The sequence below is a fragment of the Pseudorasbora parva genome, chromosome 7 (genome assembly GCF_024679245.1).
Source record: "Pseudorasbora parva isolate DD20220531a chromosome 7, ASM2467924v1, whole genome shotgun sequence".
Lineage (NCBI taxonomy): Eukaryota > Metazoa > Chordata > Actinopteri > Cypriniformes > Gobionidae > Pseudorasbora > Pseudorasbora parva.
Genome location: NC_090178.1, coordinates 30,087,086 through 30,159,174, shown reverse-complemented (window position 1 = coordinate 30,159,174; position 72,089 = coordinate 30,087,086). Strand labels below are relative to the sequence as shown.

Genomic DNA, 72,089 nt, shown 5'->3' with positions numbered 1-72,089 from the left:
CTCAGCATAAGGTCTGGCTAGAAATTAAAATTGTTTTCAAATAAGACATCAAACATTTCCTTTAAACTCTATCCCTAGACAAAGATCACATTTTCCATTAATCATAATTTAATTTGTCTTTTGCCCATACAATTAATTTAGAAACTATACGTTTCTCAGATTAAGTCTCTGTTACTCCTGCAAGTTCAGCCATAGCACCAGAAATGGTGGGGCCAGATTCAGATAAGCGAATTGTTTTATTACAGCTCAGCACCAGCTTATCTTTTGAAACTAAAACACCAACAATCTAGGGTTTTTAACATATTAACGCCAATTTATCTTATAAAAATGTTTTTTTTTTTTTTTTTTAACCAACATTTAGGCAAATTAACATTATTAGAATTTCTCAAGAGTTAGAGTAACAGGAACAACCTTTTTCATACATTTGTCATTTAAACCTCTACATTACTATTTATACATTTTCTTGCCTCACGTTTTTCAGTCAATGTCTTTAATTTTACCTCATAATTTTAATTAATTTTCATAGATCTTTCCTTCAAAAATAATTACTTAAGACCTTATATTCATATTTCATTATTTTGTTAGACAGAGTATAAGCCACTTCTTTGTTACTTTCTTACTTTGTTTCATCTGCAAAATGTAATCTGATGGGCTGATTTGCCACCATTACTACACCTTATGGGTGGGAAGTTACAGTTACATACAAAATGGCCCTGCTGACCACAATTAAAACTCTCTGTCATTTAGCAACTGGCATGTTTCAGTCTAGTTCCCAGTCTGTAAGGCGGTGCCTAAAGCGGCACTCGCTCGGACAGTCAGAGAAGAGAAGAGTGCGCGAGAGGGGAGGGGGCAGATAAGACTGGCTGCTCACACATCTTGGTATTTTCGCTTTTTCAAAAACAATCTCAAGCCCTTTTTCAGACTATACCTCAATTCCAGTAATTTCAGACATTATTACGTTTGGTAATTAGACTATACCATCCCTCAGTAATCTTATGGGATTTTTCGTTCAGGGGTTAAACCCCACCCATTCTACAAATTCATTAATAAGCACTCTTTGTTTGTAGCCAGTCAAGTTGCTATTTAACTTTTCAGTCTGAATTAAAACCTTGCTGCCATGTTTTATTTTATTTTTATAAATGTTCTGCAAATTTCTTTTAAGTGAGGGCTTCACAGCAAAGCTAGTTACAGCATTTGCTCTCTTTCATTTCAATATATATTATCAAGACTGATCAAGTTACTGATCATCTCACAATTTATCAGCCATATTTTAGTCAAAGTTCATACTCACCGAAACAGCAAGAGATGGAGGCGGCGATCTTTACCCAACACAGCTGTGGCTTCTGCGTGATGAAACTGCAAAGGACCCTTGTACAAAAACGTCACACATACTGGTCCGTGCCAATTTGGGCCACAATATTTATTTTACTCGGGATCGTTCCAGATGCATCCCTGGCAAACAACTCCTGAATCTATTTTTATTTTGTTTAACTAATAACTAATATTTTATTCCCTGACTGCCTGATTCACTAATTTCTAAACTCTAAGTTCGGGGATCCCCTTATCTGAGATGGAAGAGATAGCGCAGGTTTGCGATGCCTACTGGACTCACACACCGTTCCAGGGACGTACTCCTGTAGGGGTAGTGACCGCACTAAATGCCCACCGGGGCCCCCTTTCTTGAGTACGCTTCAATGCGCTGCCTTCTACCGTTAACCGTAACGATGCCATCAGCGACTTTACTTTATACTATCACACAAGTATAATCAACTCCTCACTCCTATCGAAGTGAAGCTCTCTCGTTCCCCTTTACCATCTCTTCCATTCAGATAACCCTATCCAAATAATTAAAGCTTTCTACTACCTTATTTGTTGTTTTGCCAGGGGTGTCACCAAGGAATGATTGCCCGTGCATCCTCCACCAAAACTGTTAGGGGTTAACAGCTTATGACCCAGGACCAGTAGTGAAGAAATGAAGACAGAGTCAGGATTCCAATTAAATAAAAGAAAAATTTACTTAAGAATAGTTTGCAGTTTCAAAAGCAGAAGCCAGCTTCAAGTCTCACAAGGAGTTCGTAGGCCGCGCTCCCTCTCTCACCGTCTCGTTGCCTCGCCCTATCGTACATACAATTGTCCCAACAGTTATACCATTTTCAAGGTCTTATCCACGTCATTACTGCAATGTGGATGGTTCTGATTGGCTCAGAGACAATGCACAGTCATGGTAAATTTCCACTCGAGTCAGTTAATCTGATGCACGTTTCCACTGACGTGTCACTTGTTGATGCTTTCACCCAGAATTAGGCCCGTAGTGACCTTCCAGATCTGGAGCAGGCGCCAGCTTGCCCAGAACAACAAGTCCACCCATCTCTTAGAGTGCCCATTGAACACCATTCTGATCTGTAACATAGAATATTGCGCACATACACAGATACACACTCTCTCCAAGGTTGGAGCTGATTAAGCTCCAGTTCTAACCAGTTCTTACCAAAACATACTGATAACATGTGCTTTCTTTTAGTGAGAGGGACACACAATAGTACAGGCAATATTCATCTTGAGTCTTTAGTGTTGCAGTAAAAGAAAATATAAAAGGAAGAAAATATAATAAATTAAATGAAAGACAAATCCATATTTCATCTCTGGAAGCCGGGCTAAGTGAGTAAACCCTGTTACTGCACTCCTGACATGTTAGGGGTGTGTGATACCTCAAATCCAAACACACGACCTTGTTGATCAAGTGTTTAGTGACACATCACACATCTCTAGGCCAGACCCTCAGTCACTCCTCAGAGACCAAATACACACTTTAGAAAACAAGAAACTAAAACAAAATCATAACTGGATAGAATCATTATAATAATATAGGTAATATAGGAAGATAAATATTAATTAAGGTTTTGATTATGAAGTTAATTAGGATATAAATATATACAGGTATATTGAAGCGGCAGTGGATTTCAAAATCCCCCCTTCAACCCATACCCTGATACAACTCATTTATATCTATAATAGCCTTTATTACCTTTTTTTTTTATTGTGTATACGATTAGTATGGTCTAAATAAAATATCATAAATATGACGTATGTTATAGATACATACTAGTATGTGTATGTTATAGATACTCGTAAAATTGATTATAATCAGAAATCTATTTTACAGGAGTTTAAGAGTGACAAACTGTCAGCAATATTCAGTATACACTCTAAAAAATTCTGGGTAAAAAACAACCCAATGTTGGGTCAAATATGGACTAACCCAGCAATTGGGTTGTTTTAACCCAGCGATTGGGTGTCTTAAGCAAATATTTAACCCAACCTTAGGTTAAAAACCCCCAATCATTGGGTTTAAACAACCCAATTGCTGGGTTAGTCCATATTTGCCCCAACATTGGGTTAAAACAACCCAGCATTTTTTAGAGTGTAGCCAACAGTATGACGATTTACCCGCTGGCATGCTGGAGCTTTGAATCCATGTTTGCACTGTTGAAACAAACAAACTACTAATTCTGCGGATCAACCACTATCTGCAATGTAGATTGTAGTTTGTAATATACCTGTAAATGGGACAACATTCTTTAACTGCCGTGTCCACAAAGAGCGGACACCGCCGCAGACTTTGAGTGATGCTGCGGAGCGAACGGGAAACACGGAACGGATTAGCGGAATTAGTGGATTTTTAGCGGAACAAAACACTTTTATGGGAATCCTCTGAGGGTGAGGGAGGGAAGGAAGGGGGCAAGAGGGGCACCTTAGCCGATGAAGGCAAAGGGGCAGGGGCTCTAGCCACCTGGCCACCCCCCTGTGCACGGCCCTGCACCCTGACTTGTCTGCGGCTGCTGCCCCACACAACAAACTGGGATGCACTGTGTATTCTGACACCTTTCTATCAGAACCAGCATTAACTTCTTGAGCAATATGAGCTACAGTAGCTCATCTGTTTGATCGTACCACACATGACCCATGACCCTGTTGCCGGTTCACCACTGTTCCTTCCTTGGATCCCTTTTGATAGACACCGACCACTGCAGACCGGGAACACACCACAAGAGCTGCAGTTTTGGAGATGCTAACCCAGTAGTCATAATTTTATACCTGATCGTGTTTAATATTCTTTCCTGGCACCCAGTAATATTTTTAATCATTCATTGATATTTAGCCTTAAATATGCATATGTTTGCTTTGAATGTTACAATATACTTTAATGACAATTACTGTTACTGTAATGAAATATAATATAAAACTATTCATCTTGTGTATATCCGTTTAGAATTTTAGATTTTATTTATAATATTCTTGTTACTGTAATGAAATATTAAAAAACATTTGTACATAATATAAAAAATACAATTTAAGCTATATAATAATAGAAACTCAATATATAAAACATTTAAAGCAAATGTTCTGTTTTGTATTGTTCTATTTGATACTATTAGAATTTTTATAATTCAACGCTGATCTTTTGAGCACTAATGGATGCCATAATTTTAGAAGGCAAAAACAGAAAACCCTTTTGACAGGAAAGTTCGTCTCATTCTTTTTATCAGACTGTCCACACGGATTCAACTAGCAGCTGCTCAGCAGCAGGGAGAGCAGGTTCAGCCTTTGGGAAAATATGTGGAAGGCAGTAATTGATGCTAGTGCAGCAGAACAAGTAATAACATAATCATCCCTCTGCAAGAAGCCTGTTATTGCCCTACATTTTCTTATTTCCCCCCTCTTTCTGCTCTCTACAGATTCCTAAAACTAATTATTGTTTTGCTGAGTGCAGATCTTTGCACTCAAAGACCTTTGTGCTATATTGTGTACTCCATTATGGTTAGTTTCATTCTGTATTATAGCGGTTGCAACCACATAATTGTGATTCCCTAAAGTCTCTGTGCTATTTCCATGTGCCACACTACAAACTGTTTGTCAAGGGAGTAAATTAACTTGTCACACACAAGCACTAATGTTATTTGTTACGCATGCTGCTAACACACTTTTTTTGTAAATTACTATTTACAATACTAAAGACAGACACATTTGCTTGTAATTAATTATTAATAGCAGTCATCTGGTAGGTCAGAGATTGGACAACAGCGTTTACATGGCTAATTAAGGTGTTTAATTCATTAATAATTGGAGGTAAGCTTGATGCCAATGCACCTGCCCTGCAAACATGTTTGGGTTTACCATAAGAATTTTTCATGATTTTTTTAAAAGAGATTCAATGATGTGAAATGAGTATAGGATGCGATCACATATAGTCATCAAATGGTAAGAAAATGCCTAAACATAATGAAATTATAGACTTTATAGAAAATATTTAGTTTTAATGAATGAATAATCAATCTCGAAGGAATTTGAGCAAAAATGTACATGGTTTAAATTAAATATTTGTAAATTATTTTTAGATTTTATTATTGATTTCTTTAAACTAAACCAGAGCATTTGCATTAAGGTTAGGTGGTGTTGTACATGGTTTGTTGGGTGGACAGAAACACAGGAAAAAAGTAAAATTCTTAATCATCCAATTTTTTACGGTAACATTATTAGTAAATATAACGCTTGACATTGCTAAATTCATTTGCTTATAAAATTTTAGAGTTTTTTTTTTCTCACATGAAATTATGATTGTAAGTTATGAATAAGATTTCTGTGGATTTGAAATGTTGCTTATGATTTAGATTGAATACCAAACTGTGAACATTCGCTTGATTTGACATGTTCTCCAGCACTGTAATCACAAACAAAAACCCTATTGATGGCCCTCATATCTGATTGTTATGGTCTTTATTATCAGGACTATATAATGTTGATGCATATTATTTGCTTTTTTTTTTTAGTTATCATCACCAGTAGATGTCACCGTTTCCATTTTGCACTAAACTTGGACAGTGAGAAAGAAAACATGTATGCTATTACAAACATTAAAGCAGTCCAGCTACAGTGTGTTTGTCATGTTTTGTTAAATCCATCCTATTTAGAGACTCAAGTGCAAATTCAGAACTCTTGATTCTAGTGTTTCAAGAAGACCACCTCATCCGAGACCAAGACCAATGTCTGTTGAGACCAAGATAAGTCCAAGACTTGAGGGGCTGAGACCAAGACCAAGACCAAGACCAGACCAGACCTCCTTAAAGTCATACAGATCCACATTACTGCCTCTAAAATGACTTGCTTTTAATTAATACATATAATTATAATAAGACAGAGCTGACATCATTAACAAGTTCATCATTGCAATGCAGAGGTGCAGAACCTGCATCTGAATTGGTAAATTACAAATGCATAAATAATGTTGAGAATGTTTATTTATTTAACCTTTTTATTGAATGTTTGTATAAAAGCAATTTCATGTTTGCAGTCATGCAAATTTATGAAAACATCTCTCTTGCTCTTGTGATATTGTTTAAATATATCACGTTATAATATGCAAATCAAATATACAAAGCAGAATGTTTTGCATCCAATCACATTAATTATGTTAATCGATAAATCAGACAATGCATGGGCAATTGTGCTCTTGATTGGTTTTGAAACAAAATCCCAAATCCTCTAAGTCTGAGAGAGACAAGACAGAGTACAAATGTGGTCGAGACCGAGACAAGACCAAGATCTTTAAAAAATGGTCTTGATATCGGTCTCAAGACCAAGACCAGTCTCAAGCAGGCTTGCGATTGATGTGGGTCTGTAATCTCTAAACTACATCAGGTCAGTCCATAGGCTAATTCCTTTAAAACGGTTGTTTAAAGAAGCTATCAAGTTAAATGTATTATTATTGTTATTAGTATAATCAACATATCCACTTGAATTATTCTACAGAAGTAAACTATTTGTTATACAGTATGGCTTGACTTTTGACCTTATATAATATTCAAATACAGATCTGTCAAGCCCTCCCCTTTCAAAATCTGTTAACCAATCAAATTCTCAAATATCACAGTAATGTTACTGATTGGTCAGCAGGTGGTGACTCATATTCCTAAACTCTTTAAATCTCCCTCTGGTCTGCGCTTTTGCAACACTACATAGATTAAAGAGTAATACGTATTGTGTTGTAATTGCCCATTTCTTTCTTTGTTGTAACAATGGTTGAGCAATTCGTTGGTAAATGGAAAATGACTTCAAGTGACAATTTTGATGAATACATGAAGGCTGTAGGTAAGACAGAAATCGACTAATATTATTTTATATACACAAGAATTTATAACTCTGTTTCTTTGCCCCATTTTGTTCATGTACTTATGTCATATGGAAACATTAGTCCAGTTGTAGGCCTATTACAGTAATGCACCTGTTGTAATAGCATTCATTTTCTGTATTGCTGGTTGCAGGTGCTGGTTTTGCCTCTCGTCAAATGGCTAACCTAGCAAAACCCAGTCTGTCGATTGCTTTGGATGACCAGGGCTTCATCTCTATGAAAGCTGTCACTACTTTCAAGACCCTCGAAATCAAATTTAAATTAGATGAAGAATTTGATGAGACAACAGCAGATGACAGAAAAGTGAAGGTAAGGCATTGCAATAAAAGATAGATAGATAGATAGATAGATAGATAGATAGATAGATAGATAGATAGATAGATAGATAGATAGATAGATAGATAGATAGATAGATAGATAGATAGATAGATAGATAAGTAACAATATATACAGTAGGCCTATATATATTTTTTAAATGTGTTATATTTTACTATAGTATTTTTTAAGCATTATTATGTATCATTTTATCTTCATTAATTTCTTTATTCTCCCATTCAGACTATTATGAGCCTCGCAGATGGTAAACTTATTCAAACTCAGACGTGGGAGGGGAAGAGCACAACAATTGAAAGAGAGATTCAGGACTCCAAAATGATAGCGGTATGTGTACAAGCCATCTGCAAGCTGCACTGTAAATGCTTTCTCTACCTATATTTTGCATATTATATTATTTTGCATTATTATATTTTATTATTAAAGGCTTGATTAGGCTTTCCAGTGTTGCATCCATTGTTCAGCATGCTGTTAATCTCTCTCTCTCTCTCTCTCTCTCTCTCTCTCTCTCTCTCTCTCTCTCTCTCTCTCTCTCTCTCTCTCTCTCTCTCTCTCTCTCTCTCTCTCTCTCTCTCTCTCTCTCTCTCTCTCTCTCTCTCCATTCTTCCATTCATCTGTACAGAAATGCACCATGGATGATGTGGTCGCTATCAGGACATATGAGAAAGATGCATGACCGGATGAACTCTGTGCTTCAAGACAGATTGATTTTAATGACTGACTCTTAATTTGATGTGATATATACATTGCTTTGTTGCAATAAAAACCTTTTTTGCTTTATAAACATAATAAAATAATAAAAGATATAATGTCTCCTTACTCATTTATTGATTGGAAAAAAATGATTTTTAAAAAAATGTTTTTTTTGAAAAAATACTTCAATGAAAATAGTTTGGTACACACACAGGATACTGTAACATAATTACAATGAGATAATACAAATATTGATACTTTTATTTGAATTTAGACACAGATAAAATGGTAATCAACAAGTTTATATGGTCAGATAAAGTTCTGCTAGTTCTATGCAAGTGCACTGTTCTCTCCTCAGACTCTCCTTAGTGTATTAAAGGCAATCAATGCAACACTGGATCTCAATAAAAAAAAAATTCAATAATTTGCCATGTAACGGTATGCAGTATGTCAGTAAGGTACTGTATGTGCCATGTCCCATACTGTTTTCCATGCAAAATGATTTATATTTCCATCAATCTGTGGTGTAAAATTCAAAATGCAAATGGCTGCCATGGCAAGATGCTTATCATCCAATCGCAAGCGTAAAAAGATATCATCCGAGCACCATTCATCAGCACCTCCTATAGTGCCCAGTGAACATGTGATGTGTTAATCCTCCGCAGTCTAGTTCACAATAGTTTCCTGAGTCTAATAACCTCAATACCCCCAGGATTAGCACTACTTTAGCAGTTGGAGTGGCTGACCATGCGCTCCTTGCAAACTTCTGCCTTTAAAATATTCATTCATCTTTTGTGATCCTAATCTTACCGAGTATTATAATGCAATTTATATTAAAGCATGTGGTATGAAAGAGGATTTTGATTAATTAGTAGGATTACTGTGCATTCACCGGGACTCAAGTTAAGGTACACCCTGACCAAATAATGTTTTAGGAGAGGCAACAAGTATTATGCTTTAATATTCTTTTATTTAGCTTTCTGGAAACCTTTCTTTTTTAACTATACAAATTGTTTCATAATCGTCATGATGTGTGATTAGTTTTATTCATCAGTTACCTGTTTCGTGTGTTTCCTTTATTCCTAGTTTCCCGTCATCAGTTGTCGTGGACACTCATTTAATCATCACACCTGTTCGTTATGTTATCATTATGACTAGCTGCGTCTCAGTTCAGAGGCTGCATACTTCAAAGTATACATTCATAGGCCGATTGCGTTACCGCGGCATGATGAATGCTGCCCCAATACGAAGGCTCCTTCAATTAGGGCCTTTCAGGGAGGTGGAAACCTGAAGGAGTATTTTGGAGGACCCATTGCAATGACATCGGGGTCATGGAAGGGTTTTGGATCAGACTAGATAACAAGATCTTGCTGGCGATGCCCTGGGAAACTGTTGCTGGACACTGGCTGAGTATATCAACTTTGCCCTCTGGGTCAATGGATCTTCTCTTACTCTGGGCGAGGTAGAAGAGGCATCCAGAGGCATCCACCGCCAGCATCCAGCCCCACTTACCATTTGAAAGCCAGACCCAGTGACCATGCCCATCGCAGATAAAAAGCCAGAGCCCACCGCAGACCCAGAGCCCCAGCCATTACCAAGCATGCCCGCAACGGAGTCAGTGCCAGCTGAGATACCTGAGGTCCCGTCTGATCAGGTGTGTGAGCCAGCCATTACATCCGTGCCTGTGGAAGTTTTAGTGGAGCTGGAAGAGCATGAATGGCTAATAGACTGGATTACAGAGGTAGCGCTTCCTACGCTGCCCATCTACGAACCTTCTCTGTCACTGGTTAGTATTGTCTTTTAACACCAACATCTTTTTACCTTTCTCTCCTGTTGGCTCCACTGAAGCCAGCCACTCCCTTTGCTTGCCTCAGATGGATTCCTTCAGCCTTTTGGCTTCGCCATGCAACCCAGATGCGCCATAGGGCTCTCAGTCACCTGCTCAACCGTGGCATGGGGATTCCCTGGCTCTGTCTTGTCCCTCCAAGCTCTCAGCTCCACCTCGGACAGTCAACCAGTCGTCTTTGCCCAGGCTCTTCGTCCCCCAGGGCTCTACTTGGTACTGTTGACCCTTCAGCTCCACCAGGCTCCCTCAACCCACCAGCTCTGCCCTGGTCAGTCATCATTCCACCATCGCCACAGACTTCCAGGTTGTCGGCTGTGCTCCATCTCTCCACCTCTATGGCTCAGTCGAGCTCCTCCATCCCTCAGACTCAACCAATCTTAACTCACACCGTCATCGCCTCAGTCCTCCGGCCCACTGGCTCCACCTTGGCCACTTGTTGCTGGGACTCTGCCTTGGTCTCCAGGTCCAGTGATACCACTGGGTCTCTCTGTCTCTCTCGTCGGTCAGTTTAAATTACCACTTTGGACCCTACCACCATCCTCTCCTCCATGGAGATGACGGTGGAAGACCCCTCCATGGATTCTCCCATTGTCAACTCCTCCATGGTGCCTCCATGGCTTCTCCTGCCATCTGCTACACCTTGGTTCCTCCACAGGGGTCAAACAGGCTATAAACAGTGAATTTTGAAGCTATCTCTTCTTGAAAACGCAGAGATTCGGATTCAGACAGATTAAATCACCATACGATCTTGTGTTTGCCTAAAAACAGCTAGGAGGTCATTCGGCCTTGGATTTTTATGCAGGTGGGAGGAGAAAAACACTGACATTTTGGATTCAGACGGCAATAAAATCATAGCCCCTGTTAAGGATGAAAATACCGTATGACCCCACGAGACACAATTACCATCTGAATAGGGCTTTTGTGCTCCTTTCAGTTGTTCGTCATTACTGAGTTCTACACACTGTTTTGGTGCTTTTTTTAATTTACCTTTTTAGTTTTCTTTGTTTTACTTTATTTAAATAAAATGACTTATATTTGATCTCTGCCTCTCCTCATACAATATGATTTGAAACAATATTTTAAACTGTTCTCTGATATCTAAATAGAGGATATGTGGCTTATTTAAGGTCAAAAATGGTCCAGATACAGTTTTACAGGTCCATTTTCAACCCTAGAAATTGTCCGTATATAGGATGTAATGCTCTGTTTTTGCCTTATTTGGAAGAGTCATGAATATTAATGCAGAGTTCTGCTCTGATTGGCTGTTTCACTGCACAGCTAACACTATAGCATCCATCATGGCAATGATTTTACAAAGATAGCTTCTTAACTTTGAATCACAAACTGAACTGGGTAGCGCGTGAATATGTTGTTTGTGCAGTAATGTTACAGTTTGACAGTAGAGTCCTGATTTAAAAGTCGATTTCTTTAGCCAAACAAAGTAATGTAGAAGCCACTCAAAATAGTCAGTGTCATGTTTACTCACCCGCTGCAAAATGATCATACTTCAGTTCTCAAAAATGCATATTTATTTAACAAATTGACTAGAAGCCTTGTCAAATGACTACCGTTTCAACTTAGATGGTGGAGAAAGTGACGTTAGCTAGACAAGGATCGAATGAGCGATCTTTAAGCAACTAAACATTAGTAATCGTAGTTAGCTTCTGAGTTATGTGTTGAGGATGAAATTTAGATTTAATTTAGATTTCAATCCGTCAAAAGGGATCGACATACATATATTGTTGTATTTTATGACAACACTGGCAGGAAATAATATTAAACTTTGTCATTTGACAAACTGTTATGTGTGCTACTTGGAGTTTCCAACTGTTACTTTACCAGCATCTTGCGCTAGATCTAGACAAAACAGGGGATATTATCGTTAATGTTGTCTTACTAAGAAACATTTAATTTAATCAGAAATGGGTTCGACAGTCAATAAGGGGATAAAACCACTACTTACTGTTTGCAGGAATATGGTTGCAATCGGCCCTGTCTTCAGTTTTAGACGCGGAGCGAATCCTGCTTGATATTGTCCCAGGTTAGAAAAACCCTCCGTGGTGAAATTGGCCGAGCAAACAAACAACTTTGAATTCAATTGTTGCGGTATCCGATTGTAAATAATCATCAACCATGACTGTTGACATTTTTTTTTTTATCTGTGGGAAGGCTATGAAAAGTTGTCATGTCCCCTGCACAGCCTGGAACATGACATTTATTTCCATGATCTGCTGTTTTCGCTATCCTCACGTGACGCATGTTTACCTGCTGAACTCCCAATGATTCGGCTGCGCAGTTCCGCCTGAAAATGAACATGGGCTGACATGCAAATGTTAGGGGCGTAAGGATCCCAGCGATTGTGTCACAGGTGGCGTTATGTTAAAAATAGCCTGTTTTTCTGTGGTTTTTTCACAAACAAGATTTACATATGAAGAGGCAATGGTGTTTGAGACTCACTGTATGTGACGTCCATGTACTGAACTCTTTTTATTTAACTATGGCAAGGTTCATTCAATTTTTCATTCTAGGGCACCTTTAATTATTATTCTCATTCAATTATAATAATTATTATATATTATAATTATACACCGATCAGGAATAAAATTATGAACTCCTTCTTAATATTGTGTTGTCCCCCTTTTGCTGCCAAAACAGCCCGGACCCGTCGAGGCATGGACTCCACTAGACCCCTGAAGCTGTGCTGTGGTATCTGCCACCAAGGTGTTAGTAGCAGATTTTTAAAGTCCTGTAAGATGCGAGGTGGGGCCTCCATGGATTGGACTTATTTGTTCAGCACATCCCACCGATGCTGGGGAATTTGGAGACCAAGTCAACAACTCAAACTCGTTGTTGTTCTCCTCAAACCATTCCTGAACCATTTGTGTTTTTTTGGCAGGGTGCATTATCCTGATGAAAGAGGCCACAGCCACCAGGAAATACCGTTTCCATTAAAGGGTGTACATGGTCTGCAACAATGCTTAGGTAGGTGGTACGTGTCAAAGTAACATCCACATGGATGCAGGACCCAAGGTTTCCCAGCAGGACATTGCTAAAAAGCATCACACTGCCTCTGCCGGCTTGCCTTCTTCATAGTGCATCCTGGTGCCATGTGTTCCCCAGGTAAGCGACACACACACTCACACACACCCAGCCATCCACAAGATGTAAAAGAAAACGTGATTCATCACACCAGGTCACCTTCTTCCATTGCTCCGTGGTCCAGTTCTGATGCTCACATGCCTTGCCCACTGTTGGCGTTTTTGATGGTGGACAGGGGTCAGCATGGGCACCTTAATTGTTCTATGCAGCCCCACATGCAACAAACTACGATGCACTGTGTATTCTGACACCTTTCTATCAGAACCCTTGTCAAACTCGCTCAAATCCTTAAACTTGTCCATTTTTCCTGCTTCTATCACATCAACTTTGAGGACAAAATGTTTACTTGCTGCCTAATATATCTCACCCAGGTACCGTGTCACATAGGTACCGTGATGGAGAGATAATCAGTGTTATTCACTTCACCTGTCATAATGTTAAGTCTGATTGGTGAAAATGTTTTTTTTATTATTATTATTATCCAACAACAATAATAATAAAAATAATAAACCTTGTCATAAAACAAAAAAAAATCTGTATTTTTCTATTGCTTCAGGCAGTGCTATATCAAATTATGTAGGCTTTATAGAGTCATGAGACAGGTTTAAGTCTGAGAGAGTGAAGCCTTGAATTTTCTCACAATGGTCCATTGTTTTTGAGACTTTACTTATAAGGGACACCATTTTAAGAATGTCCTTAAAGCTTAACAGGGTGGAATTTGATGATATTACACTGCTGTTGGATTTGAATTAGCCTATCAAGTAATTAAAAGTATAGTTCACCCAAAAATGAAAATTGTGTTATACTCACCCTTAAGTTGTTCCAAACATGTATGCATTTCTTTCTTGTGCTGAACACAAAAGAATACATTTTTAAGAATCTTGATAACCAAACAGTCGATGGGCCCCATTGACCCGAATGTATAGCCTAGTCAATGGGGTTTGGTTATCAAGGTTCTTAAAAATATATTATTTTGTGTTCAGCACAAGAAAGAAATTTGAGGGTGAGTAAATTAAGCAGAATTGTCATTTTTGGGTGAAATATACTTTTAAGAGTTAGCTGACACAAAGGATACAAAACATTAGTTTAATAGAGATCACAGACAGAGTTTATACAGTTAATGGAGCTAACATAATGTATGTAAAATGCAATATGGGATTTTACAAATGCAGTCTAGTCTTTATATGGTATTTTATAGTTTAAACAGTAGCTAGTTACATTTATAAAAGACTATATGGATTTATATTATATTCCCAACAGTTTATTTATAATTCCAGCCGCCAGACTACTTCTCAAAATCAAAACCATATTTACAAAACCGTATTTAATGCCTTTTTGCCTCTTCAAGTATGAGTAGGCTTACATTTTCTTACAACACTGCCACCTGGTGTTCAATATCATCATATTCAATAACGTCAAAAAAAAAAAAAAAAAAAAAAAAAAAAAACATTTTCTAAAATACATTGACATTTATCAAAAATAGTTAATAAATGATTGAAGATGACAGAGGACTTTTGCAACTTTTAAGCATTTTTTAATCATCACCAATGTGTAAGGAGACACTATAAATTTCTTGTTTCTATAGTTACCCATTTATTGCCAAGGGACAGTGAAGAGAATCACTCCAAGTTTGTGCAAACAAAAGAAATTCAGAGACAATAATGATAAATGGAATACTAGTGCTGCTGCCCTGGGCAGATTACATGTAATGTGGAGGCCTACTTGTAACACATTTCAACACATTTCATCAACAGTTCATAAACCCCAGTTTTAGTGGGAAAACCTATGTAATGTTTAATACATTTCATAACTTTTGTTTTTTTTTTACACAGTGATCCATACAAATGTGACAAAAAGGAACATAAAAGTAATACAAAAAAGTCAGAATACATTACCTAAAATATAGATTATGCTTCAATAAAATAACACCAGGGTGTTAATTAAAACTTCAATAAAATATTCAAAACAAATGAGAAAAAAACTAAAAAGCAAAACAAAAATTATTATTATTAATTATTATTATTATTATTATTATTATTATTAATATTATTATTTTTTTATCCTTCTGTACTTTTGTATAAGAGCGCAACTGGTTGGACCTTTATTTTGAAATACAAAATTTCAGTGAAGGCAACGGCGTGATTGAAGGAGGCTTCACGACGGCCGAGGACCCGTTCACAACAAAGGCGAGAGGCAGATTTTTATTTGGGCAACAGAGTTTCATCAGATAACCGCCAAATTACTCGGAGTCAGAAATAGAAAAAACGGCCGCTATCGTTGTGCTAATTAGGTAAGTAGGTTATGTAGATTTTTATTGTGCTCCATCGGTGAAATTACTTGTTTATAACGAAATACAGTATTATTAATAGGTTTATGTGTCATAACAACAAATCGACTAGTTGACAGGGGTTAAATTGCGTTTTTTTCTTGAAGTTATGCTTATAAACAATAATCTGTATCTCTCTCTTTGACGTAACATCTTGGTTTATAACGACAAGTTGCCAAGCTAACACAGTTATCATGACGGATTTGAACATAAGCGAGCAGCTCATGCATTGATTTCATAATTAGAAGTAACAGATGCGCTTTTGTGCGCAATAAGGAATGCAGGGGAAATTAGACCATCCAGCTATTAAAACAGTCGCTGAAAACACGCCCTGGTGACTATTTTTGTCAGTGTAAATAATGATTTGCAATACATGACAGCACAGTTCAGTGGGGATTTTCTCGTGATTCGTGTGTGTATCTATGTAATGTGTATGTAAATGGCAGAGGCTGTAAACACGTCGCCCAGCCCCTTCTAGGAAATCGACGTTTGGCTATAAACAGCGCAAGAATCTGGAGCAGCACACACACAACAGCTGACTTCCTGCATGCCGAGCATTTCACTCTACAACTGGAGAAATTAAACGATAACTTATCTTAATACCTTTACAAAAGTTATTATGGAACCCATAGTTTCCGCTCTAAAATGCTATAGTTACTACTAACGTTACAGTTGTTGCTACTGATGATCCATAACATATTTAACATGGGACGTGCTGCAGACTCTCCGTCTTTTATATGTGCAGTCAGTCATTTTTGCTAATTAAAAATGCACACATAAAGCTAGCACTTTTGAGAAATTTCCGTAAAAACGACGTACATCCACATCAAAAGAAACCTCCATATAAACCAGGCTTCTAGAAAAAGCCGTTTTATTCTGCATGGAGTGGGTCGCCCACTTGTGGATGCTGCCATGCTGGCATCACATGACTAGCCTTATGCAATTAACAGAGATGCCAATAATAATTCAAAGTTTACTTCATGTAATGTTTTACAGAACAGACATATATAAGCACATCTTAACAAGCTAGCACAAAAGTTATTGAAAGTCTACTATATGGATGCGCTAAGTCTGAGATGGAGAACATTTTGCATTAAAAGAAACCAACAAGCACTGCTGGTGCTAAACAACAGGATTACATTTTTTTTTACATAGTATTATGAGAGTAACAACTGGGGCTGTGCGATATTGAAGAAAAAAACGATATGCAATACCTTGTTAAATAATGTGATAGTCGATATGCGATACAATATTGCTATTAGTGTGTAAAATGATCTTAATAATTTTTTTTTTAAACTGAGAATGATACCATGTGTTTCACATTCTTTATGGGAAAAGAAAGCAACTTCTGAAAGTGACCAGCAGTGTTTTAGCAAAAAATTATGTCACAAATCTGGCGATATAATTTTAACATCAATGTAAACACACAAAAAATATAATGCAAATATGTACCAAAAACTCTTTGCTTGACTTGGTATTATATAGTTATATCAACCTAAAACTTAACATAAAGAACATCCAGATAAACAAAGACACCTGAACTAGGGGTGGGCGATTATTTTTGTTATTTTAATTTATCTTTGTTATATATTAAAAAAAAAGAAGAAGTAAAAACAGTAGTCTTCACATGAATTAAATGCCGTCTGCTACATCATAAAGCTACAAAGGTTATTCAGCCAAGAGCAGTGAGGGAATTTCTCTTATTCTTTTGTTGTTTGACAGACAGCGGCAGGTTTAGCTACTGTACTATCAGGCTGTCACTTTAAGACCCAATGCACAGATCCTATTGACACGCATCTGGTTTCTTTCCCCAACTGATATTGATCACTTGAAGCATAACCGAAACCGATTGTGTTTACATGAATACTCATCAAGACAGCCATTTTGACATAATTGTGTGTGTATTTGATAGTTTGAGTGTGTAACAAGGCACGAAACAGACCTGAAAGGATAACACACTTTCAGAGAGGGTGCCTGTGCGCACGTTTCGGTATGTGTGTCAGACAGCGCTAGACTGCATGGAGTTGTTTTTCGCAAGTTATTACTCTTTTTAACGTAAAGCAAGTCACAAAGTAAAAGTCGTGTGCCTAGTCTATTCTCCGTTATACGCGTTGACCTAAAACGTACACTTTTCACAATGTTAAAGTAAAGTAGCCTATTCCAATTATTCAGATATTGTTTGCCGTTGCGATATGCATATTGCGACATTTGCGATATTTCGATATATTGCGCAGCCCACGGATGGCATGGTAGTATCTGGGGTGAAATGCTGTTTCATGCATACTGAGCTTTTTACACTGTTAAAGACTTGGAGTCCTATCCTAAACATGGACAAAGTTTCAAACACTAATGTTGGGCGTTTGATGGAGTATTTCTGTGTTAAAAATACTCCTTCCGGTTTCTCACAAGTTTCGGAGAGTTTTTTTCGAGTATGGGTCGGCTTGACGTGTCGTATATAGAGCGGAAGGTCTTTGTATGGGCTGTACGGGCTCTTCTCCCGGAAGGGTGCGCGTGTGTGTCTAGAGCAAAAGAGCAAATGCACGCCTATAAACACTTATCTCAGGTATGGAAGAATAAATAAAAAAAAAAGTAATTGCGACTTTTTATCTCAGAATTCTGACTTTTTCTCTCTCACAATTGCGTGATATAAAGTCAGAATTCTGAGATATAAAGTCGTAATTGCGAGTTATAAAGTCATTGATCTGCCGCGTCCCGACACATGAGTTGTGTCGTGAACACATTATAATAAGTATTTTAACTGTAGTTTTAGCTGATAATGATGGAATGATTGTCTGAGTGGCATTAATATCTCCGAGCAAACACGTTCTTGAGGGGATTTTAAATGCAAGCTTTGGCACTCAAACAGAACGGATGTGAGGTGGTCATATTCTGATGTGTTATTATGGATATAACCCCCAGAACATCACCACCCTCAGAATGTGCTGTAATTCACGATTTCCTTAGAGAACGAGTGTGTTCAGTAATGACACGTCCAGTTGGGCATATGACATGTGGCTATACATACAGTCACCTCAGCGTGGCGCTGCTGCATCGGCTCATATTTCATAAATAACAAATCATTAATAACATATTTCATTAATAACGCATCAGAATATGCCTTAATGCAAGATTTCCTTTGAGAATTAATTTTATTGACCTCCATGTGTGCTCGGTTTTGATAATAAATAAATGCGATGCGATGTATGGTGTGTGTTTAAATACATTTGTTTAGCTGACCCAAGCCTGCAGTCTCCCTCTCATTTACTGAAGCTTTCGCGCCTCGTTCGCACCCCAGTGACCGGTCCCAGTATAGCCGCCCCTCTGTTTTCTAATGGACGCGAGACAAACTAAACAATAAAATTACACTTCAAATATTTTTTCCCCAAAGTTAGTTTATGTCATTGAAGGCAGTTATCATCACGATGATTTCATTTTAAGTGTTCATTTTTAAAATAAGTTTAGTTTTAGTTAGTTATCTGACGCTTTAAAAACGGGGTATGTGACGTCATGATTGACAGCTGAGACTGACGTCTTCTCTGAGTGAAGTTGTCACTGAGGCACTAACAGACTTTTTTCGGAATTTTTGGGAGCAGATTTGTGCTTTAGCTTTAATTTCTACATTTCCATAACTGTTTATTTCACACCAACATAATTAATTGTTCTGCATCTGCGAGAGTGTGGGCGGGCTTTTGATATCGCGACTGTACTTCCTGCTCTACTTCCTGCGCTCTACTGCGCAACTCCGGTCCCGAAATCGCTACTGCGCAGACTCTGTCCCAAGATGTCAGCGCCATGCACCCCCGCCTGAAAGCTTCAAATATGGCAAGCGGAAACGGATGATGTCGAGTCGTCCATATTTTTTTACGGTCTATGAGCTGACCAGTATGTCAGTTTGTTTATTGTAAAACCACCCAAACATAAACCTAGGCTAGGGGACGTTCTCACAAAGCGTGCTTATTCATTCAAATGCGCTAATGTTACTCCATTGTTTTTTTTTAATATACTATCTGACGTGCAAAACCGTTTTGCTTGCTACTGCTAAGGTTTAGTCGCATACAATAGTCCATAAACCAAATCATGTCCTCATAAACCACAAGTAAACAAACACAAATGTTTACAAGCCACTTAATACAGTACATACCACAGAGACGGACGTCCTGCTGTTGCTGTTTCTCCTGTTTAGTTTATTTCAGACTCCGGATCTGATTCTGGATCATATCTGTATTAGTTAAATCTGATTGATAGCCATGGTTTATTAGGGTAACGTTTTCTTCTCCACGCATGACGATGTCAGCTTTCAGAAGCTCTCGTGCAGTAGCTGCGCACTCGTCATTCTTTAGCTCCGTCCACACTATACGCCTTCAGCCGCTCGTTTTTTTCCGGAAAGACCTACGGTACAGCCTATATTTCTTTTATAAATATAATAAAACTAAAGACTTTTCGGCGATATGAAGGATGCAATACTACTCTATAGGTACTGAAGGAGATTGACGTGAGATTGACTGAAACTGAGTGTTTCACCCCCCCCCCCCTTAAATTTTTGCATGCACTATCCCTTTAATATTGTGAGACCCCTCTTTAAAATGTAGATCACTCTCATACGTAGCTCTATATAAGCCAACTCAAGACCACCCAAAGAGGTTAGCCAAAAACTAGGCCAGCCGAGTTGTTTTACCCATGAGGTTGCCTGTCTGTGGTGAAATTGAGTCTGTATTTGCAAATGGCCCTATTTATTTTTTCTGCCTTTGAGATACTACACCCATAATGTCCATGTAAATATAAATATGAATACAACTGACCCCTCAGGTGTCCATGTTGACAGATGGCATTTGTGGGGGCATAACTTTTGCCCTGCTGAATCCTGCCCCTCGACAGAACCTGCACACAGTAGGCCGACAGCAGTTGGCGGATGGAGCCGGAAGCCCCTAGTGTTCCTGGAGGAAGTCTGTTTCTTTCCTCACAAGCTCCTGTGGAGAATGAGTCAGTGTTGTTGAGACAATTAACCGTCTGCTTCTGATCCAAGACCCGTTTTAATTCTCTCTAAAGACAAGGATTTGTGTAGATGAGCTGGTTTTAGGTCAGCTCTCAGAGGCGTCTATGCTTTTGCAGGTCTTCTAAAGGGCACACATGTGAAGAGGGACATGTTTAGCATCTGCTTCTGTCAGGCCTCTTCTGTGGTTAAACATGTGACTTTGTTTTGTAAGTGCTGTTTGGTTATATGGTGGGGAGTCAGTTCGCTCCTGATAAGCACATCAGGCTTGTTCTTGCAGATTTTGACTACATGTGGTTGTAAAGGTTATCTATTTAATAGATCTTCAAATAGGATTTGTTTTCTATTTGGCTATTTTTATGTAATAACATGCCCTGTGGTGGAGTTAGGTCTTTCAGATATTTATTATGGCCATGCCTTTTAGTTCTTTATCCTACTGCATTCTACAACTGAATTAACTCAGGTAATTCAGGTAGTGAACAACTGCATTTACAAAAATTGTATGCAATACAGAGCCAAACTGAACAAACACATCAGAGATCTTTCTATCTTTTGTATGCGTGGTGCAAGAAAACCACAGGGAAAGAGTCTGTCTTGACTCATTTGTGTTGCCAGATCTTGTTGGAAAAAACACCAAATAAGAACAAGCCCTTAGCAAACTGAAATAAATCCAAGAGCTTTAGACTCCTGAAGAAATGGGATGAACTTTTACTCATGAGAATGTGTTTATGTATTAACTAATATTACAGGGTTTAAAACTCCAACTGTAGTCAATAATTGTATCCCTCAACTCATCTTTGATCACCAAAATGACACATTAAAAAATCTTCACGCATTAAGATAACTTGATTGTAACTACACCCTTGCTTCATTTTGTATATACAGATACATGATTATGCAAAATAGCACCTCCTCCACTCACTCACATGAGCTAAGACATCCACTCGCTCAACTTTACTGAAGTTACTGTAGTAAACGCTGCACAATGATATCTCTCTTTAGTCTTTACAATGCTGGACACATAACAGTAATACTTATGCTAAGCCTTTGGCTTGAGTACGTTATCAATCAGCTAATAATGTTAATGTTACACAAACCATGTTCCTGTTTAGGGGATTTCACAAGGATTTCACCAGTGCATTTACCATGTCTTTGCTTCACTGGACTTTTAAGGAGAAAAAACTGCGCAATAGTATTGACTTATGAATTTGCACATGGTTTGTCTTAAAGCATATTAAAAACACCATATAGACATATAAACAACACTAGAAACTTGATTTTCACCACAGTGGATAACTTTTTTAGCATCATGTTAGCTGATGTCTTTGTTGTATTGTGTTAGGCCATCCTTAAAAATATTCTTGTTTGCCGTAACCCGACCGACCCTGTCAATTTAGGGCCGACTCAATTTTTTATTTTTTTCCCTTTTAGTCCGACCGACTTGCCGGTTGTAAATTGGCTTTAAGACCGACCAATTTCTTTTTTTACTCTTCAAACAACTAATACAACAGGAATAAAATAATATGAATTATATTTTAGTAAGTATTATAAATTTATAAATTGCCTGGGCCATACAAACGAAGGCTACGTTCTTTATTTTATAGAAAAACCCGTGACGTCATCTATGTTTACACTATGGTTAACGGATGTCACACTATGGCCTGCACGTGCGTTCGTTTCGGCTCATTCTCTCATTCACTGTAACGTTAGACTGTTAAAGCCCTGTCGGAGATTTCGCCGCATTGTGTGACAGGAGTCAGGTCCATGGACACGTTACACACACCAGGCAAGTGCACTGCAGAGGGGAGGGCTTTGAGCTCCTGCCCTTTTTGAAAATTAATCAAAAGTGCCCCTCTCAACATTTATCATTACTATATTGTGGCGAATAAAACAGAATTTGAATTATAATTAATATAACAACGTGTACAAAGCAGTAACAAATGGCGGGAAAGCTGAATGTCTGAAATGTCGTTGTCATAACGCGTTGCTATGGGTAGCGTGTGTTCTGCTCGACCCCAGCGCGTGGTGGGAGCGGCGGCACTGGTTGTAACTTGAAAAATAATGCTTTATGTATGGTTCTGTCGATGGATACACGTGCACTACAACAGCGATAATAAAAGAAAACGTGGGCAAAACGGTCTATCTTTGTAAACTGTGTTTAATGCATGCGAGTGCTGCCGTATGACCAGTCATTTTCGCCATCATCACTCATATATTCGCCAGAAGACGCGAATGAGAACTAGGGATGTGCATTTCAAGCAAAAATAATATTCGATGATCGCTGGGAATTATTCGAATATTATTCGAAAATCGCACCCCTCCCCCGCATGCACGCAAACTGGCATAGGTATATCGTTAAATAAAAGCCTTTGGTCAATTAAACGCCGGATAGTGGCGTGGTCAGCACAAACAAATAAAGGCCGGGGGAAAATGTGTGTATAATCTCCTAAATGCCTTTCATTTAATGGGCACTCAAGTTCATCGTGTAGGCTACAGTATGGTTGTGCCGTGAAGGCTGACCAACATCACGCAATCATCCTGATGCCACGCGCCCGTTCTTGCGAGTGCGACACATACTAATTCTATATAGTCTCTTCTATAGTTAACCTAAAAACTTTGTAGGGATGGCTCTGTAAATTAAATTGAGAATATAACTGATGCATTTATGCCATTTTAAATAGGTTAAACGATGAGAGATGAGATCTGTGAAAATACCGTGTCAGGCAGGCTACACAAATATTGATCTTCTCGTCTTTTTTATACGTCTTAAACACTATTCGCACGGGATTAGTATTATCTAGGGACCTCTGTGATTTAGAAATTACTCCCCCACATCTGAGTTTTGCGTGGCGCGCATTCGCACGGGATAAGCCTGTGATTTTACTCGAATTTACTGACTTATTACCCGGATATGATGTCAAGACTTCGTTATAGATATAGCTGTATGAAATCATTAAACAGGCATCGATTTCGTTTTGATTATTTTATAGTAATAAATAAACATAATTTCGTTTTTTATTTATTACGCAAAACTCAGATGTGGGGAATTAGCCTAATTTCAGAGGTCCCTAGATAATACTAACCCCGTGCGAATAGTGCTATAGCCTCTGCATTTAACTTAAAAAATATTTTATTTTGTACACAGAACAAACAAAATAGAATAGGCTTCAAAATAAACTATGTTGATGAAATATTGTAAATTGGTCATGAACTATAGGCTACACGAACGACCGTTAATAAAAATAGGCAAAATCAAAAATGAATAGGCCCTATCTCCGAGAAAAGTGCGTGCAACCTATTGGAAGCACGGGTGAGTAATTAGTTTGGTCAGAAAAATAACTAAATTATAGTTAAAAAAAACTTAGTTAAAAAAATTATGTAAAGCGACATAAAGTGCATAAACTCTTCTTACGTGGAAGGAAGCTTTTTTCCCTCACGTGATAGCCTTTAGAAAGCGCGGAGTCATTAATTGGGTTAAAAAAATAACGAAATTATATATATTTTTTAATAGAAAATAATATTTATGTAAAGAAATATATTAAATTAAAAAGTGCTTAAAAGTACACTACTCTTAATGGAAGGAAGCTTTTTCTCTCACGTGCAACCTAAAGCACTGAGTAGGCTAATTAGTTGGGTTAGTAAAATAACGAAATTACAGTTTAAGGATAAAAAATATTTATGTAAAGAGATATAGTAAAATAAAAAGTGTTTAAAAGTGCACAACTATTCTCAAGTGGAAGGAACCTTTTTCCCTCATGCGCAATATAGAAAGCGCAGATGCATCATTAGTTGGGTTGGAAAAATAACGAGATCAGTTTTTTTAAAGTAGACAATAATATTTATGTAAAGAGATGGCCTATATTAAAATAAAAAGTGCTTAAAAATAGGCTATACAACTCTTAAGTGGAAGAAGGCTTTTTTCCCCTCAAGTGCAACCAGGCTGTAGAAAGCTGAGTCTGGTTCGGCTAAAATAACCTCACGTGCAACCTATATAAAAAATTAAGCGAGGAATAAGCATTTTACATTTTTCTCAATGCTTGTTACCGATTAGGCTACAGTAATTCTGACCGAAATTGCTTTGTCGACTTTCTAGCTTGGGTGATATGTTTGCATGTTTCGAAAAAAAGAAAGAAAGAAAAAATCAATGATAGATATCTGTCCACTGGAACGTTATCGCTTTTATTCGCTATTAATTTAAAACGGTTTAAAGGCTACATATATGAAGAAAGAGAGGGAGAGAGACCAATGGTGACTGTTTAATTCATTATATAGTTAACAATTAATTCACTGTAATGTGGATAAACGCGCTGTCCATGAATCTGTCGTCAGTGCCATTTTTTCAACTATCCCTAACTGACTGTGCAGCTCCCTTACGGTCATCAAAAAGTTTCTCCAGTCTGACAGTGATCGTCTTTCTAGACGGGACAGTAAACTCGGGTTCTACAAACTCCATCAGACTTCTAAAACCCTCTCCTTCTACAAAGCTGATCGGAAGCATATCTTTAACGATCATCTTCGTGATGAGGGCCGTTGTTTGCTCTGCCCGTCTAGCATCCGACTTGGTTGATCGGATCATAAAACTAGCCACTGATTCCTGCTGACCTGTGGATGGACCGGATTTTGCTCTCAGATGACTGTGCATTGTAGTGGTTGACCTATGATAAGCAAGCATCGCATGGCAGAGTTTGCACTGCACTTCTTTTTCATTAATTTTATTATAAGAACTCCACACAGAACTCTTATTCGACATCGTGACTCTACGTAGTGTGCATGATGATGTATTATTTTTTTGTTGTGTGAAAACTGATTGACAGCTTTTACGTGCGGTTTTGACAGCGCGCGCCACCCGCTGGTTACATTAACACGTCACCACCGCATCAGCGCAGCAAACCTGGATTTTTTTTAGACGACAATCGCACAGCCTATTCGATATTCTATAGTTAAATCAACTAATCGAATATTCGAAAATCGTGACTCATCCCTAATGAGAACCTCTGCAGTGAGAGAAGATCTGTCTCTGTGCGCAGCGCACGCACGTCTCACAGCGCGCAAATATTGAGTTCTTTCAAGTCTTGCGTTTGAACGGATAAACTCACACAAAAAGTATGTCAACATGTCGATCTTGATGAGTATCCATCAGACAGTCTGTTTATGCCTTAAGAGAACTTTATACAGTTGAGAAAGACGATGCATATCTCTGTATTAGGTCTTAAAGGGGCAGTAGCCTTTACTGCTGTCTGTCAAACAAAAGATAAGGACTCACTCACTGCTCTTGTTTGAATAGCTGGTTATAGCTACTTAATTAATTGAATTCATAAAAACAACTTTTTGCTTTTTAATATTCAAATGCACTAGTCTATATCACCAGATGCGTTGGTCTGGCAAGAAGTGCAAGCCACTTCAGAGACACAGATAGTTGCGTGTTCTGAGTTAACACAATCGAGCGTAAAAATAAGAAACATATCACGGGAAAATACTAAAACGGGAAGACAGCGGGAAAAGAGCTAAATACGTGAGAAACCCGGAAAAAAAGGGAGGGTTGACAGCTTTGAGTCAATGACAGCTAGCTGGTGGTTGGACCCTTTTCTTAAAGAATGCACCTGAAATGTATGCAATAAACATGTTTTTGACAAATATTTCAATTTGTTTGTGGTCTATATAGCCTGCAATTAGCCTACACGCCCGAAGGCACGGCTTGAAGACCCAGTAAGTGATGTCACGATATGCCAATTTGTTTAAATTCATACCTACGTAATCACCATCACCAAAAATGTACTTTTTTTTTGTATTAAAATTTGGAGGAAAAAAAATATAGACCTACCTACCGACCCTTTTTATTTTATTTTTTACTGTTACTGCAAACCAAAATATTTTTAAGGATGGCCTTAGTTTAGGAAAATCCTCTGCTGCAGTTGTAGATATAGATATTCATACATGTGTCTAATTGTGGTTGCAGACACTCAACTTGCTCTCGAATGTTCACAGACTGGCTTTGACCATAGAAACAGCCACTAATGAGGAATCTATGTGTTTTGTCACTCCTGAAACTTTACCGTGTGTACTTGGCCTATATCAGGGGTGTTCAATCCTGCTCCTAGAGGGCCACTGTCCTGCAGTTTTGCTCCAACCCCAATTAAACACACCTGAACCAGCTAACCAGTGTCTTACTAAGAATACTTAAAACTTACAGGCAGGTGTGTTGAGGCAAGTTGGAACTAAACTCTGAAGGACAGTCCCAGGGCTGAGTTTGGACAATCCTGGCCTACATGATGTAGCTAATGCCTATCTAATGAAGTTCTCTGTACCGTGAACATATTGTTTGCTTTATTCTTGTTTCCAGGAAGTGCACCATGTCAGCTATCTGTGGGCCAACAGGCTGAAGAGGTCTGATCGTTCTGGAGAGCTGGAAAGCGAGAGATGGGGAACACAGCCACTAAGTTCCGTAAGGCACTGATCAATGGCGATGAGGTTCTGGCCTATCAGCTGTACGAGGGCAACCCTCAGTTCAAAGAGTCACTAGATCCCAACACCTCATATGGCGAACCGTACCAACATAACACCCCGCTCCATTATGCTGCCAGACATGCAATGACACGCATACTCAGGTAAGACAGGGTTTCTCCAGTAATATTTAGCATTTTGGCATTCTGCTTTGTTTTAATTTATCTCTAGTAATCATTAATGGGTCAATGGCACTGTTTTGCAGGGGTGGTAAGTAATCAAGTAAAAATACTTTGATACTTTACTTAAGTATTTTTTTCGGGGATCTGTACTTTACTTGAGTATATTTTATTTGCATCTACTTTTACTCTTACTCCACTACAATATTAAAGGCAAAGTTTACTTTTTACTCCAATACATTTCCCCATGCCCCCTCCAAGTATTAAGTATTTATTACACTTGATTTCCAAACCGTTCTGGTCATTCATGGATGATCCAGTCGGGTATAGACTTGGAAAAGCTGACAAGTCAGGTTTGCCACACTAACGTTAGCTCAGTGTTTCCCCAACTTATTTATTTTGCGGCACACAATTTACTATGAAAACATCAGTAACATTTTACAATACAGGTGCACTATTATAATTCATGCCTAACTAATGCACAGATAATCATGAGTTAATGTATTACTAATGAAGAACTAAACCATTTATTAATGAATATAAGCAACTAATGAATATTCTCTATGATTAATAGATTAAGTAATATATGAATTGCTATTAATTAAATATGATATCATTAATTCCCTAATAACATATTACATTAACTAATAATGTAAATTCATGTATTCAAAGCCATGCATTCCGACTCTCAGTTGTCTGTTTAATTAATCATTAATCATAGCAATTGGCAAAATTATAGTATGACTTTACTTGTTGAGGCACATGACTATTAACCAATTGTTACGTAATATGTCATTGTGGTTATGGCTTTTGAATTAATTTTGAATTAGTTAATAGTATCTTGCTCCTCATCTGTTTTATGGAGCTAATGTTATGGAACATGTCTATTTTAAGTTTAACCCCTATACTGCGTTAAGGTGCTTCATTGTCTCCTATTAATTGCAAATCTAACAAATTCTTAATTGCAGTATCTAATCTTATCATTTGTTCAATTAAAGCATTGCATATCAGTCCCAAAAGATTTTATCTGCTTAATAATTGATATTTACAGTTAATTTGAATATTTACTTTTTACTTTCGGTACTTGAGTAAGTTTTAAATCTGATACTTTTGTACTTTTACTCAAGTGATGTTTGAATGGAGGACTTTCTACTTTTACTGGAGTATTTTTTTATTTAGGTATATATACTTTCACTTGAGTATAACTTTTGAGTACTTTTACCACCTCTGCTGTTTTGGCATCTATTAATGTATTATTTTGTAAAACTTTCATTAATCTATTAAAATACATTTCATACAATGACTTGAATACACATTCTTTGATGAGCATGTTTCCAATTTCTGAATTAAGATTAATTTTGATATTTTCGGGGGGACTTAAAATAAAATAAATGCTAGGGTGATATAGCCGAGAACCTTAAGTATTTTTTGCAGTCTTTTATAATTATTTATTAAAAAAAAAAAAAATATATATTACACAAGTATATAAATAAAATGCTTCACTGCCTATTAAAATGTGTGTATATTAATTACAAGTCATGTGGTCCAACCAACATGAAAAACATTTTATAAGAAATAATACCACCACTGCCATATATTATGGTTATGAAACCTCTTGTTTTCAAAATGTGTTTTAAAATAATGTAAATTAATTTGACTTTTTTATGACCAACTAAAGTTGGTGCAAAATGTCATGTGGTGCAACTACACAAAGATATAAGGACATTTATGAATGGATAATTGTAATCATTTAGTTAAAATCTAGAAAAACTATAAATTTCAACAACAACAAAAAAAAAAAATCATGATAAAATGATCACTTTTAACTTGTTTACACCTCTTGACATTTTTAGTCATTAAACTGTAACTTTTATTGAAAAAGGTTTTCAAAACCATATGAAACAAACCACTATAAATACAGAGGGAACAATCTAAAAAACAGTGGCATGTTTAAAAAAAAAAGTTTTATTGTGGACCGCATGACAATTGAATCTGACGCACTCGTAGGCTGTCCGTCAGGCTCCAGGCATGATTTTATAGATGATTTCCTTGAATGCTTTGATACTGTTGAAAGTAATTATATATAATATGCAATCACATTCTGCTGTTTTTCTTGTCCAGTTTGAAACACTTTTGGCTAAAAAGTGAGAATTTATGGGCCCAGCTCTGAAAGTTATTTTAAGGCAAACCAGCTGTTTCAACTACAAATGTGCTGAAGATTCTGGGTCTGAATCAGCAGGCCAGTGTGTTGCTCAATTTATAATCGTTAAAAAAAGAGACTTTGGAAAGTTCTATGTGTGGTGTGATGTCAAAATTTATCTTGAATTGTGAACCAATGACGACTAATTTATTTACCATTTCCCAACATTTAAGTGCATATTAACATTTATTTTTGACTCCCCATGCCGTCTTTTCACAGGTCCTTCCTCTTCAGCAAGGATGGGAACCCCAACAAACGTAATGTGCACAATGAGACCGGACTGCATGTGTTGTGCATGGGTCCGCATATCCTGCTATCTGAAGGGGCGCTGCAGCCTCGTCTGGCCCGGCCCTATGAAGATGAACGCAGGCGGGCTGAGTGCCTCCAGATGATCCTTAAGTGGACTGGTGCCAAACTAGACCGTGGTGAATATGAGAGTGCAGACGTTAGTGCCACGGATAACAAAAAGAACACACCGTTACACTATGCTGCTGCCTCAGGGATGAAGACATGTGTGGAGGTATGTGAAACACATTGTATCCTTGGTGCTTGTATCTGTCAAAATGTGCATGTGCACTGACACTGTTTTTATGAACCAAATCATTCACTATTCCCTGTATAGACATCAGATGTGGTCAAAGTACACAACTTTATTACTTAAGTAAAAGTAGTGAAAGTTGTAAAAACTGATTTTTACCTAAGTAAAAGTACTTTAGTATTAAAAGTACATTTCCTTTTTTATGTCAATGCATTATTTTGTTATTGTTGTATAAATGCACATTATGCCATCATGGTTTTAGCCAGTCAGTTATGCTCCATCCGACATGCTAGCTGTGGCGAGGTGAACGAGCGAGGGACATGGGAGGAGCAGGTGAGACCGAGGACATGATTGCGAAGGAGCGTCACCTGCGAGCCATACCGGTCTCGAGTCCTCTCGTGAGGGAGCTCGGAGGCATTTAAGGACGAGCGACACCAGTCAAGGACGAGAGGGGACCAGGACTTTCGTTTTGTTTATTTAAAAAAAGTTGAATGTTCGCCGGTTCCTGCCTCCTTCCTTCCCATCTAAGATTAATTTATTACATTGGTGCCGAAGCCCGGGTCGAAGAGCCCTCGCAGCTGAGGGGGATCGCGGTGCTGAGGAGTTCGGGGAGCGCGGATGGAGAAGGACTGCGAGAGGCTGCCCGAGGTGGTGGTGCTGGAGCGAGTGAAGACCAGAGGGACGGAGAGCTCACTGCCGTGCCCCTGGGTCGAGGTGGGGTGGCGGCCGTTCTGGAGGGAGCGGAGGAGTCGCCAGTGTTTGCCGTGGGCTGGAGCCTGCTGCTGCTGTCCGCCATGATGGGGAGGAGCAGGGAGCCGCCAGGGGGCGGAGGAAGATCGGGCCGTCCACCGGGCGTCCAGCACCATCGCATAGCACCGCGAGAAAGAGCCTCTCGGCTGGTGAGGACCGAGCGGCAGTGTGACGGGGAACTGGACCAGATTATTTTATTTTTTTTTCCTCTCTCCTCTCTCCACTTTCTCACGGTCTCTATCTCCCGCTTCTCTCGTCTCGTCCGCCACCCCAGACGCGTGAGATACGGAGATTGGGCCCACGGGGGGGAGTAGGCGCAGTCTCGGGTGTACCTCCCGTACCCCCTGGCCCCCCGGTGAACTCCTCAGCAACGAGATCCCCCTCAGCTGCGAGATCCCCCTCCATCCTCCCGGGCTTCGGCACCAATGTAATAAACGACTCTTAGGTGGGAAGGAAGGAGGCGGAAACCGGCGAACATTCAACAACTTTTATTAGTTACAAAGCTGCTGTCACTTTAAGGCTGAATGCACGGATCCAATGCACTGATACACATCTGATATTCTCCCAACTGTTTACGTTCACTTAAGACATAATCAACTTTGTGCATGTGAATACACGCCAAAATGAACATTTTGAATGTTTTTTCTTCCATTTTACTATAAACTGATCAGTTTTCAAAAAATTCTGGGAAATCATTGAACTTCACATTATCCTGCAAGAGTGATTCCTGATAGGGTTTCTGCAAAAAACAAAAACCCTTTAAAGAAGAAAAAAATCCTGACTTTCAAAGCTGCTGCAGAAATGACTTTTGACTTTGAGGACCTTGACAGTAATGTAGTGGAGTAAAAAGTATGATCTTTTTCTTTCAAACGTAGTGAAGTAAAAGTCATTAGTTTCCAGAAACAATAATACTAAAGTAAAGTACAGATACTCAAAAGGTGTACTTGAGTACAGTGCCCAAGTAAATGTTACTGTCCACCTCTGATAGACATCCCTGTTCACACGGATCTGTAAAAACGATTAAAAACACTGTTATGTTGGCAGGCCAGTAGTTGGCTATGGCACTTTGTAAAGAAACACTACACACTTGTAGACTAAAGAAGTAATGTATATGCGCACAACGTTGCCATTTTCACACATTTGCATTTTTGTTATTTACAAAGAGACTACACTATCGTTTTTCAAAAACTTGCACTTTGTAACCAGTTTTCAAATGCTTGCGTTTTCAGGCCCCCAAAACGCCATTGTTGTGCAAATGTATGGCCAAAACGCATAAGACGTTTTACGTTTTTAGTTGAAAAGGGTGCCCCCAGCATCTCTCTCTAAAGGAAGATCGTAGATACATTTTATTCGTTCTCAACCTAATGTCGACATATCACATATATTGACCCCTTACCTAGAACATTTGGAAATCTTGAATGAAATGTTTGTTTTGACAATAAAGATGGTTAAATCATCTGTGTGCAGAAGCCTAAGAAATCCCTTCAAAGAAAATGAATTCCTAAAAAGTGTGGAAACATTAGTTAAAGCTAATGTTAAATAATAAATAAACTATTTTTCATGGCTAATTTATGTACATAAGAGATGTACTTTTTTATTGATGCACTTTAAAATAGTTTATTGATTATTATCAATATTAAATTGATTATTATTATCGATTATTAAAGATGCACTTTTTTATTGTTCTACTCTACCAGAACAATAGACTACTAGAAGTTTCACACATACACACAAAATACACACATATATATTTTTTATATATTATATAATTATACTTCATTTTAAGGTGTCCGTGTTACAGTTTAATTATACATTTAAGTACTGGGAAATAATAATTAACTGGCTATATATAATAATTAACTACATGTATTTACTATAGGGTAAGGGTTTGGATGAGGGTTTGATTTAGGTTCAGTTGCATGAAATTATGCATAATTTATATTACTATAGTATCTACCTGGTACATGTTACATTTAACAAGGAAATAAAGTTACCACATTTTATTCCACATCTGCTGTTCATGAAAAGGATGTGTGTTGATGTCTTGATATTTATGCATGAAAGGTACAGTGTGTCTTAGTTCCATGAACTATTAGCTCAAAAGATCCAGGATAATCTGATTCCTCACATTACGACCTCTTAACTCTAATCTATTGATCTTTCCACTGCATATTAACAGTATTTCCCTGTTGAACCTCTCTGCAGTTTCTGGTGAAGCGTGGTGCAGACCTGTTTGCGGAGAATGAGAACAAGGAGACCCCATGTGACTGTGCAGAAAGGCAGCATCATAAGGAGCTTGCGCTCAGTCTGGAGTCTCAGATGGTCTTCTCCACTGACCCCCATGCCGAGGATATCGAGGCAGAGTATGCAGCCTTAGACCGCAGGGAGGTGAGCTCTCCAAATAAACTAGAATTTTCAAGCACATTAACATTGGCCTCAAGCCCTGTTGTCCAGATGTGACAGATTTTAACTTGCATTTTTTTGGACCAATAAAAATATAAGAGTTGGATGCAGATGACTGAATAGTGAAATGCTATGACTCAATATTTAACACAGCTCTGTTTGTGTTTCAGTTTTATGAAGGTTTGAGAGTGCAAGACCTCAGGAGACTGAAGGACATGCTGATAGTGGAGACGGCAGACATGCTGCAAGCTCCTCTCTTCACCGCAGAGGCTCTTCTTCGGGCTCACGGTACGATTGTTTGGTCACAAGATATTTTGACTCTATTGTCAGGGCCAAATTGAATTATGTTATGTGCTGAAAGCACTACATGCTTATTGGTAGCTGAAAACCGTGTGTCGGAGTGTAATGTTAGAAGATTGTAAGTGCAAAAAGACCCGTGTACCTGTCATGTATGCGTGCGCTTACAGGACCAAACTTATAACGTATGTAAGACGGTAACTATATTTCAGCTACAATAAGATTTAATTTCTACTGTTAATGAAATTTTGGTAGGCTACATGGTTTTCACTATGAGATGGATAGCCTAATTGTTAAATAATTCTGATGGACTACAGGTTATTTTTATGGTATGCCTAATTTTTTTTACGTTTGTACATTTTACCAGTATTTACCATGCTTTTAATAAAAAAATTAAAATATGTTAAAAGTAAAAGCATTTTCTTTATATTAAAAAAATCTGTATAAATACAAGATTTGTTCTTCAAAAAGCCTTTTTTTCCAAAAGGTACTTCTTGAAAAAGGGTGCTCTTATATTTGGAACAATATGGTAATTGTTTTTTATTTTATTCGCATGTGATTGAGTTAAAGAGTTAGTTTACCCAAAAATGTAAATAATATCATTAATGACTCACCTTAATGTCCATGTCCAGAAAGGGAATAAAAACATCTTCAAAGTAGTCCATATGTGAGATCAGTTGGTTAATTACAATCTCTTGAAGCATCGAAAATACATTTTGGTCCAAAAATAACAAAAACTACGACTTTATTCAGCATTGTCTTCTCTTCCGTGTTTGTTATCAATCCGCAAACAAAGATTTGAACAGTTATGAATCAGCGTATACTGATAATAGTGTAATAACAGACATTTTCACACAAAACTGTCAAAATGTATCCTGTATTCTAGTGAACATTTGGTCTTAAATTGATAGCAGCCAAAATATTCCTGCTGCTGTCTTGTATTTTTGATGTTAAATAAATAACAAAAAGAAACAATCACTCACTGTATAGGGCCCTATAATTTCCGCAATCGCGGAATCTGCATATTAACGCGGAATCTGCATATTAACGCGGAATCAGCATATTAACTCGGAATCTGCATATTAACGCGGAATCTGCACATTAACACGGAATCTGCACATTAACGCGGAATCAGCACATTAACGCGGAATCAGCACATTAACGCGGAATCAGTACATTAATGCGGAACCAGCACATTAACGCGGAATCTGCACATTAACGCGGAATCTGCACATTAACGCGGAATCTGCACATTAACGCGGAATCAGCACATTAACGCGGAATCAGCACATTAACGCGGAATCAGCACATTAACGCGGAATCTGCACATTAACGCGGAATCAGCACATTAACGCGGAATCAGCACATTAACGCGGAATCAGCACATTAACGCGGAATCAGCACATTAATGCGGAACCAGCACATTAACGCGGAATCTGCACATTAACGCGGAATCAGCACATTAACGCGGAATCTGCACATTAACAAGGAATCAGCACATTAACGCGGAATCTGCACATTAACGCGGAATCAGCACATTAACGCGGAATCAGCACATTAACGCGGAATCAGCATATTAACGCGGAATCAGCATATTAACGCGGAATCAGCATATTAACGTGGAATCTAGTGTTAACACAGATTTTCCCGGAATTTTACATATTTGTAATGAAATTCTGTTTTGTGTGGGAGGAGAACGTATGTCTGAGGAAAATGCAGACCGGGGGAAGCAAATCTTCGCCACACAACCCCTCCCGTCATTTTAGCTCCCCCTTCAAAACAATGAAAGTATGGCGAAGTTGGTCTCCACGGCTCTGCTTTCGTCAGCGAAAAAGTTAAGAAACTCGACGCCAACGCCGGTTTCACTACACGCGCAGGCAGCGCAGAAGCTTTGTGTATGGAGAGTGGGAGCCGCATGCCCGTTGTGCTTTACACAGGCAGCATTGGTCGCGCGCAGCTGAACCACGGCTTGTGTATTGCAAATACAGACAAATATTGTCCATTCTGTCAGATTTTCCGGTGTTCTGCTCGACCCCTGTCATTCTCGTGCTTTGATTTATGAGAGGCACATTAGGCAGCATATCTCTTGCAAATGCGACCGTGTTCCCCTCTGTTCCAAACACATATGCATATAACATGCTGTATATGGGCAGTTTACATGATAAAAGTTACCTTAAAGTTAAGATAAGCATCTAGTTTTAATCATTTAAAGGGGCCTTTGAAGTTGGGGAAAAAACTTCTGTCAGTGTTGTGTTTTCATGTATTTTATTTTCATTTTTCACAGCTCTGGATATCATAATGGTTATTGTTAAACACACAGATCAATTCACTATATGATTTCATGGTGAAATGTGTTATTTTTTCATGTTAATTTTCAGAAAAAAATTAATCTGCAAATATTAAAATGGAAAAAACGGAATTTGGGAAAAAATAAAACGGAATTTGGGAAAAATTAAAATGGATTTTATAGGGCCCTAACTGTAGGCTTGATGCGATAGTCAGTGTTACCCGGCAGTGCAAGACGATTGCGGAAGATCTGGTTTCAAAGCGGAATGTAAAAGCTCATTGTTTTGGTGCAGGAGGAACTGTAAAAGATGGCTGCTGTTTTACATTTACATTTAATCATTTAGCAGACGCTTTTTCCAAAGCGACTTACAAATGGGGAGAGGAACAGAAGCAATCAGACAAACAAGGGGCAACAGCCTGCAAGTGCTGTAACAAGTCTCACTTAATCTAGCACATTACACATACTATTTTTTTAATGATAAATAAACAAACTGAAAAACTAATAGAATAGTGCTAGTCTTAATTGGTCAGGTGTGGCTGAAACAGAGTTGTCTTTAGATGTTTTTTGAAAATGGCTACAGACTCAGCTGCTCGAATTGAGCTAGGCAGGTCGTTCCACCAGGTGGGAAAGGTCCACGAAAAGATCTGTGAGAGTGATTTTGTGTCTATTTCCATTGGGATGGAATCTCGAGGCGTTGTTCACTTGAAGAACATAAGCTTCTGTAGGGTGTAAGTCTGAACAAGCGAGTTTAGGTAGATTGGTACAGAGCCTGTGGATGCTATGTAGGCGAGTACCAGTACTTTGAATTTGACGTGAGCGGCCATTGGCAGCCAGTGCAAACTGATCAAGAGAGGCGTGATGTGCGCTTTCTTTGGCTAGTGGAAGACCACTCTCGCCGCTGCATTCTGGATCAGCTGCAAGGGTTTGATTGCAATAATTGCAAGAGCAGTTGTCCAGTCTGGAGATAACAAGACTTATCTGGACCAGGAGTTGTGGGGCCTGCTCTAATAGGAAGGGTCTAATCTTCCAAATGTTGTATAATGCAAATCTGCAGGACCGGGCTGTAGCAGTAATGTGGTCAGTGAAGTTTAACTGATCATCAATCACAACTCACAACCAGGAGTTATGGTTGATGAACCTAACTGAAGGGAGAAATTTTGATGAAGTGCTGGGTTGGTTGAGACCACAAGCAGTTCTGTCTTTGCAAGGTTGAGCTGAAGGTGATGATCCTTCATCCAGCCAGAAATGTCTGTCAGGCAGGCAGCAATACGAACACCAACTGAAGGATCATCTGGTTGAAATGAGAAGTAGAGATGAGTGTCATAAGCATAGCAGTGATAGGAAAAGCCATGTTTCTGAATGACAGATCCTTATGACATCCGGTTGCAGTGCTTGTGACTGTCATCTGAAAATGCTGATGGCATGTGATGTTTTATGTCCACAGACAACTTAACTTTGTGATTGCTATCAGGAAGTGTAGAGACTTTCAACTAGGGCTGGGCGATATGGCCCAATAAAATTATCACAATATAATTTACCATGTCAGCCGATATCGATAAATATGATAAATGTAAAATCTTTATTTCTTTAAAGTTTAAAGGCATATTTTTGCTCTTGAGTGAAATATGTAGAAAACGGACAGTTAACTGTGGTTCCTACAATAATCCTTTATTGTCAAAACATGACAAAAACTTCCCAAACAAGTGAACAATTTATTTAAACTGAGGTAGATTTATTTATTTAAATCTTAACTGTGGTCAGCATTTTACTCAACACTATATATCAATAATATCATTATACAGGGCTTGACATTAAGCATGTTCATGTGCTTGTCCTTCAAACAAGTAAATCGTTCAAGCTTGTCCAAGTAAAAAATTAGCTTGTCCGGAAAAGTGTGTGTGTGTTGTAAATATAATTTATTCTGAAGCAATATTCTCACCACTGTTCAATCAGCTTTGACATATTTAAATCTGCATATTTGTGGTTTTTATTTTGATTAAATAATTTGAAATTTGTGATATTTTCACCTTTTATGAAGGGCATTTTCCCTTAATCTTATTAAATATAGGCTATGCTTCAGGTTTCATTTTATATTTGTAATTTTGATCAATACATTAAATTAAAATAAAACACTATAAGGGCTGTTACCAGACAAATTAAATAATTTACACTGAAAAATTACAACAGCATTAAATAATGTTTTGAGATTTGTAGTTTTAAATAGACAAATAAGACATGTTGGAAAGTATGTTTAAAGATCAAATTAAACCACCAGTAGGTGGCAGCAGGTGGCCGTCTTAATGAGCGAGTCATTGAGTCGTTCATTCAAACGATTCATTCAAACACTGAATCGTTCATTTACACACATGTTGCTGTGAGACGCGTTGCGGTTCTGCTGTGAACGATTTTCGCTGCTGAAATAGAACAAAAACTCTCAATATTAAGTATTATATATACTTAATTGTGTAAGTAAAACACTAAAAACGCAAACGGGCAAAAAAAGCGTTTTAAGAAACATTTTGAGTCCCCCTTCTCTTGCCTCACAGTGGATTGGTCCACCATGCATCTCACCAACACACACACACCTCACAGACAGTGGGCTGGTCGGGAGAAAGCAAAGTTCAGTATTTGTGGATCTCCAGTAAGGGCGGCCTAGTCTATTTTATTAATTTTAACATCGCATGTAATTATTTCTCTTTTGATACATGCGATGCTGAGTCATTTATACATCACCAAAGACAAACAATTATGATAGCGATATACAAGTCCGATGTTTTAGTGATTATAGTTTGGTAACGTTAGCTTGTTGTAAGTCGATCACCCACTACAGCTAACAAGGTAATAAGCCTGTGTGTGAATGTAGTTAATGTAGATTTACCGCTGTTTTGGGCTCAAGGTTATATGGAAGAATTTTGAAGAAACACAATAATTTAATAACTAAATTCCATGTGGTGAACGTGAACCTATGATAAGCAGTCTACACATGTCGCTCTGTTTTATGTCGGATGGGATCGCTAAAATATCTCCAAACCACTGAAGTTGAGCGAACTAACTTGTCAACGATATCTGTGTCCTCCGTGCTGGTCGTGTGCCCTGGATTTTCTTCACTATTGCTTATTTTTATCGCTCCACTTTACTCCGATCCTCCAAGCCTGTCAGCCACAGACTGTAAACATCATCGCGTGCAGCACCACGAAGCCCGGTCTGCAATACGCGTGCGCAGCATTACGCATAGCGCGTAAGCATTATATTGAGAATTTATCGAACTGTTGTTATCGTTTTATCGAGGAAAATTATATCGTGATAATTATCGTTATCGTTTTATCGCCCAGCACTACTTTCAACCAGCAGAAAAAAATGTTTCTGGAACAAATCACCTGCCCTGTTTTTAAGCATTTTTTGATCTTTTCATTCTGCTTGACTCTCAACTGATGGGCCATGTAGTTTGCTTTGAATGGATACAGTGCTTCTGACTTTTATGTATATGATGCTTCTGACTGTTATTTAACAAACAAACATGCAAGAGAAGAGACATTTGTAGAACTTTGTGTGGGCTGGCCTTTTGAATTCTGTGTAAATATGCAGGCATATATTCAGTCCAGGTCTACCTCTTAGGTTCATTCAAATGCAGTCCTTCCAGTTCCTAACTTGTGAAAAAAATAGCTTCATGTGCAACGGGTATGGAATTGTCCCTAGAGAAGTTTAATAAACTGGAAGGTGTTTTTTTGCTGACATCAAGTCTAAAAAGCTTTTGTAATCTCAGAGCAGACCAAGATTCCTTCTCCATAATTTTACAAGAGCTCTCATGTTTAGAGCTGCTAAACTCTCTGGCACAAGACTCGTAATTGGATCAGTGCTTTCTTTAATAATCTCCAATTATGTGAGCAGGCTGTCTAGCAGGCCTTGTTCCAGATGACTAGAACCCATGGGAAAAAAGGGCAGAGCTCTGATTCATGTGCGACGCTATTATTGCCACAGCCTCTCTTGAGACCACCAGCCGAGGCTCAAATATGCAGTCTCACCTTCTTTTAATCTTAAACCCAAATTCACGCTTTTGACTCTAAAACCATGATACTAAACATAGAAGAGTACAATCAATTGTGCTAGCTGTGCAATGCATTTTGTGGATTTTCATTTGGGAATAGGTTTTATTTGATTGTGTTTGTTTATTTGTTTCGCCTTGGAATATGGACTGCGTTATCTGTCTTTTGCTGTCTGGACTGTCTCCAGGATTTCCTGTGAGAAGTGGCATTTCTTATCTTTTCTTACCCTAGCGCTCTTCATTGATGCTGACCGATAAGTTCATTCAAAGATACCACATAATGCCATGTATATACCATGTCATTTTTATATGTCACCACGTCCTATTGTGTAGCCCTGAAAAAGAGGAAGAGGAACCTTTTATTCTGTTTGCAGAAAACTGGAGGTTGGAGCTAGTTCAAAAAGTTTTTAATGTCTTTTTGCATTTATTATGGATTGAATATCTTGACATGCAGTTTAAGTGTTGCTTTTAACTGCTAATTGCAACGATAGTTTTTTCAGCTTTTTGTTTTTTAATTAGGTTTACACAGTCCTGTGTCAAATGCCCTTTTTAGTTGTTTTTTGTTTCATCTAATTGTAGATGACTATCCCCTAGTTTCACAGACAAGGTTTAAGCCTAGTCCTAGACTAAAATGCATGTTTGAGATATAACATGTATAGTATAATTACAGTTATAACTTAGGTTGTCATCTTGTGTTTATGACATGCTATTGCAGTTGGGTTACATACTATATTGCAATAAATGTGAAAAGACGGATGCGACTGTTTATGTTAATTTTAGGGTTTGTGACGTCACCAACCCGATAAGAAGCTTGTTGTAGTCCTTAAAGGGGTACTTCAGCACTGGGAAGGTGAATCGGTATTTAAACTGGGTCATTAATGTAGTAGAAATGTGAAATTATTTTTGAATTTGGTGTCCTCTAGACTGAGAAAAGACAGAAAATTAATTTTTGTCTCATGGGGATGAAAGACTACAAATACAATAAATTCACCATGATGATTGAGCTGAATGAACTTGATTTTCGAATATACTCCCGGGTTTCTACTGATACAAAGCCATATGCTAATTGCTGAAGTAACCCTTTAAGCGGTTTCTGTAAAAATAAAATGTCTCCATTTGGATTTAGCTTTGAGTGTCATCACTTTGCAGATGTTGTTTATGCTCAAACAGCAACATTACACACTAACTAAAGTTAAAAAAAGTAAGTCATAATCAAGGACACCTTTAATCTAAGCCCTGTCTGTGAAACCAGGCTTAAAAGTCTGGGAATTTTAGGCTAGTTTTAGTCGATGAAAAGTTTTAGTCATGCTGCATAACAGTTAAACTGATGATACCAACTACTTTGTTTCAAATGTATCACTGATCATGTCATTTGAGAATTATTGCACTTATAATTATTCTGAATTATTAACTTATAAGCACAAATCAAGACAACGTTTACTCATAAGATCGATTTGTTTACTGATATACTCAAGTTTTCTGGTTTATATTATTATCATATAAATTAACACTCTACAATATTAAAACTGGTAAATCTTCTCTCAAAAAGATAAAATTTCCTGAATTTCCTAATAGTAAATTTCCTAATTCCGAATTATGTTAATATTTTTCTGATATAACAACAGTAAAAATGAGTGTGTGTTGTCACACAGAGGTTTCATAAGTGCATTTATTCCACAACCACAAATGCAAACAATATGGTCGAGATCCATTTTTAGATTTATTACAGATCATTTTTAAGAGAAGGATTGATCGCAGATTTGGTAACAGTAGTAGCCACATGAAGGAACAAAGACTTAAGGCAGAATATTTCTGTGGAGATTGCTAATCTCTAACGGTATATGTTTGTCTGTGTTTTCAGATCATCAACGCTTTTTTGCAGCCCCGAGAGAGTGCATGTGTACCTTTTTTTGTTGTAGTTTTCTTTAATAAAATGTACTTCCTAATAGCTTCACCTCCTTTTTGTTCTGTGTGGGAGTATACCATCCATGATCGGCATGTTTAATATGATGACAATCAAGTGCTTTCATATCTTGTGGGAAAACAACTTCTGGGTATTTTTTTCCCACTCAGAGGAACAGCCTTCTTGAAACTGTTGATTAATCTGTAATTTTCAGATCATTTAAAACATTTGAAAGGTGAATGAATGTATTTTTTCAGAATTAGAGTGACTCCTCCTGTAGCAGTTTTCGCCAAGCACACTGACCCGAGTATCTGTTTGAAATTTAGACTGGGACAGGGAGAAACTCCTGGAAGCTTGGATGTCTAATGCTGAAGACTGCTGCCAGCGCTCAGGTGTTCAGATGCCCACTCCTCCGCCTAGAGGCTACAACACCTGGGACACCCTTCCCTCACCCCGTACGCCTCGCACCACCCGCTCATCCATCACCTCTCCGGACGAGATCAGCCTGACCCCTGCTGATGACGATCGCTCCCTGGTGAGGGATCAGATTTGGTCCTCTATTAGTTATTGGTAGCAAATTCTTAAGGCTGTCAAAATTGCTCAAAAATGACGTTTGAATATTCCCTCTAAAAAAACCACGAATATTCGAACCATTCGAACATCTGGTTGGGCATTTTGTCAATGTCGTGCATTACGTCAATAAAAAGACAAATTAATACAAAGAGACAAACTAGTATAGGTAGCCTATTTAAGTTTAAACATATTTGACAACGCATTACTTACATAAAAAAACAAGTAAATCAACTAATGGCCAAGACTGCAGACCTCACTCTCTCTTGCCCTCAGATCACGCTCTCTCCCCATAATGGTTTAAATGAACAAACTTTGAGTGCGTGATCAGGAGTTTTGTGCAAGCAATTTAAGGTTGCGTCTCTTGTCCCAAATATAGCAGGCTTCATTCAGTAATTGAAACAAATATTATTAATATTAATTGAAGTTTAACAGCATATTGAACGCTCCGAGCGAGCTGTGGTAAACATGGTATTTTTCCTTGAGATGAAACAGTAAATAATCAAACCAGTGGAAGCAGTGCATTTATCCTTTATTCATGCAATATCTCTTCATTAATTGCAGTAGCCTACACTTTAGTAAAGTTTCTGTTTAAAGACTGCTGGTCAGTAAAATAAGGTATGGTTTGCTAACTGTATCTTGCATAGCTTGCATACAACTTTATCTTGCGGCTCAACAATTAGACCTCCTATCGACCAAAATCCAAAGTACTTTTGGATTTTGGAGTTAAAATCTCTTTGTCTGCTGTGGTCGAGTTGGGCTCTGCACTTTCTGACATCTTCACTGCAAGTTTTAGCATTGACGCTGTGCCTGACTGCGACTCCTGTGACCTGTCCCTGAACCCTTATGAGTCCACCTACTCGCAAAGCAGAGAGCCAGACCTCTACTACCGCGGGCGTTTTTTTTCCCTTACTTTTTTTTTTTTTTGAATATTAATTAATACGTTTTTTAAAACTATTCGAATATATATTTGAATTTAGAATATTCGTTGACAGCCCTATAAATTCTACAGCCTCTTTTGTGGAGACGATGTGCAATAATTTGTTTTTCTTCTTTCTACAATGTCTGCAATCATATAATTTAAATGCTTAAGTGATCATTTCGGGTGGGGTTAGATTGGGTCTACTGAGAGTTTTTTTTTAGATTCAAATCCCATAAGCTGGATCAATGAAAGGTTGCTCCAACATTTTCTCCATATTTTACATTTTGCATTCACAGCAAGCTCGCCAGATAGCTTATTATAATTCAGATAGCTCGCCTTGTTGGCAGAGGCTATTTGCACTGATTCCCCCCATTATTGTCTGATTGAGCCAGACAAAATTACAAAAGAAATCCCACTAGTTACAGGATAAGTGGCATAGAGAGTAAGGAAGCTTAGTGTTAACTTTTGACACGACTGACCCCGAGTTCAGATCTGCCTTTTTCCGAACACATTCTTCTCCCTTTTCCTATTGCACTTATTTAAAAAAATAAAAAAGGACAATATTCTAAAAGTGGAAATAAAGTGCCTAATGGATATAAAGTGATTAATGGGTCAGTTTGGGGTAGGGCTGCAAATAACTGCTAATATTTTTGCATATAAAAGTGGTAAAAAAAAAAAGGTACATTTCCACAAGAGTCTTCTTTATTTGACACAGATTCTCTAGCCTCGGAAATTCAAATGCACAGGGAAATACAAAAACACCACAATTGAATAGCCAAAGGAAGTAATTATATATTTTTTACTTTATGGACATTATCGTTTTTTTTTATTTTTATTTTTATCAAGGTTTATATTAATCAAGACTTACTTTCATTGATAAAAATTTAACATCTGAAACCCTGTTTGAAGTTTACCTGTTTGCGTTTTTAAGTTTTATTGCTGACATTAAAGCCATGAATTTCATTTCCTGCTTCCTGTGCTTCTGAGAGGGCAATTGTCAGACATCAGTTTAGTATGAAAGCACCTTAAGTTGCTTTTGAAGCGTTATCTAAGGGTCTGGACCCAACAAGGCTTTAGTCTGTCCGATTGAGCATGTTGAATCGCCATCAGGCTGTCGGGAAAAGAGATCAATCTGACTGAAAAAAAAACTTAAAGTGACAAAGCAAGCAAATGCAGAAGAAAAGGGTACACAAAGAAGTCCTTATAAATTTATCCTCGTCTTCAGATTATGTATGAATATTTTCATAACAGTATGTTGCCCAATTGTTGATTCATTAAAAATAGTAAGCGAGCGCTGCTTTGGTGATAGTTTGTATGTTCACATTTCTAGTTCACAATCCCTTTATGACGAATACAGAATACTGTCATCTGCTGCTGTGGATAGTTATTATCTCTCAAGCAGGTGCAGAACATACATTTTTGTTGGCTGTTCACCGTGGGCTGTAGTTTTTGAACTTTGTTATGAAGAAGGAGGCGGGAACCGTAAAACATTTAAAAGACTTTAATCAAATAAAATAAACAAACTGAAAGTAACGCGGGCAGCCCCTCACGGACGACTACCACACACACATAATAAAGCATAAACCAAACATAACATAAAGTCCTCTCTCGTCCTTCACAAGTGTCACTCGTCCTTATGCCTCCTTATACCACATTGACATTAGGCATTATACGAGCAACGGTAGGAGTTAAAAATCTTAATTTGTGTTCTACTGAAGAAACAAACACACCAACATCTTGGATGCCCTGGGGGTAAGCAGATAAACATCACATTTTAATTTTTGAGTGAACTATCCCTTTCAATCACGTCCCGGTCTCGCTCGCTCCTCCCGCGTCTCTCGCCCGTCAACCTCGCCACAGTGACAACAGTGACACAGTGTTCAAGCGCAATTTTGTTTGCCCATGCAGACGTGGCTGATGTGAGCCGACACCTCTGTCGGCTTCCGTTGACGTCGATTTGGTGTGTATCAGAAGACCAAAATGCTTTGTGTAATGAGCTTGGTTCATGAGCGATCAGAACAGTCTCAGTATGTCGTGACAATCAGTTCTTTCATGTATCAATAAAGAAGACATTGTAGTCTAAAACCGGGTTCCTTTCGGTGCATTATCACCACTTTCACAAAGCCACAGTCTACACCAGAAATGAACTTGATAATCATTGAATAGGCATGAGGATTTTGGTTACATTTCTTGAATAGTGCAATTTGCCATGATGAATCGGCTAAATGTGAATTATAATTTTTTCCCCCAAAGTGTATTATTCTGATCAATTTTATGCTGCTTAATCTGTATGTAATGTATTTTATGTCTTATGTAGATATGCTGTAACTGAGGTTGTTTTGTTCTCCGCTGTCAGTGCGGCATATGTATGTGTGCAGCCTCCATGTTTGAGGAGCCAGTTGATATTCCATGTGGTCACGAGTTCTGCAGAGTTTGCTGGGAAAGGTGAGAGTTTCCTTTATTAGAGCCTTTCAGCATTTTAGTCACATTACAGTCACTGTCAGTTCTCACTACTGCTGTAATATCATGTAACTGTCATATCTACATTGCCCTTGGCAGTTTTCTGAATCTGAAGATCCAGGAGGGGGAGGCCCATAATATCTTCTGCCCAGCCTATGACTGCTTCCAGCTGGTTCCTGTTGAGGTCATTGAGAGCATTGTGTCCAGAGAGATGGACAAACGTTATCTGCAGTTTGACATCAAGGTATAATGACATGATCAGATGCACTAGTCTGGTTAGTCTAAACTATGTGGATAGATGCCATTATAATTGTGAGTTACACATGAGCATTTACAGCAGTCAGTCAGTCAGTCAGCATTAGGTTTTGATTTAAACTCTGTGATTCTGTCTTCATAGATGGTTTTCCAGTCACACAGACAGTTCTCAGTGGAGTGTTTAGTGTGTGTTTAGCGTTATTGTGAAGTCAGTCCAGAACGGTGGAACATTGAAATGGGAGCTGAGAGGGTTGAAGTAACTGTAACAATGGCAGCTCTCATCTGAAAATATCTGAGAATGACACTTCTCACACTGGGGAGTCCCAAGCCTTTCATTATGTTGCCATGGTGATGTTGACTCTTCCACAGTGGTGTCTGTGCTCTATTGTAACCATTTTCAGGGTCAGAGTGACCCTGATGGACTTCTGGAGCTATTGGTAAAAATTAACTCTCATCCTGGGATCATAACAAGACTCAGCAAATTAGATGAACCGTAGAGGACAAAATATAGTTTAGTTTTTTTTTAAGTAACAAAAGTTTAAGGCAAATTCTTTACATGACTAAAATAAGATCTTTTTTATTTGATCTGAAATTGATACTATTTTTAATATATTTAAATTGAATTGCTATTAAGAAAAATGGTTCAAAATGTATATAAACACAACCATTCAGAAGTTTGGGGTCAGTAAGATTTTCTTTTAAAGAAAGTAAAACTTGAATTCAGCAAGGACGCGTTAAATTGATTAAAAGTTATTAAAAATATGTTGCAAAAGAAATCCAACCATTTTAACACTGATATTAATAAAGAAATGTTCTTGAGCACCAAGTCAGCATATTAGGCATATTAGAGTCAACTTACTGAAGAGCATTTTATGTTGTGTAATCACTCAATCAGTGTTTCAGCCACAGAAAGATAATAAAACGCGTAGTATCACATTTACCTCAGAAATAATTTAATGTCCACAGCTGGTTATTTCATTAGAGAGATGAACTCTTTCTGTAAATATAAGCACTACATTCATAATGTTCTGCTTAACCTGTTAGTGATGACGTGATTATTTAATGTATTTAAATAAATCTGTCATGAAAATGACAGCCACTGTGTATAAATGATTATACTTCAACAACGAATTGGAGAAAAAAAAAATGTATATTTATATTTAGAAGGTAATGCAAAAACTTATTACAAAAGCTTATGTGAAGCTTATGAGTGTTGATTATTACATCTAAAAATAGGCATATAGTTTGGGCTCTGTTGTATAGTTTACAACATTATCTTTAAGAAACTTTTAGTTATAAATTACTTAATTTAAGGACGGACAATTGTTTTTCAGTAAGCCACTGTGGAATAAAGATTAAAAAAAGCAATTTTGTAAAACTGCTGTACCCAATCCGTACCGCACCGCGACTTCAAAAACGAGGTACGTCCCGAACCGTCAAATATGTGAACTGTTATGTGAATATGTGATTCCGATTGGTCAAATGCATATATATATATATATATATATATATATATATATATATATATATATATATATATATATATATATATATATATATATGTATATATATGTATATATATGCATGCTCAGTGCTGCATTTGACCAATCGGAATCATAGAATTAGAGAAAGCGGCCTAATAAATAAATAAAAGGATAAGTGTTTTCTGTTTTAAATGCATCCTTTACTTGCTTTCTCTTACGTTTTTCCTTGCTCCTACTTTTTACTCGTTTTCTTCTCCCTCAGGCATTTGTTGAGAATAATCCTGCCATCCGGTGGTGCCCGCGGGCTGGCTGTGATAGAGCTGTGCGATTGGCCGGACAGGGACCAGGTGCCAGCACCTCTGACCCACTCAGTTTTCCTCGCCTCCAGGCCCCTGCGGTGGACTGTGGAAAGGGCCATCTCTTCTGCTGGTCAGTGCCAGTAACTGATACAAATATCTATAGTACCAGAAGAGAGAATCTATGATTCTGAACAAAAACTCCAGTTCACTAGAACATGATTTATCGGGCTTATATTCAAGAATGTGTGTTTGTATGTATGTTTTGCTCACAGTGGTCTCTGCCGATGCAGCTGGCTGAGTTTCTCTTCCCTACAGCTCTGGCCCTTATGTCCCCAACACACAAACACATAGATACACACACACACACACACACACGCGCGCACACACACGCGCACACACACTCAGTGGGCTCGTATCTAATCACTGCCTGTGCCAGATCTGAGCATTATATTTGAGTCAAAACACATTTTATCTGTCTGTGTGAATATGGATTTAAATCTAATATGGAGGATCATTCCCTTGGCCGAAGTTGTCATTTTAAAGGCATTTGCGGTCAACAGTGCCATCGTTGTTTAATAGCAGTGGTTCTCAACTGTTGGGTTGTAGATAGCAGGGAAAAACAGTGCTAAATGTTAAACTGGAACATGATCTACTGTTACATTACACCATGTTAATATTCAGTTCAATTCAACTTTATTTCCAGACTCAAGGTCCATTAGTAAGGAGACATACAACAACTAACATATTACATACATATATATATGTGTATATATGTGTATATATATATATATATATATATATATATATATATATGTTAGCATAGATTCATATTTTACTTATGTTCGACAAGATGTATCCCTAAAATGCCATTCTAAATCAAATGCATAAAACAGAAATAAGATATTCACTAGAAATGTAATTTCCCTCGTACTTAAGCCTGGCATCATGCTGGTGTTTCTCCTCACAGGGAGTGCCAAGGAGAAGCCCATGAACCATGTGACTGCCAAACTTGGAAAATGTGGCTTCAGAAAGTCTCTGACATGAAACCAGAAGAACGTGAGCTTGTTTTCCCGTATACTTTGCAGTAACCATTTAGATACATTTTCTGAAGTGCTGTTCCTACCTGTCCTCAAGCATCTTTATTTCTGTCTTTTTCCATTTCAGTGGCAGGTGTAAGTGAGGCGTATGAAGATGCTGCCAACTGCCTGTGGTTACTCACCAACTCCAAATCTTGTGCCAACTGCAAATCTCCCATTCAGAAGAATGAGGGCTGTAACCACATGCAATGTGCCAAGGTTATTTGCGTAATAATAATAGGATTTATTTATATACCAGGTTAAGTATGGGGCGCAGGCATGGAGTTTTTCAGAGGTGTAGAATGCAGGCTTGACAAGAGTTGGTGTGAACTCTGGAAGTGAACAAACATGATACCAAGGAAGTTTGGTATATGGCCGAAATATGGCCCACTTAGTTTTAATTATGCTTTTTTTTTTTAAAGAAAATTCACAGTTTTCAGGGTGTGTATATCAGAACAGATGGTAAAATAAATATCATCAGTTATAACTGAGACCATAATGAGTGGTGACTTGACAAATAGAAAGTTTGTAGATTATGATAAGGAGAGGGCCAAGAACAGAACTTTGGGGGACACCTTGACTGGGGTGTTATGTTTCTCAGTAGAGATGAAATATTATCTTCCTGTAGGAAGTTAACTTGAAGGGAATTGTGCACACAAAGCTGTGAGCTGAGAAAAGTGTAAATCATGACCAAAAAGTGGAACTTTGGATGAAAACCTGATTGGAAGGGTCGATAATGATTATTTTGAAGCATTGAATGTAATGTTTTGCCGCTAATCATTATGGTCTTTCATGTTATATCATAATTGAATGTTATTGTAAAGATTAAGATTTGTTTAGAAAAGTTCTGCCTCTTCAACAGCGGGCTGACGTTAAATCATTTTAAGAATAGTAGATGAGGAAATCTTAATAAACCTAAAGAAAAAGAAATGCGTACGTGTGCCTTAGGATGCAATGCTTCACTGTAAATTCAGTCTTGATCGTCGTGCAACAAGGTTACTAAACGGAGACTTTTCAAATACTAGCACTCCAAAAATAAAAAGTGAGAAAGATAGTTTCCTAGCAACATGCATAATCCCTGCTGTCAGAATCCCACAACTCCCAGTGTGCCTCCTGCTAGACTGATAAATGCATTTGCTAGTGACATAATAAAAGTAGACTCATGGTTCATTTAAGAACAAGTGTTATTAATAAAGAATGTTTGTGCGTCTGTACAGTGCAAGTATGATTTCTGCTGGATCTGTCTGGAAGAATGGAAAAAACACAGTTCCTCTACAGGAGGATACTACCGCTGCACACGCTATGAGGTCATTCAGCAGGTGGAGGAGCAGTCTAAAGAGATGACTGTTGAGGTACATATCACTGTACTCATGATGCTCATGTTTTAAAAAAAATTGTTTTATACATTTAAAGCACCCCACATATGTAAAGGGCAGTTATGTACATTTCTATATTTAATAAACATTAAACTGAAGAAAGAAAAAGTTCTGAGTATGCCTGCACTTTTACATACAGTTAAATATTATTATTATTATTTGCAGGCAGAGAAGAAACACAAGAACTTCCAAGAATTGGATCGCTTCATGCACTATTATACACGCTTTAAGAACCACGAGCACAGCTACCAGGTAAAAGTCTACAAAGATTTTACACACAATCTTTGACTATTAGTCTATTTCAAAATCCAGCTCAATCTGGCCAAGTACCACCTTGACTGGAAGAGACTGTCTGAATGCCATATCAACTGAATTTTTGTTTTTACATTCTGTTTATCATAAAGGATTATACCATAATAATAGACTGGTATGAAACTGTTGTTTTTTTTAATTTACTTTTTCTTGGTGATGTGAAGATACGGTGTGTCCTTACTTGAAGATATTTCATAAAGCCAGCCAATCAGATTAGAGCTTGCCCGATCATTAATGTTCTTTACAGTTTGTGAAGCTTTACAGTGAGCATAATTTTGGCAGTCCGTCGACGGACATTAGATGTAGTGGTCCTGATGTGAATGGTCTATAGTTTAAAACAGTGTATCTATATTCATCTATATTACCCTGTCCTTCAGCTTGAAGATCGCCTGCTTAAGACGGCCAAAGACAAGATGGAACAACTGAGCAAAGTTCTGAGTGGAAGTAAGATGCAAAACCACACGTTCTTTCGCTTAATTAAAATTTACAGACTGGACGTACTGTGTAGAGTAAATCTAGTTCTGACAGTAATTCCTTCTACATTTAGCAGCAGACTTTGTAAACTTTTTTAATTATATTTTAACTCCTGTATTGCATTATGTTGTTTCAGGAGAAGGAGGTCCTCCAGACACTACTTTTATTGAAGATGCAGTGCACGAACTACTTAAAACTCGTCGTATTCTCAAGTGCTCTTACCCTTACGGGTTCTTTCTGGAGTCCAAAAGCACAAAGAAGGAAATATTTGAACTTATGCAGGTTAATAACACGGATGCTAGTCTTGGGACATGCTTAACGCGTGCATTCTAAATTAGTGACAACGCAGCACTCTTATTTTTCTTGTTAGACTGACTTGGAAATGGTGACTGAAGATCTTGCACAGAAAGTCAACCGGCCTTACCTCCGCACGCCTCGACATAAAATAATCCGCGCTGCCTGCCTGGTGCAGCAAAAAAGGCAGGAGTTTCTGGTGTCTGTGGCAAGAGGTGTGGCCCCCAACGATTCACCCGAAGCCCCTCGACGCAGGTAAGAGCCTCTTCCTTCGTCTGTCTGTCTGTCTGTCTGTCTGTCTGTCTGTCTGTCTGTCTGTCTGTCTGTCTGTCTGTCTGTCTGTCTGTCTGTCTGTCTGTCTGTCTGTCTGTCTATCTATCTATCTATCTAGAAGATGTGTATTTAAATCATTGTGTGTGTAATTCTTGAAAGGAAAAACTTAAGTCATTTGGCATATTTAATTTTTTTTTTTTATTATCATTTTGTGCTGAAAAGTAGTAAGCTGTTTTGTTAAAATATTACATGTATTTAAAAATGTGTCCACCAAACGAATGCCATATGATGCAACGAGCATAGAGGAAAATATATTAGATATTTTTTTTTTACACATTATAATAAAGATGTTTATTTGATGGTCATACCACATTTGTAGTCTCTAAATTTAAACTTTTAAAAACGTTCAAGCTTGAAAATGGTATAAAACATTTTAAAAACCGTATAAAATCAACAAAAATACAGTGTGCATTTTACTTACATACAACTTAATGTGTGCTTTAAACTATATATTTTTTAAATGACAAAGCAAACACATTTCTATGAAATAGGAAAATAGGGTCAAATTTGATTAAGTATTGAATTTCAGCATTGGTATTGCATTTCCTAAGAGCTGCTTTTCCTTTGTAACACAGCTACACCTGCAGTCTAAAAATGTATAGGATCACATGGAACTTAATTCTTTTTTTGTTTGCGTTTACAGTTTTGCTGGTGGAACATGGGACTGGGAGTACTTGGGTTTCGCCTCTCCCGAGGTAACTGTTTTGGTTTGCTTTTTTTGAGACTTTGGCCATAGTTTGTGAAAGAGTGTCTTTGTTAAATGTATATTTGTGGCCAACTTAGTTGTTGTAGGGTGCCTGATGTCTTGCCAGTGTATACCGGCCTATAGAACAAGATGTAGTCCTGTTGCAGCAGTTGTGAATGTGTAAGACCTGAAATGTGCAGTTAAACAGTGTACCGCTGTTTTGTTCTAATCTAAAGATCCAGAGGAATCATACCTTTCTCGGGGGAATTGATCCGAGAGAGCACTGTCAGTATACAGGAAGCCATCCGCAGGTATTAAAGAATCCTCATTAGACCCCATCTCTGGAACGGCTAAACGAACCGTGGAATGGCACCTGTCATGTACACCCCATCACCTATGTCATTGTCAACTTTTTAGTTGGTCGCATGATTTCTTTTTTTCCTGTTCATACTCTATTGCCGCTGTTTATATATTTCAGACGATTGCTATGCACTCCAGATTAAGAATTCCGATGCCTTTTCTGTTTATATATCCCGACATGGTCTTCTAAAAGATGCCTTTGGTCTTGTTACTTCAAAAGGCAGTTTCCTGCTTTTAGGTTTGACTATGCCATGAAAAGGTCATGAAATATGCGTTTTTTTGCAGAAATTCCAAGGTAAACCAGGTCACCACTTCTGTCTGCATTGCTGGTTGCTTCTCTTCTTTTGAAATCATGAATGCAGGCATTGGCGCAGTTTCATTTTGCTCTGGATTTATGGCTTGTAGAAAGAGGAATAATAGTGATGCACTTTATTCAACTTTTTTATTATTGATGCTTGAACGTTACCTCTCAGGAATGTTGTTTTTCTTTTTCTAAATGAATGTATTTTTATTTTTGAGTTTGCTACCGTTGCATGCTTATTGCATTCAGCTTCAGTTTGGTTTAGATTTGTCGACCTATAGTGAAAATACAGTTTGAAGTGCAGTATAGATCGCTTATGTTCTGTGATTAAATCCTAAATAGATTATACTAACATATATATATATATACAGTTCATGAGTGTCAGACTGTTTGGATATGTATGTGATATGAGGAGCTTAAAGGATTAGTTCTGGTATCCTAATACTGTCCCTCATGCCATTCCAAACTTGTTTGTCTCGTTATTTTCATAGAATACAAGAGGAAACCCCTTTAGTAATGCTGGTCACTGGTTACTTTTTGAGATTGGAGCTTTCCAAACACCATAAACCTAGTATAAAACTAGCTTAAAAGTAGTCATTCAATTAATTATATTATGGTCATTTTTGTACATTATTAAAATGTTCCTCATTACATGGTTAGTAATTTAATTTCAAACAAAACGTTTGAATTTGTTGTTGAATCATCCCTTTAAAAGGCCTTTCATCGTTCCTCAGTACGTCTATCTGTTTTTGTGACATGATAAAGCCAAAAACCCTGAACGTTGATGATGCCACACAACCGAATTCCTGTAGAAAGGTGTAGGGTTCTTCTGAGGGTCTGACTTTTTTTCGCAGGGTCCAGTGGGAATGCTGGTACACCTCCTGAAGCAGTTCTGAAATGGGGTTGTGTGCGGTTTTGTGTTGTAGGAGTATGCTGAATTCCAGTACAGGCGCAGACACAGGCAACGCAGGAGAGGAGACATGGCCAGCCTCCGCAGCAACACACCCGACCCTGATGAGCACGGCAATTTAGGTACTTCAATGAATGTGTTCTCTTTTTGGAGCCCATATTTGGTCCCACATGTATGCATTTGGTGCTCCGTAGTTCAAGCAGCTGCAAGTACAGTTGTGTGAATTTTGAGCTCAGCTCAGCAAAATGCACTGTAAATCTATTTATCACTTTCTTTAGGCTATTTTAGGCAGTATATATCCTTGGAATGAATCCGTCAGGCTTGATGTTCTGTATATAAACAAGCTCTGAATGCAAGCTCTGAATGCGCGCTCTTATCCACGTGAGAGAGCAACAAGACCACGCCCCCTATTTTGCGTGTTCTTGTGGGCGGAGGGTTAGTCAACAAACGGTTCTAGTGACGTCATTCCTGGCATTGAACTTTGAGCTTTATAATTTTACAGGTATTATTTATGCTCTAACAGCAACATTACATACTAACTAAAGTTTGAAAGATGCAATCGTGAAGAACGGGACCTTTAACGCTAGTTAATGTATTAAAGGGTTAGTTTAACCAAAAATGAAAATTCTCTCATTAATTACTTATCCTAATGTCGTTCGACACCCGTAAGACCTCCGTTCATCTTCGGAACACAAATTAATATTTTTGTTGAAATCCGATGGCTCAGACAGACCTTCATTGACACCAATGTCATTTCCTCTCTCAAGACCCATAAAGGCACTAAAGACGTCGTTACAAAACCCATCTCACTCCAGTGGCTCTACAATCATTTTATGAAGTGAAAAAAATAGTTTTTGTGTGCAAAAAACACAATCCGAATTCTGAATCAATACGCAGATTCTAACGGTTCAAAACTTTGTTTTGAAATCAGCCTATCATTATATAAGTCGCTATTTAGTTTTTTAAGGCACAAAAACTATTCTTGTTGCTTCATAAAATGATTGTAGAGCCACTGTAGTGAGATGGGCTTTGTAACGACGTCTTTATTGCCTTTATTGGTCTTGAGAGAGGAAATGACATTGGTGTCAATGAAGGCCTTTCTGAGCCATCGGATTTCAACGAAAATATCTTCATTTGTGTTCCGAAGATGAAAATTATTACATTATGAACATTTTACTAATATAATAATGTAATACTTATTACATTATGTGCAGTTATTACATTATGAGTTGCTACAGGGTCACACTGCCAATTTACAATTTAAGGCCATTATCAAAGGAAATTTGTGGCATCTCAGAAATCACTGATAGCAAATCCCATTATTCCAGCATTTTTTCCCACCATCCCCTTTGACGTCAATGATTTCCCAGTGAGTGGTTGTCTTTAGAGTTATTCCTTGGTATGCAAAATTAAGAAACTTGCAAACTAACTAAACAAATGATTTTCATTTTTCTTGTCGTAGACACACAAGAAATTGGTGGTGGTCACAGACAGGGTCTGCCCATGGTGAGTTGAGACTCTTTGAACAGAGGTTCTGTGGTAGTACGTCACAGGTGTTTATCTGAGACTCCTCAGCTGACATTGACGTCTGATCTTTTACCCCACAGCCTCACAGTTCCCTGGATGAGGATGATCCCAATATCCTGTTGGCCATTCAGCTGTCTCTGCAGGAGTCTGGGATGAATGCTGGCATTGATGCTCAAGAGATCCTCACTAACGAAGCATCCCTGGGGGCCATCGGAACATCCCTGCCCACGCGGCTGGACCCGGTGCTCTGTGGGATGGACGTCCCCCGCGCTGCCCTGAGCAGCTCCGAGCTGCTAGAGGTGGGTGACAGCCTAAAGAAGCTGGGTAATATCAGTGGCCAGAATGTCCCTCTGCGTTTCGACAATCTCAACAATCCTTCCCGTGAGTCTGCAGAGGGCCCCTTCCAAGCTCCTTCGGGACGAATGGAGACCTCTGATTTCAGTTCAGACAACGCCAACCTTCTAGGTAACATCATGGCTTGGTTTCACGACATGAATCCACAGAATATCAATTTAGTTTCTTCAGCCAGTGCGACTCACCAGGAGTTCGGCGCTCAGTCGGCGAGGATGACGTCAGAGCAGACCGAGTGCGCCATTCCACAGTGGACAGCAGGGGGCGATAGAGAGGCGGAGCACGAGTTCGACTCCGGTATTGTCGTGGGAGACCGTGAGCCTGTCAGGCCGACGCAGCTGGACCTAGTAGGTCTTGATATGTGTCCGGGACCTCCTGCGTCCATCGAGTTGGGCGAAACGCCGAGCGGTTCGAACCCGTGTCAATCCGATACCCCAAAATGTGACTCAGACCCCGACCAACCAAGCAGTAGCTCCTCTGAATGGGAGGGTCAAGTGCACCTTGTATGAAATACTGACTTCACCCACTAGTTAAGCCACTTTGTCGATGGAGTAGCTGCCGGATTCTAAACCAGAGGAACAAGATTAATCCTGACGAGAAGCTTCGTATTTTCAGATATGTAGAAATTGAAACCGTGATATGTTAAGAGGTCGTTTTTGAGTACTCATTCAGTACTTGTGTGTTTCAGGCCTTTGTGCTTATGAGGTGTTCTTTGCTCGCTAAAAACTCCTGAAGTGTTAAACACCTTTTCAAAAAAGTCGGCAACTGAACCAGAAAGAGATATGAAGACGTGACGTAGTTGAGGTAGCCAGACAAATCTACTGTATAGAACAGGACGGCATCCTGTGCGAGTTCCCGTTCTTCTGATTAAAACGGATGTAAAAGATATTGTAGGTGCCAAAAACACTGGCTTGCACACGCCGAGTGGACGGTGTGCTGATTGTGCCTGCTGCTGAGGGCCTAGTCGCCCTATTGAGTACACTATCCTTCCTTTAAAATAGACCTGTAGTATCAGAGAAGTACACATCAGCTTCAGGCTCACACGAGCTGTGAGGCTGATATTCACAGAAACTAAAACGTACAGTAATTCTAGTTGCGGACGACACTTTTTTTTTCTCGATCAGACGCAATCACTGTAATCTGTCATCGGTTAATTAGAACGGAAAGTACCGGCGAGGTTAAAGTCTGTTCAGGAGCGCCGCATCATCTCTGGAAACCGTTTTCTCTCTGCAACTTATCACAGTGCCTTTTCTGTGAAACTTCTCTTTATTTATAGCCACTCTCTTGCGCTCGGAGCCCAGAGTGTGGGAAGTTCCAATACACATTGTTCTTGTACTTTCAATGAAACTGAGCTCAATGTTTTTTAAAAGACATTTTTTATATGTTCGGTTCCTTTCGCATGCCTCTGGCCCCTTCCCCCAGGGTGTTTTTAAAGCAATTATTTAAAAACAGAAAAAAAAATTAATGAGTAAGCACATTTGCGGATTATATCCATCTATATTTAATGAGATTACTATACATTGTGTGTTAAGGTGTGATTTCCACATGGAAACAATGTGTGATAAATTCTCAGATTTAAAATGTCAGATAAAAATCCTTGGATGTGGTCCAGGTGCATCTCTGATAGAAACATTTGCATATGTGTATTTTGCTTTCGTTTTTTCAAGACGCGCCATTTTTCGAAAACAACGTTTTCTTCTCAGAATATCCAAGACCCTAATTTATTGATCTTTCGGTAGAGGCAGAGACGTCTCAATGTGGTGTCCAGAAGCTGTTATAGATGCAGATTTACAGTACATTTCTACACGGGGGAGCTTACCCACAATTTCAAATCTTTTTTTACGATTAATTTAACTGTGGTATTTCTCTACAATAAATTATGGAAATTAATTTTCTATTTATTTAAAATTGAATGTCCTTAAAAATGAATGAATATAAAGATACGGTCGATGACGAGAAAAAAATATATTTAAAAAAAAGCGCCAATTTATATATATATATATTTTTTGTGTATATCAAACTGTAACACAGTGCCACTTTTCAATATCTGCTCGTTACTTAAAATATGACTCCTGAAATAATTGTTAAAAGCCATTCAAATAAATGAATCATGTTTTTGATTTGCTTTTATTTTCTTGCAAACACCTGGCCAACAAATCGTATCATTTCAGCTAAATCACAGCAGCACTGAGTTTTAAGCACTTCAGAAAAATTGCACAGAATTTGCTCACATTTCAGCCTTGGAATAACCCATTTTAGCTCATAGGTTTGCCGTTATATTGGCGTTTAGCTGTGGGTTTGATCGAGCAGGCGCCCGATGCTTTACTGTGGGCTTGATGTCATTATGTATGTTGAATCTGACCTTATGTCCTAATGCAGGTTTGCATTGCATAAAACTTTACCCAGTTAAAATGAAGTGTTTGTTTTTTGGGGGAATCATTCCATTCCTGTGGAGGAGTGCACATATGATTTTTTTTCTGTATGTACAGTATGTATGTATGTGTGATTGGAAACAGTTAAGCTCATTAAATCACAGTATTTCTTCAGACTAATGTGTAATCGCCAAAGGTGGAGGTGGAGCTGATGTCTGTTCAAATGAAGCATATGGTAGATTTTGAACACAAAAAAAGTGAATGACAAAAGTTGTCCTGTATGTGAAAGTATGCTGTGCATCAAGTAATTAAAATAAAAGTAGATCATGTTTTCTTGACAGAAGTGTCAAGGCTATTGTTTGGGGGAGAGGGGTTGCTATTTTTTGTGGGGTGAGTAAAGCGCATTTTGTAACCCATTACAGATTTTATATTGTTAAACATCTAATCCTTGAAAATGGTATTTGCACTTTCATAATCCTTACTTGATACATTCCCAATTTATATGGAACATACAAATGTGTGATGTTTGGCCAATGAATTGGACCGATTTGAGTGTGACTCTCAATAAAGATGATAAGACAAGTTCAGTTGTAAAAGTGGTACTGTTCTTTGAACATAATGTACAATGAAAGCCTAGGTGCAAAATCAGCATGCAGAGAATTTTTTTTTTGTAACCTCAGACTTGCCCTTATGTTAGTTTTTGCATTTACCGTAATAATAATAATAATAATAATAATAATAATAATAATAATAGTTGTGATATTTTTATATTAAATATATTATTATATTAAATATATTATTATATTAAATATTAAATATTAATATTAGTGTTCAATTTTAATAAGTATAGTATATAAAAAATCCAGTACAAATGAAATCCACGGCTAGCTGTACATTAAGCCATTTTAATGCATGACATTGAGGCAAAGTACCACCTTACATGATGCGTGCATTCAAATCGTTAGCTAGCCGTGGATTATCCCGTTTATACCATGCACATTTGACAGCATTGACAACTTAAAGCTGTTGTTTGCAGAGCAATATTGGACCGGAAGGGTAAAAAGGACAATTATTTTCATCAGTTACGGCTCATTAGATCTAACTTTCTGCCCGCTTTGATTCAGACACAGAGATAAAGTAGTCCGTTTGATTACGTACATTTGAATAAATGATTTATAGCATCTTTCTTTAATAACATGAAGCTGTAAGTTTAATTACTTTAAAAACAGCAATGTCATTCATGGCTGATAAATATTATGTGGCGATTAAGTAGCAAAGGTCATTTATTAGTAAACATTGCGAGTAAACAAACTCTCTCTCTCTCTCTCTCTCTCTCTCTCTCTCTCTCTCTCTCTCTCTCTCTCTCTCTCTCTCTCTCTCTCTCTCTCTCTCTCTCTCTCTCTCTCTCTCTCTCTCTCCTCTCTCTCTCTCTCTCTCTCTCTCTCTCTCTCTCTCTCTCTCTCTCTCTCTCTCCTCTCTCTCTCTCTCTCTCTCTCTCTCTCTCTCTCTGTGTGCTTCAATGAAAACTGTGCATTAACTTTAAACTTATACTTGCAAATACTGTGCATTAAAACATTTTTTTTTTGTAGGCCTTCCAGCCAATCAGAATCGGGCGTTTAGAGACCATGGTATAATACAAATTAAGTGATGTTTAAAAAAAATTATAACATTTTATAATCCATTTTTAAAGGTATAATAATAATAATAATAATAATAATAATAATATATAATATTAAACCTAAGAATAACAATACTTCAACTGCATTTTTTATTCTTAGTTAACGGTTATTCCAACATTTTACTAATACATTATTAAAATCAAAAGTTGTATTTGTTAACATTAGTTAATGCAATGTGAGCTGACAATGAATGACTGTATTTTATTAACTAACATCAACAAAGAGTAATAAATGCAACAAATGTATTGCTCATTGCTGGTTAATAATTCATCTTAACAAATAAGACCTTATTGTAAAGTGTAACTGTACATTTAGATTTTTGTTACTGAGATGAATGATAAAATGTGGTTATTTTGTGAGCATCTGCCCATCTAGTGGGCAAAACTGGAATGACGCTTTCTGGCTAAACAAATTCAATGCCTGCCTGTTTTAATGATTGTTTTCAGGAAGAAAGAAAAAAAGGAGCTGGGTAATGTTGTATAAAACCATGCATAAAATTATGGCTTTTTTATTGGTTAGATGCCCAGGGTTCATAAGTTGGGGGAATACCAAAAGGTCAAGCACAGTGGCTTTACTGAGCAAAATGTCAGATGGGAGGAAGTCGCTGTTGAGTTAGGGCCCATTTTATTGAGGAGGCTTTGTGAAGGTCCTATTTAGGACCAACAAATATTCACTTCCTAATTCATTTACATTTTTACAGTTTCTGCTTACCAGATGCTTTATTATAAAATTTACATGGGCATATATTCATCATTTATAAAATTATATTGAAATTAGTAGACAATGTCTACAGCGACAACCAGTATTGATACACATTGCAGCAGGAGATAAAATAACTTTAAAGCGCTGCAATAGATGTGATGCACTAGCGGTCCAGTAGAGAGTAGTAAGTTCCCAGAGAATGGGGGAAGGTTTCGACTCTTCTTGGAATCACTCTGGCACGAGGGCGTCTGTGTTACTGGCAAGCATTGTTGGCACTCTCCTTCGCAGACTCATGGAAGCAATTCAAGACATCATTTAGAGGAGGAGGAACTGAAAAGTTTCTCAAGAGGCCATTAAAACATGTCAGCAGAACATCCTGCATCAGATTCCCACAGTCAAAGCGAATTCAAGGTAAATCGTGTAGTTCTGAAAAGGCATATGAAATTGCTGCTATTGAATTTCTGTATTTATGGAGATGCATCTGATGTTTGTATGGGGCTATTTATAACTAGTAATTTATCATTACAAAATAGTTTGACAGTCATTTGTTTTGTTCTCTAGCACTAGGACCTTGCGTGTTTGGATGTTTTACTGGCTCAGCTGGATTTGATTCTAAAGAAACGGTTTCATTCTGTTAAGAAATTCTAGAAACAATAATTCTCCCATGAAAATCTCTTTGATTCTAAACTAGGATGAAGCGTTGTCATTCATGCAACATCATCCACATCGAGTCTTTCATTAAATAGTTTACATTTGGGAATCATGTATTTGTTTACTTTCTGCCATTATTTCATTTTGAGTCACAGTTACGATTCAAGAACATCTCTAAACTTAAAAGAACCGCAGTGATCTGAGAATTATCTTGACCCTTACTAAGTGAATCATCTGTAATCTAGAATGAAGGTTTCCAGACAGTGAATGGACCTTCTGAATGCTCATACGTCTGAGCGGTCGACCCGAGACGACTTCATGAAGTTTAAACGGATAGCCCTGACAAGGCATCTCACTGGAGGAAGTTATTGCAAGGATTATCCAAACCACTGGATACAAACCAAATACACTGTCCATTAGGCATCTTTTGGCAATTACGCAGCAGAGATAATCTACCAGATAAATGAATAAAGGGTGAATAAGAGTACTTGTCTGAGTGAATTAAGTAATAGCAAAAAACCCCAAAGAGCTTATCTGGTCTATGATTACGCAGCCTTTGAGATTAATGTTTAATCTATTCAACATTTGTATTTTGAACACATGATGTGAATTTGTAAATTATTTCATATTTACATGCAATGCAGGGATTCCCCAACTTTTTTTGTCAGCTTAAATTTCTTTGACTTAATACTTACTTGAATTATACCCCCTGAGATTTTTTTTCAAAGTCAATAAGTCAATAAAAAATAATAATAATAGTAAACAAAAGATACTTTTAGTAGTGTTTTATTTGTATTTTTGTTTATCTTGTTTATTTTAAGATTTTTTTTTTTTTTTTTTTTTATCTTGAATTACTTTTGTGATATTTCGCAGAATGATATTTTCACGGTTTATGCATAATGCAATATTTAATGCGCTTCTTGTTGTTGATTACAAAGAATGGAATATATATTTTCTTTTACTTTGTATTTTTGTCAGTATGGTACTAGGGTTGTAAAGGTATGATATTTTCGCAGAATGATATTTTCACGGTACACACAGAAAAATAGGGTGTCAAAATTGTACCTTTAGGGGTACAACAGCTTGTCGCTGGGGCAGTACCCTTAAAAGAAGAACGTTGTACCATTTTTACCACAAAAAGGTTCATAGTAGAACCTTAAGGTATGCATTTGTACTCAAAGGTACTAATATGCACCTTTTAGGAGTAAAACGGGTACAAAGATGTCCTTTTAAGGGTACTGCCCCAGCGACAAGCTAACGGTACAATTTTGACACCCTATTTTTTTGTGTGTATGATAATCGTCTCAGAAAATAATGGTTTAAGCAAAATAATAAAGGGGTCATGACATAGATTTTTTAAATTACTGGTATTTTTTTAATGAGCTCTTTAGGGTTTAAATAATGTTAATAAAATACTTGTCAGTAAACAACCACTGTTATGGTTGGCTAAAATCATTGCATAGCAATAAGTATCAACTTATTTGATACTTAAATAGCCCTCTTGCTATTTCTTGAATAAGTGTTTTGAAAACTTTATCCATATGAAACCTTCATTTGCAGACATATCATCATGAAATGAGTTATTGTGGTTGTGATAAGCGGTTGATGATGTTAGATCCAATACAGTTGGCTGCTTCATCTTTCAACAAACATTTCTTTACAAACTCTTCATTACACTGTGGCCCACTTAAAAAAAAAAGAAAAAAAAAAAAACATACACAGATCAGACATAACATCATGACCCAATATTGTGTGTCCTAATATTGTGTTGATCCCCCGTTTGCTGTCAAATCAGCCCTGACCTGTCGAGGCATGGACTCTACTAGACTCCTGAAGGTGTGCTGTGGTATCTGGCACCGATATTTTAGCAGCAGATCCTTTAAGCCCTGTAAGTTATAAGGTTTGGCCTCCATTGATCTGACATGTTTGACTTGCAAACTCATTGTGGTCCTTAAACCATTCCTGAACCATTTTTGCTTTGTGGCAGGGTGCATTATCCTGTTTCCATGGTCTGCAACAATGCTTAGGTGGTATGTTTCAAAGTAACATTCACATGGATGGCAGTACCCAATGTTTCCCAGCAGAACATTGCCCAAAGCATCACACTGCTTGCCTCCCATAGTACATCCTGGTGCCATGTGTTCCCCAGGTAATCGACGCACACCCGGCCATCCAATGATGTGAAAGAAAACGTGATTCATAACAACTAGTATTATATTTTTGAGCTATCTGAGCTACAGTAGCTTGTTTTTTTGATCGGACCACACGGGCCAGTCTTCGCTCCCCGCGTGAGCCGTGGCCGCCCATGACCCTGTTGCCGGTTCATCACTGTTTCTTCCTTGGACCACTTTTGATAGATACAGTCCACTGCAGACCAGGAACACCCCACAAGAGCTGCAGTTTTGGAGAGGCTCTGACCCCGTTGTCTAGCCATCACAATTTGGCCCTTGTCAAACTCACTTAAATTCCAACGCTTGCCCTTTTTTCTGCTTCTAACACATCTAACACACAACTTTGAGGACAAAATGTTCACTTGCTGTCTAATATATCCCACCCACTAACATGCCGTGAGTTTACCAGTGTTATTCACTTCACCTGTCAGTGGTCATAATGTTATACCTGATCGGTATATAATCCTCAGACACAATCTGGGACCCCGTTAAAATAAACCATCGACTTGTTCTTGGTCCTTCTGCACCTATGGTGCAGAGGTTTTAAGGCTATAAATATTCATTGATGCCTTGCTCTGGAGGCAGACACATGTATTTTTCTATGCGATGTCACAAATCCCACAATATCCAAATGTGAAATTTTTGGAGCTTGATGAAATAATTGCATTGTTTCTTAACGAGGAGAATGTCTATAAAACTTGCATGATGTTTTAACAGTACAAAGATCTCTTATATGTCAAAAGATCAAGGCAATTTGACTTTTCAAGTCACGACCTCTTTAATGATGCTGTTTCGGGGCTTTAATTGCTTTAGTCCAAATTCATTCCTATTGTACAGAAAAGAGCGACCAGCAAATTCTTCAGATCATCTCTGTTTGTAACAATATGAAGGTGAGATTTTTCTTTTCTTCTGTTGAACTATTCTGTTAAAGGGGGGGGGGGGGGGGGGGGGTGAAACACTCAGTTTCAGTCAATCTCATGTCAATCTTGAGTACCTATAGAGTAGTATTGCATCCTTCATATCTCCGAAAAGTCTTTAGTTTTATTATATTTATAAAAGAAATATAGGCTGTACCGAGTCTTTCCGGAAAAAAACGAGCGGCTGGAGGCGTATCGTGTGAGCGGAGCTAAAGAATGACGAGCGCGAACAAAGCGGTGACGTCCTCAAGCATGGAGAAACCCATGGCTATCTCAGCTAATAGATATGATCCAGAATCAAATCTGAGGCTGAAATAAATTGAACAGGAGAAACAGCAACAGCAGGACGTCCTTCTCTGTGGTATGTACTGTATTTAGTGGCCTGTCAACATGTGTGTGTCTTTACGCGCAGTTTATGAGGACCTGATTCGGTTTATGGACTATTGTATGCGACTAAACCTTAGCAGTAGCAAGCAAAACTGTTTTGCACGTCAGACTAGTGTAACGTTATACATAGAACAATAATAGAGTAACCATTAGTGCATTTGAATGACGAAGCACGCGATCGTGTCGTTTACTGATGTTTACTCATGTGACAACAGCACAGACATTTGAAGCAGTTTTACTCACCGGCTGCTTCCAAAGCAGGACCGAACCTTTATCGCTGGGACCGCTCCGTCAAAAACACATTTCTTTGGTATGATTTGGTGAAGTCCTGTGACAGCAGTGGCGTGGAAATCCACTTTGAGACGCGACTGAAGCGATGTTGTGAAGCTTCCCGTCATTTCTGCGTTCAAATCGGTTCAAATGCAGCGCTGCCTTCCCGGAATGCTGTGCTGAAGCATACTCGAAAAAAACTCTCCAAAACTTGTGAGAAACCAGAAGGAGTATTTTTGACACAGAAATACTCTATCAAACGTCCAACATTAGTTTTTGAAACTTTGTCTATGTTTAGGATGGGAATCCAAGTCTTTAACAGTGTAAAAAGCTCAGTATGCATGAAACAGCATTCGAACCCCCCCCCCCCCCCCCCCCCCAAGATGGTATGGATTAGAAACAGCAAATTACTTTATAATTGATAACAAATACTTTTGTTGTGTGTCCCTTTAGGCAGTCTTTTCCATATAGTTTGAAAATGGAACCATGTGACTATGCACCACTACCAGCCTCTGGATTAATTCAGCCTCCAGGGAGGGTAGAAAAATCCACAGAGACAGAGTTCAGAATGTCAGTGAAACCTACTGTCTGGGAACAGGTGGTTTACATCTCAGGTATGAGATCTCAGTAATTGCTCCTTTGGAATTGTAGGAAGAAGCATGCAACATTGTGAAAATGTGTTGACTTTTTTGTTTTGTTGCAAAAGTCCATCGTTATCCAGGGACTTTGATTAATTAGGTTAATAGCCACATCTCTTCAAAGACAGTGCAGACAACATTAGGGCAAATGATTCTAAATGATTGTAATTAATCCCAGTCCTAAGAACAAGGCTCATGTTGTTATCATAAATCAAATGATTTATATGATGCATTAAAAAAGACAGTTTTGTTAACAAGGCACATAATTCTTGCTCTGCTTCTATCACAGTCACGAAGCTATATATATATAAAAAAGAAGTGGTCAGACTTACACCCAGTAGTTGTCTGGAGCAGAATGAATGATTTATGAGCACTCATTTGAATGCCATTTTGGTTACCTGACTCTTAAATTTCACTGTGCACCAAAAATAAGTGGCGGAGTTGGAAAGAAAAGCATGTTCTAGACAACAACTGAGAGGCCCAGAGGTAATGCCAAACCCCTGGTGATGGAGCCCAAGATGTTGTCCTGAATCATGGTTTGTGTTGGATTACTGGTCATAGTGACAACTCAATTACCACATAATGAATGCGCCTGGTTACCGAAACACAATATCTATTACCTGCCATGCTTTGTTATATATTGAGAAACACGAAAGATGTCTGGATCCATCTACTGCAGAAAATAGCACCCAGCTAAATTATATTCCTTATTGTAAAGTTTCAGAGCTGAAAACTTCCTTGTTAGTCCAATAAAAGCTTTTATTGACACCAGGCTCAGCAAACGAAAGCTTCTGCAGAAGAATATCAACGCCTACTTCATCTCTGCCTGTTTAGCCTAAGCCTAAGTAACATAGGCCTAGTGTTAAATCAGATTGAGCTACCAAGCCTTATTACACGGCTCTGTGAAATACTTGATTCTGATTGGTCCATCGCACATTCCAGCGGTATGTTATTCCCAGATAACAACCGCTCATCTGGGTACTACGAGTTATCTTGACCGGTACTACTTCTATGCTTAACACTGGCGCCATCTTGTGGCTGTTAAATGCTTAAACAGCCATGGGCTACAATGGAAGACTTCAAGGCAGGTTTCCTTTATAAAGTTTTAAATATTGATATTTTTCTTACACAAACGCATCGATTCATAGCAGAAGGCTCTATTAACCCATCAGAGCCGTGTGGAGCACGTTATTTGATGGACAGCTGCATTTTTTATGGACTTCAAAAACAAGAAAACAACTACTGCTTGGATTAACGTTAGCCTGGACTTTTTAAATATAACCCCGATTGTATTTGTCTGAAAGAAAAATTTCATATATTCCTATAATGACTTGAGGGTGAGTAAATCATAGGCTGTTTTTCTTCGCTTTGCGTAAGAGCTAATAAAATATTTAATCTCAAGACAATATTTTGTGGCTAATTTATTTGAGACTAGTAGCCGTGTAATAAGCGGGATAATGTACACCCAGCCGGTTGTTATCGCAGAATAAACCCCTTCAGAGTGATGGTGGGGTTTATTCTGCGATAACAACCATCTGGGTGTAGCCTACATTATCCCTGACATAAACATGCCATTGAGGATTACAATATTTTGTGCAGTGACTGGGTTTGATAGTAATGCAACATGTAAGCAGCTGTGTCAATTATAATTCCTGATCTGAAATGTAATGATTCATGTACAGTCAGATGTTCTTTGTCTCTGTGTCAGTAAATTAAACCAGTGACCAAACGTCAACTTGCGTTGTTTCTCATAATAGGATGAAAATAATCTGTTATTTAACAGTGATTAAATTCTATAAAGGAAGCGATCAAAGAAAGCTCCCCTTGCAAACGCTGGAGCGGCACACGCTTCAGCTGTCAATCAAACAGCGAGAGTTTATCAGTGGCGCGTTTAACAGGGACTCCCGTTTTATTCTACGAATCTCTTAACAATGTCTCATTTGCACTGTTAGTAAAGATGAAAGCATTCGTTAGTGTACAGAAACTGAGTTGCAATGACGAGGTCGCTGCATTCATGTGCTCAACATGTGATCGGCTATAGTCTGTGATCGGCTATAGTGATCATCAGTGCAACCTTTCATGCCACAATCTCAATATAATGCCATAGATCTAAATGTAATGCAACACTTTTCATGATTAGTTAACCATGAGAGCTGTAATAGTAAAAAGGCAATAAAAAAGAGAGAGTAATACTATTTCAAATAGAAAGAGGTTAGCCAATCACAGAAGTGGGCATTTACACTGAAGTCTCACTGCAGACACGCATGTTTAAATCAGAGGGTTAAATGGGGAAAGAAAAATATATTTTATTTATAAATTATGACAAAGTATGATATAAAAAGCATTCTAACATTATTGTGCACCCCAGGAAAATTAATAAAACAATAATACAACGCAGTTTATGACCCCTTTAATTTTGTTGTCTTTATATAAAACATTTTATAACAACCCTCTCACGTTTTATCACATAAGTATGTTTATAAAATAAAATATTATATACATTTATATTATTATATATTTAAAATATATTAACTACTGTTCAGAAGTTTGTATTTTCTTTTTTTTCTAATATTGTAAAATAGTATTTTATTTTTAAATAACTATTTTAACTTGTAAAATGAATGTCATTTATTCCTGTGTGGGCAAAGCTGAATTTTCAGCATCTTCATTGTCACATGATCCTTCAGAAATCATTCTATGCTGATTAGCCGCTAAAGAAACGTTTATTTTTTATCAGTGTTAAAGAACGTTTTTTATTTTTGATTTCATCACTCTAGAAAGTTCAAAATAACAGCATTTATTTGAAATAGAAAGCTTTTGTAACATATACTGTCACTTTTTATCATTTTAATGCATCCCTGCTGTTTAAAAAAAAAGAATAAATTTTTTTGGGGGAAAAAACAATCATACGCTCGGCATCAAAATTGGCATCAAAATTGGCCCTTGGCATCAAAAAGTTTGAAAACCACTGTTGGAATCAACAGAGAATACATCAATATTTGAATTGCACTGCCAGATTAATAGTCAGTTTAGGTGCCTGTCTTAAATGTTTGGACAGCAATGATCTTTTGAAGAAATGTGTAATCTATTTAGAGCTGTAAAGATATCGGAAATGACTGATTTCTATAGCGTCTATAGTGGAAAGACTATAATCTTTTTCAAAGGGCAGTCAGTGATAACTGATTTATGTCCCCTGGACTCCTGTGAAGGTTCCAGGAGATCATTCTCTGCAGGGAAAAACTAAATCCTGTATGTAAACTACCTGGGTCATACCTTCTGCTCTCTAACACCAGCCATATGGAGACATGGCAAGCACATGTGGTTTTGATAGGGAAGCTGTGTTAGTCCTTCTCCATGCTTTCTCAGAGCAGAAACCACAGTGCAGGACTTATACATGGGCAAAACCAGCCCGATCTCACAGTGACCACATGCAGAGAGGACTGAAAAATCAACACACATGTTTGAAGTAATATGAAGGAGATCTCCATGTATTAAGTCGAGGCCCCATGCTTCTGTGACTCACTAAGAATTTAGTTTCATGGTAGAAGCGCTGTTGATCTGATCATGGGGGTCCATCACTAAAAGCTTGATAATTTAATGCAGAGGAACTAAATTGACAGATGTTTAAAATTTGTTGGAACTACTTAAAGCTTACTTTACATAGTATAGTACACATTTATCAGATTGATGCTCCAATCTTGCTCCATGTTTTAAGAATAGTTCACACAAACATGAAAATTCTGTCATCACACTCGTGCCAAAACTGTATGACTTTCCTTCTTTCTTTTCAAAAGATATATATGTATGTGTGTCAATGTGGTTCATAATATCATCTTGTGTTTTTCTCACTGAGGTAAGAAAGTCATACATTTTCCAAAATGTAAACTTTCATTAATAATTGAAACACATAATGTATGTAAACACGTAATGTATGTATGATGTGAAAACTTTAACTGAAATAACATTATTATGAATATAACTTCTAGTAGTAAATTCTTTATGCTTTAGTTATTTGCGTTTACCTCATTCTGTGCGTTTTTCAACAGTGTTCAGCAGCAGCGTCTTTACTAATAGCAAAACATAAGTTTATCTACTCAACAGTGCTGTTATTACCTTGCTAGTAAAAAATGCCATCTAGCTTTTGACTCGTTTAACTATTTTACTGATAAAATTGTCAGAACAGTGGGAGAAACCATACATAGCCTAATAAAACATAATTTTGTTTACTATATTTATTTGCTTGGTCAGTGTCTTTGTGGATTTTGGTTCTTTTGCTGTTGTAGATGAAATTTGATGAAATTATATGGAACTGCTATGCGGCCAAGACCTTTCTGGAACTACTGATTTTACCGTGCATTTCCCTGAAAATAATTGCACACCTTAAAAAGTTTGTCAACCAAGATTACCCTTAGTATAGAGGGTACGCATTGATGTCACTTTCCCAACGGAAAACACACCCCCTCAAGCCGGACTGAGTAGCAAAAGAGCCCGTTGCATGACTTGAGTTAATAAGGGAAACTGCAAAAACGGGAGTAAAACAAACAATTTTAAGTTTAAATTAAAGTTTGAACTTAGTTCAAACATAGTGTTGCTTTAGTTAAGTTGTAAGTGTTGCTTACAACTTAACTAAAGATTCAGTGATCCATGGATATTGACATGCAGCCAGGATATGGTTTCCTGACATTTATATATGCCTGATTTCGATGCTGGAAAATACATAAAGCAAATTGCCTGTGAACACCTCATATAAATACAACAGAGGTTAGTCTAAATCTGGGTGATCACTATATATAACATTGCTATTTATCAATGACAGTGAGTACGAAAAGTATTCAGCCCCCTTAAATGTTTCACTCTGTTATATTGCAGCCATTTGCTAAAATCATTTAAGTATTTTTTTTTCTCATTAATGTACACACAGCACCCATATTGACAGAAAAACACAGAATTGTTGACATTTTTGCTAATTTATTTAAAAAGAAATACTGAAATATCACATAGTACTAAGTATTCAGACGCTTTGCTCAGTATTTAGTAGAAGCACCCTTTTGATCTAATACAGACATTTTCAGGTCTCTCCAAAGACGCTCAATTGGGCTTAAGTCAGGGCTCTGGCTGGGCCATTCAAGAACAGTCACAGAGTTGTTGTGGAGACACTCCTTCATTATTTTAGCTGTGTGCTTATGGTCATTGTCTTGTTAGAAGGTGAACCTTCTGCCCAGTCTGAGGTTGTGAGCACTCTGGAGAAGGTTTTCGTCCAGGATATCCCTGTACTTGGCCGCATTCATCTTTCCCTCGATTGCAACCAGTCGTCCTGTCCCTGCAGCTGAAAAACACCCCCACAGCATGATGCTGCCACCACCTATTGGACAGGTAACATTTTCTCCGCACATACCACTTAGAATTAAGGCCAAAAAGTTCTATCTTGGTCTCATCAGACCAGACAATCTTATATTTTACCATTTTGGAGTCATTTAGGTGTATTTTAGCAAACTCCATGCAGGCTTTTATGTGTCTTGCACTGAAGAGAGGCTTCCGTCAGCCAGGCCACTCTGCCATAAAGCCCAGACTGGTGGAGGGCTGCACTGCTGTGCAAAGGCAAAAGGTCGTAACTTTCGTCGAAAATTAGTTATTGACATTTTTGGGACTTCTCCTTTTTTGCAGACAATACAAAGGCAGAGTGCAGTAACTTCAAAATAGGGGTCAAAAGTCAAGCTTGAGTGGCTGGACAACAAAAAAATCTTTAAAGTCATTTTTCTCAGTTCCACACTCCAGTGAGTTAAGGTATTTTGCCTTTGTAGGGCAGTGCAGTGATGGTTGACTTTCTACAACTTTCTTCCATCTCCCGACTGAATCTCTGGAGCTCACAGTGATCACAGTGATCTTTGGGTTCTTCTTTACCTCTCTCACCAAGGCTCTTCTCCCCTGATAGCTCAGTTTGGCCGAACGGTCAGCTCTAAGAAGGGTTCTGGCCGTCCCAAATGTCTTCCATTTAAGGATTATGGAGGCCACTGTGCTCTTAGGAACTTTAAGTGCAGCAGAATTTTTTTTTAACCGTGGCCAGATCTGTGGCTTGCCACAATTCTGTCTCTAAGCTCTTCAGGCAGTTCCTTTGACCTCACGATTCTCATTTGCTCTGGCATGTACTGTGAGCTGTAAGGTCTTATATAGACAGGTGTGTGGCTTTCCTAATCAAGTCCAATCAGTATAATCAAACACAGATGGACTCAAATGAAGGTGTAGAACCATCTCAAGGATGATCAGAAGAAATGGACAGCATCTGAGTTAAATATATGAGTGTCACAGCAAAAGGTCTGAATGCTTAGGACCATGTGATATTTCAGTTTTTCTTTTTTATTTGCAAATATTGAGTTTTTCTGGCAATATGGGTGCTGTGTGTACATTAATGAGAAAAAAATGAACTTAAATTATTTCAGCAAATGGCTGCAATATAACAGTGAAAAATTTAAGGGGGTACTTTACGTACTCACTGTACATCATCATGTGTTTAAAAACATGCAATTAGGCATATATGATGTAAATATTTATTTGATAAGTTGTCAATGCAATATATAACAATACAATTTATAGTGTATGATTTTACCATAAAATTCAACATATTGAGACACAATGATAACTGCAAATCCATTTTCCAAATCCAAATCGCTGCCTGGAGTCCAGTTGTTGTGCATTGCAGTGATCCATTTGCTTCTCTTTTCTGTAGCTTTCGGAAGTCTGTAAGAATATACCTCAGATTTCTTGTCAAATCTATTTATACATAGCCTGACAACAAGCCAGAC

General features: G+C 37.9%; 2 protein-coding genes across 2 annotated transcripts; both read left to right on the top strand.

The window, feature by feature from the left end:
• The first annotated feature begins 7,013 nt into the window (after positions 1–7,013).
• fabp4b (fatty acid binding protein 4b) lies at positions 7,014–8,298 on the top strand. Its single transcript, XM_067449728.1, has 4 exons — positions 7,014–7,146; positions 7,320–7,495; positions 7,745–7,846; positions 8,142–8,298. Exons 1-4 carry the CDS (start codon positions 7,074–7,076, stop codon positions 8,193–8,195), a joined length of 405 nt encoding a protein of 134 aa, XP_067305829.1. The 5' UTR covers positions 7,014–7,073; the 3' UTR covers positions 8,196–8,298.
• Positions 8,299–15,299: 7,001 nt separating this feature from the next.
• Positions 15,300–58,461, top strand: ankib1b (ankyrin repeat and IBR domain containing 1b). The gene is made up of 20 exons (XM_067449030.1): positions 15,300–15,447; positions 26,814–27,078; positions 29,513–29,813; positions 32,787–32,969; positions 33,155–33,272; positions 41,840–42,048; positions 45,362–45,450; positions 45,565–45,709; positions 47,467–47,633; positions 48,471–48,559; positions 48,668–48,798; positions 49,797–49,931; positions 50,121–50,207; positions 50,645–50,711; positions 50,878–51,023; positions 51,112–51,290; positions 52,012–52,063; positions 53,641–53,746; positions 55,087–55,130; positions 55,232–58,461. The coding sequence occupies exons 2-20, from the start codon at positions 26,891–26,893 to the stop codon at positions 56,009–56,011; spliced, it is 3,216 nt and encodes a 1,071-aa protein (XP_067305131.1). The 5' UTR covers positions 15,300–15,447; positions 26,814–26,890; the 3' UTR covers positions 56,012–58,461.
• The last annotated feature ends 13,628 nt before the right edge of the window (positions 58,462–72,089 follow it).

Excerpts from the sequence above, each read along its gene's own strand:
- fabp4b (XM_067449728.1), top strand. The coding sequence starts at position 7,074 with ATGGTTGAGCAATTCGTTGGTAAATGGAAAATGACTTCAAGTGACAAT. Across the intron at positions 7,496-7,744 it reads CAGATGACAGAAAAGTGAAG|ACTATTATGAGCCTCGCAGA; the intron begins GTAAGGCATTGC and ends TCTCCCATTCAG. Across the intron at positions 7,847-8,141 it reads AGGACTCCAAAATGATAGCG|AAATGCACCATGGATGATGT; the intron begins GTATGTGTACAA and ends TCATCTGTACAG.
- ankib1b (XM_067449030.1), top strand. The coding sequence starts at position 26,891 with ATGGGGAACACAGCCACTAAGTTCCGTAAGGCACTGATCAATGGCGAT. Across the intron at positions 42,049-45,361 it reads CTGATGACGATCGCTCCCTG|TGCGGCATATGTATGTGTGC; the intron begins GTGAGGGATCAG and ends CTCCGCTGTCAG. Across the intron at positions 51,024-51,111 it reads AAATATTTGAACTTATGCAG|ACTGACTTGGAAATGGTGAC; the intron begins GTTAATAACACG and ends TTTTCTTGTTAG.